This window comes from Staurois parvus, unplaced genomic scaffold, assembly GCF_062004578.1.
Source record: "Staurois parvus isolate SC_StPar_1 unplaced genomic scaffold, SC_StPar_1.0 ptg001542l, whole genome shotgun sequence".
NCBI lineage: Eukaryota > Metazoa > Chordata > Amphibia > Anura > Ranidae > Staurois > Staurois parvus.
This window is the reverse complement of record NW_028319338.1, coordinates 79,850-151,938: the sequence shown is the minus strand read 5'-3', so window position 1 is coordinate 151,938 and position 72,089 is coordinate 79,850. Positions and strand designations below refer to the sequence as shown.

Here is a 72,089-nt window from a genome sequence, read left to right as displayed (position 1 = left end):
ATGGGATGTTTTTTACCCCCTGAAAATAATTGCATTGCTTGTATACAATTAAATGGATTTCTATTGGGTATTTGCTTTCTTCACATCTTGGCACTCGTCATCCTTGATAGGTCTGTCCTATGTTTCCAAGTTCTCCTGTTTCACAATTTGAGCAGCTTACTTAATTCTGTCCATCTCAGAGCTCACTAGTCTGGAGAACGCATCCATTTGTCCACCGCAGTCCAGAACCACCATATGCAGATCTTTTGTTGAACTGCAGTCAACATTTACAGGCAAAAGGCCTTTCACAAATGTCTGACATGCCAGTTCATGACGAGCTTTTGGTCCTTGAGCAGTCTGATGGAGTTCTCAATCTCGTCTTATTCTTATATCTGCCAGAACCTCTTCAGTTGCACAAAATGGCTCCCTGACAGTGGCAAGCAGCTCTTCTCCCCTTATTTTGTTGAGTCACCTCTAGTGAGGAATGCTTGCCGTGGTCATCGGCACCTATTGACAGAAACCAGGGTGAGGACTGTTCTTCCCCCTCCATGGCTCAGTATTATACTGGCACCTATGTGGCAAATGAGGTTTAATTTTGATAAATGTAAGGTTCTGCACTTGGGGTCTAAGAATATGCATGCATCATATATACTGGGGGGGGGGGGTACAATGCGGGGGTCAATGGTGAAGGATCTGGGGGTTCTTGTAGATCACAAGTTTAATAATGGCATATCATATATCATATTACTCCCCCCCCCCCCCCCCAGTACAAATCATTAGTTAGACCTCATCTGGAATATGCAGTTCAGTTTTGGGCTCCAATTCACAAAAAGAACATTGGGGGACTGGAGAAAGTACAGAGAAGGGCAACCAAACTGATAACAGGCATGGAGGAGATCAACTGTCCACTGAGCTGGCCAGAACCAACTCTTGAGGGAGTCTATTCCACATCCTCACAGCTCTTACTGTGAAGAAACCTTTCCGTGTTTGGAGATTAAATTGTTTTTCCTCCTGACGTAAAGAGCGCCCCCTTGTGCTCTGTGATGACCTCAGGGTGAATAACTCTACACCGAGTTCCCTATATGAACCACTGATGTATTATACATGGAGATCATATCCCCCCTTATGTATTATACATGGAGATCATATCCCCCCCTTATGTATTATACATGGAGATCATATCCCCCCCTTATGTATTATACATGGAGATCATATCCCCCCCTTATGTATTATACATGGAGATCATATCCCCCCTTATGTATTATACACGGAGATCATATCCCCCCTTATGTATTATACACGGAGATCATATCCCCCCTTATGTATTATACACGGAGATCATATCCCCCCTTATGTATTATACACGGAGATCATATCCCCCCCTTATGTATTATACACGGAGATCATATCCCCCCTTATGTATTATACACGGAGATCATATCCCCCCTTATGTATTATACACGGAGATCATATCCCCCCTTATGTATTATACATGGAGATCATATCCCCCTTATGTATTATACATGGAGATCATATCCCCCTTATGTATTATACATGGAGATCATATCCCCCCCTTATGTATTATACACGGAGATCATATCCCCCCTTATGTATTATACATGGAGATCATATCCCCCCCTTATGTATTATACATGGAGATCATATCCCCCTTATGTATTATACACGGAGGTCATATCCCCCCCTTATGTATTATACATGGAGATCATATCCCCCCTTATGTATTATACATGGAGATCATATCCCCCCTTATGTATTATACATGGTGATCATATCCCCCCTTATGTATTATACATGGAGATCATATCCCCCCTTATGTATTATACATGGAGATCATATCCCCCTTAATCTCCTCTTCTCAGTAGAGAATACATTCAGTTCCTCTAATCTCTCCTCATAGCTGATCTCCTCCATGCCTCTTATCAGTTTGGTTGCCCTTCTCTGTACTTTCTCCAGTTCCCCAATGTTCTTTTTGTGAATTGGAGCCCAAAACTGAACTGCATATTCCAGATGAGGTGTTATGAATTGGTGAACTTACTTTTAAAGTGATACTAAAGGTAATTTTTTCAAATAAAAAACATGTCATACCTACCTACTCAGTGTAATGTTTTTACACAGTGCAGCCTCAATCCTCTTCTTGAGTCCCCCTGCTGAGCGCCCCATAGCAAGCCCCATGCTATGAGGGCAACCATGTGTGCTCACTCTCTGAGTCCTGCTCTGTGTGTCCAAAGACAGAGCATCACAAGGGAGACATGTCCCCAGCTCACCGAGGTACTCCAATATGGGTCCGTACTGGAGTACCTTGGTGTGCCGGTGACATGTCTCCCTTGTGATGCCTCTCGGGTTCCAGCTCATGGTCACATTGGTGCAGGAACGTGTGGAGTTGTGCTCAAAGACAGAGCATGGCTCAGCACTCCTACTGCTCCCGCCTCACTGGCTGTGATTGACAGCAACGGGAGCCAATGGCAGTTAGCATGCGGTGCCTCGTGTTGCAGTAACAGCCACGGGATTGTGCGAGTTCCCACAGTGCAATAATGTGAAAGGGGAATAAAACATGAGACACCGGAAGACCATTCCACCGTGTACTGGGATCACCTTCCGCCATTGCTGACAACGTGTAATCAGATTGATTATAGACAAAGGACAGTTACTTCCTCACCACTCGGCACCGCACCATAGATATGGGACAAGCAAAACGTAAATGTAATAGACAGTTCATCTGAGTACAAGATCTGCCCGAGGGGTGCTACTGAGTGAGGCAACACACCTTCCCATGAACAGATCACGCCTCAAGTATTCATTTCATTTTAAAGGATACGAATAATGACATGGCATATATAATATATAATACTTACTTACTGTATGTATCGGGCAGCACCGCGGCTAAATAAATCGCACTTCCGTCTGGCAGTACTGGGGTTGTTGGTTTGAATCCCAACCACAGCACTACCGACCTGAAGTTTGCATGTTCTCCCTGTGCCTGCGTGGGTTTCTTCCCACACCCCAGACATGCTGATATATATATATATATATATATACAGTTGCAAGAAAAAGTATGTGAACCCCTTGGGATTACGTGCAGTTTTGCATGAATTGGGCATAAAATGTGCTCTGAACGTAATCTAATTCACAACAATAGAAGAACACAGTCTGCTGAACATAATACTACACAAACATTAGATGTTGCCATGATTGAATTGCACATAACATGTAAACATTCACAGTGCAGGGAGGAAAAAAGTATGTGAGGCCCTAGCTTAATGACTTCTCCCAGAGCTAATTGGAGCCAGGAGTGAGCCAACCTTGACTCCAATCCGTGTGATGATATTGGATGTGTTGCTGACAGCTGTCCTGCCCTTAAAAAACACACACCTGTTTTGGGTTTACTGGTTTCAAGAAGCACTGTCTAATGTGAACCATGCCTCGCAGAAAAGAGCTCTCAGAAGACCTACGATCAAGAATTGTTGACTTGCATGAAGCTGGAAAGGATTACAAAAGTATCTCCAAAAGCCTTGATGTTCATGTGTCCACGGTAAGACAGACTGTCTACAAATGGAGAAAGTTTAGCACTGTTGCTACTCTCCCTAGGTGTGGTCATCCTGTAAAAATGACTGCAAGAGCCCAGCGCAGAATGCTGCATGAGGTAAAGAAGAATCCCAGAGTGTCAGCTAAAGACCTACAGAAATCTCTGGCACATGCTAACATTTCTGTTGACACATCTACAATAAGGAAAACATTAAACAAGAATGGAGTACATGGGAGGACACCACGGAGGAAGCCATTGCTGTCCAAAAAGAATATTGCAGCACGTTTGAAGTTTGCAAAAGAGCACCTGGATGTTCCACAGCACTACTGGCAGAATATACTGTGGACAGATGAAACCAAGATTGAGTTGTTTGGGAAGAACACACAACACTATGTGTGGAGAAAAAAAGGCCCAGCACACCAACATCAAAACCTCATCCCCACTGTGAAACATGGCGGAGGGAGCATCATGGTTTGGGGCTGCTTTGCTGCCTCAGGGCCTGGACGGATTGTTGTCATTGATGGGAAAATGAATTCCAGAGTTTATCAAGACATTTTGCAGGAAAACGTACGACCATCTGTCCGCCAACTGAAGCTCCGCAGAGGATGGGTGATGCAACAGGACAATGACCCAAAGCATACAAGTCATTCAACAAAACAATGGCTGCAACAGCACAGAATACGCCTTCTGGAGTGGCCCAGTCAGAGTCCTGACCTCAACCCCATTGAAATGCTGTGGCATGACCTTAAGAGAGCGATTCACACCAGACATCCCAAGAATATTGCTACACTGAAACAGTTTTGTGAAGAGGAGTGGTCCAAAATGACTCCAGATCGTTGTGCAGGTCTGATCTGCAACTACAGGAAATGTTTGGTTGAGGTTATTGCTGCCAAAGGAGGGTCAACCAGTTATTAAGTCCAAAGGTTCACATACTTTTTCCTCCCTGCACTGTGAATGTTTACATGTTATGTGCAATTAAACCATGGCAACATCTAATGTTTGTGTAGTATTATGTTCAGCAGACTGTGTTCTTCTATTGTTGTGACTTAGATGACGTTCAGAGCACATTTTATGCCCAATTCATGCAAAACTCCACGTAATCCCAAGGGGTTCACATACTTTTTCTTGCAACTGTATATATATATATATATATAATGTGGCAGTGCGGTATCCTGCCACAGTCTAAATCAAGGTTATAACCCAGGATTCTCAACTATACAGGTTGAGGGGCTCCAAGCGGTTTGCTTAACCCCTTCATGCCGGCGCCTCCCGGCCCTTTAAGAATTTCAGAAGCCGGGAGGCGGGACGGTTGGGGTTTAGGGATCATGTGACGACGTGACCACCGTGACTCCTCGTCACAACGGTCACATGTTCGGGAAAGGTCCCGATCGAAAGAGGAGATCAGGACCTTTCCGTGAGTACCAGACATGTGTGCTGGGAGCGCTCTCAGCACATATGTTTTTTCTTACCTGAACGCAAATGTGCGGCTGCTCGGCGTCTAGGCCCAGACGCCTGGAGGCCGCACATTTGTGTGCGACCGGCGTGAAGAGGTTAACCCCCCTGGAGATATTCCCGAGTGTAGTTTGGGGTAAAGTTTCAGCACCACAAGCGGTAACCCCCCCTCGAGCTACACTCGGGAATACACTGCAGCGTTGCTCCGGGATCTCTTCTTCACTTACCTTGTCCTGCACTCCCGCGATGTCCCTCCTGCAGTGTCCCCAGCAATGTCCTCCGGCCGATGCCGGCATCCATCTTCCGGGTTCAGTTCCCTGCGACGTCGGGACGTACGGGGGCCGGAACTGGCGGGAAATTCAAAAATTTTAAAAGTGACATTCACTAAATACACTAAAATCACATCGTATAACATTCCTGTATCAAACCATTTCACATACATTGTGTCCCGAGTGCTTTGTCCGGCGCCCTGCCTGCATTTTTCCCGCCCTTTCTGTCTGGAAACTGAGAAACGTCCATGGCGTCCAAAAAGCGTCCCTTTAGGTCAGACGCGGTTTTAGACCGGCTAGAGAACAGCGATAGTAAATCAGAACCACTTGCAGAATTGAGTGATAATGATTGGTGGGGGAAATTCCTCATCAGACACTGAAAACGATTCTGCGACTGAGCTCAGCGATGTGCCAACTTGGCGCTCTATTTCACATTTCAGTGTTTTTGGTTTGATTATATTATTGAATTACATTTATTATTATATTATTATTTCTTATGATTATTTATTAAATTATAATTTATGATTTCGTGTTTCAAATTTTATCCCCCCCGGGATGTTTACTAGACTCTTGTCCGGACAGATTTCAGTGAGATATTCTTAAGAATTACAGGCCTACAATAAAAAAACGACATATTTCCATGCAAAAAAATGTACCGCTTTGAGCACAGAAATACTGACATCATCGGACCGCTAGGGAGGTTAATGCAGAGGAAGCTGGCTTGGCAGTTTCCTCGTTGGTTCATAAAGCCCGTTTTGGGACCTGGGGCCTGGAGATTTCTAAGTGATTTGGGAGGGATGAAATCTCCAATTCAGAACCCCCAGCACACTAATTGCACGGGGGGTGCGCAGGCCTTTTTGCAGAGGCCAAACTACAGGTGAAACGCGAAAAATTAGAATATGGTGCAAAATTTCATTTATTTCAGTGCAGCAACTTAAAAGGTGAAACTAATATATGAGACTCATTCCATGCAAAGCAAGATAGTTCCAGCCGTGATTGAGCTGTAAGCCATAATCATCACAATGATGACAAATCACGGCTGGAACTATCTTGCTTTGCATGTAATGAGTCTCATATATTAGTTTCACCTTTTAAGTTGCTGCACTGAAATAAATGAACTTTTGCACCATATTCTCATTTTTCGCGTTTCACCTGTATGGTTCTGGGTTCCACCCCGGCAGACAGGAGTCAGGAGGGCTCCACCTAGGAGAGGTGGGAGCCAGAGAGCAGGATTGTATGTATTCCTGAGAGAGCCAGGAGGCTGAATTTTTGTTCGGTTGTATTGATGGTGGATACCCCTGCGTGGGAAACATCTATTGTATGGAACTTTCCTTTAAATTAAAGTGGGCTAAAACGGCCCTTAAAAAGAAAGCGAGTGGCTGCGTGCTGGAAAAGCTCTACCCTTGCTGCTAGTTCTCACAATATATATATATATACCTGTAATAAATAAATATGTATTTATTTATCATAGCTGGGACAAGAAAAATACGATTAAAAGAAAACATTTTTTTTAGTATGGTAAAAATTACATATTATTTTTTTTTTTTTGTGCCATTCTCCTTTTGAGTTGGGGTCTGGGGGCCTTTGCAAAGATACCGTCACTTTGCCAGATATCAGAGCGTGTCATTGAAAGGGTGACATAGGTAGAGGGACATAGAAAAGGTGACATGGACAGGAGGACATGGAAAGGGAGACGAGGGAAGAGTGACATGGACAGGAGGACATGGAAAGGGAGACGAGGGAAGAGTGACATGGACAGGGGGACATGGGCTGGAGAACATGGAAAAGGTGACATGGGCTGGGTGACATAGATAGAGGGACATGGAAAAGGTGACATGGGCTGGGGGACATGGAAAGGGAGACAAGGGAAGAGTGACATGGGCAGGGGGACATGGAAAGGGAAGAGTGACATGAGCATGGGAACATGGACTGGAGAACATGGAAAAGGTGACATGGGCTGGGTGACATAGATAGAGGGACATGGAAAAGGTGACATGGGCAGAGGGGGGCCTGGAAAGGGAGACGAGGGAAGAGTGACATGGACTGGGGGACATGGAAAAGGAGACAAGGGAAGAGTGACATGGACTGGGGGACATGGAAAAGGAGACAAGGGAAGAGTGACATGGACAGGGGGACATGGAAAGGGAGACGAGGGAAGAGTGACATGGGCAGGGGGACAGTATCTCTTTATCATTCACTCTCTGGATCCAATTTAGTCCCCTACACCCCTTGCCACATAAATCACAATTTTTGTCCTTTTTTACATTCTTTTGTCATCTAGGTGAGAGTTGGTATGATATATCCCTGCCCCCGCAGTCTCCTGGGACATCCCGATCCCAGATCCCAGAAGGGACACACAAAGGTCAGTGGGCCAAGCTGGTGCGTGTCAACGAGGTCTGGCTGCCTGAACCTGGAGAGGCTTCCGATCACCAAGGAGGACCAAGATGACGGCATGGGACCCAGCATAACAGGCAAGGAGAGGTTAAAAAAAACAAGAGGACAGTAAAGTCCCGCCTTAAAAATAGTTCTGGTCCAAAGGGGTGCACATGTCTCCCATAGTCCTTTCCTCGCAGGTTGCCACCTATGAACAGAGGCTTGGGGGTGTATTGATATGTTTTCGTACGTTTGTTCTGTGCAAATGAGGGCAAAAACAATTGTTAGGATATTTCTGTGCTGAACGATTGTTTTTCATTGATTTAAAATTTAAAATATTGCATTTGGCCTCTAGATGGGATATTTCCAATCATCCTTTGTGCCATGGAGCCCCAAATGTAAGTTACTACGCAGTTTTTTTTTTTATAACTAGACCCTGTAGTCCACGTGTCAAACACAAGGCCCATGGATGGAATCCAACCCACCAGGCAGGGGTGGACTGACAACTTATGGGGCCCCCGGGCAATAGGGGATCATGGGGCCCCTATGTCCTCACCCACACTCAAACCACACCCAAAAAAAGCCTATGAAAGGTACCAGGGGCATCTCATGGGGCCCCCTACTGACCCCGGGCCCTCGAGCAGTGCCCGAGTGCTTGAATGGTCAGTCCGCCCTTGCCACCAGGCCATTGTATGTGGCCCTCACACCTCTCCTGCAGCTGCAGCACCCCCTTGTCTCAGCAGTCAGCAGTAGAGAGGAGGACAAAACTCCTCCTACAGATCCTGCTCCTCTGTGTGCTGCCGCAGTACTCCTTCGTCTCCACCTCCTCCGGTCTCAGCATCCAGCAGACTCCGGCAGCTGACTCCAGGCCTCCTCTGGTCCTCCTCCAAACTCTGCACTTTCTACTTCCCAGCTCTGCCCCCCCCCCCCAGCTTCTTCCCAGCAGCAGCATAAGATAAAGGGGGCGCATTGTGCTGTAATGGAGGGTGGGGGACTCTTGGGGGCTTCTTGCAGGGGCGGACTGACAACTCATGGGGCCCCAGGCAATAGGAGATCATGGGGCCCCTGTGTCCTCACCCACACTCAAACCACACCCAAAAAAAGCCTATGAAAGGTACCAGGGGCATCTCATGGGACCCCCTACTGACCCCGGGCCCTCAATGCCCGAGTTCCCAAATGGTCAGTCCGCCCCTGGCTTCTTGACATCTGATGTAATGGGGGGGGGTGCTCTTGACATCTAGTCAACAGATACAACCGGCCCATTCAGGGCAACCAAAATGCTGATGTGGCCCGTAATAAAATTGAGTTTGACACCCCTGCTGTAGTGTAATAATGACCCCTTGGAAATCATTTGGAGATGTTGGCTGGTATTCTGGGGTTAAATCCTCCTCAATGGTCTCCCCCCCCCAACCCCCTTTCCTGGGCCTATGATATGTGAGTCCTGTTGTGCAATGCTGACAATTGGAACATGCTGTTTGGGTTCACCTGTCACACCCTGCTAATCCCATTTCATCTTCTGATTTAGCTCTGACAAACTCATATTACCGGCACCGAGTTGTGGCTCAGGTCCAAGAGTGAAGCATTCCTCCCCGCACTCCGCTCATTACTTACACTTCAGGGACTGACGGTTGTCACTTGATAAGGAGATCAAAAACCTCTTCTGATGGTGAAAGACTTTGGGGGACTTGCCAAAAACGGTCGTGTTTTTATTTGTTATTTAACCTTTTTTTTGTGGTGAACAAGTAGGAGTACAATGTACCCTATGCTCCAGGCCTCCTCTGGTCCTCCTCCAGACTCTGCACCTTCCACTTCCCATCACATGGGGGTGGGGGGGGGGTCTGGGGGCCCTTCCAGATTCCGATAAGCCCCCCGCCTGCAGACCCCCACAACCAATGCCCAGGGTTGTGGAGAAGAGGCTCTTGTCCTCATCAACATGGGGACAAGGTGCTTTGGAGGGGGGTCTGGTCGGTTTGCAGTAGAACATTCAAATCTACTGCGAAAATAATGCAAATCTATGGGACTCGAAATTGCAAATTCAAAAGTACCCATTTTGAAGACTTACAAGCAAGGTATTGGCCAGCACAGTGGATAAGTGATTAGCACTTCCGCCTGGCAGTACTCGGGTCGTTGATTCGAATCCCAACCACGGCACCACCTGCCTGGAGTTTGCATGTTCTCCCTGTACCTGCGTGGGTTTCCTCCGGGTACCCCAGTTTCCTCTCACACTCCAAAGACATGCTGGGAGGTGAATTGTCTCCTGTCTAAATTGTCCCTAATATGTGTATGTATGAATGTGAGTTAGGGACCTTAGATTGTACGCTCCTCAGGGGCGGGGACTGATGTGAATGTACAATATATATGTAAAGCGCTGCGTAAATTGATGGCGCTATATAAGTACCTGGAATAAATGAAAAAATTAAAAGGGGTATGGGGGCTCGGGTACGGCTGTGAGGGACAGGAATCAGCGGACACTAATCAGCCTCCCGGCCCTTTAAGGGATGCACAAGCCGGGAGGCAGGGTGGGGTTTTAGGGTCATATGACCGCCGCGATTCGCTGTCACGGCGGTCACATGATTGGGAAAGGTCCTGATCGAAAGAGAGGATTGGGACCTTTCCGTGAGTACCGGACATGTGTGCTGGGATCGCGCAGGGTGCGCCCTCTCAGCACATATCTTTTTTGTAATAGACCGCAAATGTGCGCCGGCTCGGTGTCTCGGCCCAGATGCCGGTTGGCCGCCCATTTGCGTTCGGCCGGGGCCAAGAGGTTAAAGGGGCAGTCATTTTTCATTGCTTAAAGTTAACAAAAAATTTGAAAACTTCCTTTAAATATCATGCCGGGGGGGGTTTCCCCTCCTTAAATTACCTGAAAAGTCTCTACAATGTACAGAGGACTGCCACAAAAAATGACATTTTTATAAAAATGATCCCCCCCCCCCAATCTATACCAGACCCTTTTGGTCATGTAGGAAGGTTAGGAGGGACCCCACAGTAAAATAATGTTTTTTAAAAAGTGCTAAAAACCATACCAGGCTACCGGACCCTTTAGGCCTGAGAGGGCCTTTAAGGTGAACCAGGGCGGACTGACCATTCGAGCACTCGGGTACTGCCCGAGGGCCCAGGGTCAGTAGGGGGCCCCATGAAATGCCTTTTATAGGCTTTTTTGGGTGTGTTTTGAGTGTGGGCAAGGACAAAGGGGCCCCATGATCCCCTATTGCCCGGGGGCCTCATGAGTTGTCAGTCCACCGCTGAGGTGAACCCCACAAAAGCATGGGGGTCCCCCCTAAATTCCTACCAGACCCTTGATCCAAGCACAGGCCTGGCAGGACAGGAAAGGGGGGGGCAACAAGTGTACCCCTCTCCCAACTCCCTGGGCCTTACCAGGCAACGTGCCCTTGGCATTGGGACAGTGACCTCATACCGATGGGGACAAGGGCCTCTTCCCCACAACTGTGGCCTAGTGGGAGTCTGCGGGCAAGGGGGCTCATTAGTATCAGGGTACCCCTTTAACCCCCCCGGAGGTATTCCTGAGTGTAGCTCGGGGTAAAGTTTCAGCACCACAAGCGGTAACCCCCCCTGCGCTACACTCGGGAATACACTGCAGCGTTGCTCCGGGATCCCTCCAGCACTTACCTTGTCCTGCGCTCCCGCGATGTCCCCCCTGCAGTGTCCCCTGTAATGTCCTCCGGCCGATGCCGGCATCTGTCTTCCGGGTTCCGTTCCCTGCGACGTCGGGACGTACGGGGGGGCGGAACTGGCGGGAAATTTGAAAATGAAAAAGTGACATTCACTAAATACACTAAAATCACATAGTATAACATTCCTGTATCCAACCATTTCACATACATTGTGTCCCGAGTGCTTTGTCCGGCGCCCTGCCTGCATTTTTACCGCCCTTTCTGCCTGGAAACTGAGAAACGTCCATGGCGTCCAAAAAGCGTCCCTTTACGTCAGACGCGGTTTTAGACCGGCTAGAGAACAGCGATAGTAAATCAGAACCACTTGCAGAATTGAGTGATAATGATTCGTGGGGGAAATTCCTCATCAGACACTGAAAACGATTCTGCGACTGAGCTCAGTGATGGGCCAACTTGGCGCTCTATTTCACATTTCAGTGTTTTTGGTTTGATTATATTATTGGATTAAATGTATTATTATTATATTATTTTTTATGATTATTGATTATATTATAATTTATGATTTCGTGTTTCAAATTTTATCCTCCCCGGGATGTTTACTAGACTCTTGTTCGGACAGATTTCAGGGAGTTATTCCTAAAAATTACAGCCTACAATAAAAAAACTACATATTTCCATGCAAAAAAATGTACCGCTTTGAGCACAGAAATATGGACATCATCAGACCGCTAGGGAGGGTAAATAAGGGGGCCCCCTGATACTGCCTTGTCAGTGAGTAAGGGGTACTAAAGGGTTAAAAGTTTGAAAAATAGAGATCAGACTTTTATTGAACAAAAAACTGTTTCTGACAAGTCCTTTATTAAAAAAAATAATAATAAAAAATGGTTCCAGTGTTGTAATTCATTGTCAGTCACGGCGTCCGATGTTGTTACGCCAACGCTGAAATGGAAAAAAACTTGACGCCCGCCAACCCGTCCGCACCCGCCGCAATCTGACATTTGCAAGTCAGAGGTAAACAGTTGGGCAGAACTAGCAGTGACATCACCGCTGACTACGGCCAATTGAGACTTTGGCCAATCACGGCTCTTTATCTTGAACTCAGCTGTGATTGGCCTTTTAACACATCATGTGACCAGCTGATGGAGACAGCAGGTGTACAGACCTGGGAACTCAGAGCAGGGATGGTGGGAACCCCTCATAATATGCACAGCGGAGGTACAGACCTGGGAACTCAGCACAGGGATGGTGGGAACCCCTCATAATGGGCACAGCAGGTATACAGACCTGGGAACTCAGCACAGGGATGGTGGGAACCACTCATAATGGGCACAGCAGGTCTACAGACCCAGGACCTCAGCACAGGGATGGTGGGAACCCCTCATAATGGGCACAGCGGGCGTACAGACCCGGGAACTCAGCACAGGGATGGAGGAAACCCCTCATAATGAGCACAGTGGGTATACAGACCTGGCAACTCAGCACAGGGATGGTGGGAACCCCTCATAATGGGCACAGCGGGGGTACAGACCCGGGAACTCAGCACAGGGATGGTGGGAACCCCTCAAAATGAGCACAGCGGGTGTACAGACCCGAGAACTCGGCACAGGAATGGTGGGAACCCCTCATAATGGGCACAGCGGGTGTACAGACCCGGGAACTCAGCACAGGGATGGCGGGAACCCCTCATAATGGGCACAGCAGCTGTACAGACCCAGGAACTCAGAGCAGGGATGGTGGGAACCCCTCATAATGGGCACAAGACCCAGGCACTCAGTGCATGGATGGTGGGAGCCCCTCATCATGGGCACAGCAGGTGTACAGCCCCAGGAACTCAGCACAGGGATGGTGGGAACCCCTAACAATGGACACAGCAGCTCTGCTGCTTGGAGTGTGCATCTGCCTCAACAGGAGAACTTTGGATGGGGCAGAGGAACTCTGTTCATCATCTACTACTACAGTAGTACCTCAAGCCACAGCTCTTGAGGCCGGACATCCTCTCTGGAATCCGCTGAACCTTCTGCATGAAGGTATGCCCCCACGACTGCAAGCAGGGGACTGTTTGTGCATCCTGAAGGCTCTCTTGGTGGTTTACCACCCCCCAGTTTGGATGTTCAGCTTGTAGCTCCCACTCTTGACCCTTAAATCAGGCACCATCTTTAGCTGCCCTTTCTGGAAATACTGACCCCCGTTGTGAAATTTCCCAGGCTTATGGCTTAACTGCACCCTGGGATCTCTGCTTACTACTCTGATACCCTATCCTGGGGAATGCGGTCCCATCCGATCCTGCACTCCTGTCAGCAGTGGAGTCCTTTTCCATCATAGATGGTCACACTCCTTGCAATGCTTGGCTCCGTTTAGCCTTATCTCTCTTCCAAGGGGTCTCATGGCCTCCAAATATCATCAGGAATTAGTTCCTATTGCTCCTTGACCTTGTAAAGACCTGACTCTTCAGTGTCCGCTGATAGTTCTGGAACCTATCCATTGACCCTTATATCCACCCTACTTTTTCCTGGTCCCCCTATTATGGAATGCTAAGGAGAACGTTTTCTGTAGAGTCCTAGTTTCTCGCACTTTGTGCTAGGCCGTAGCCTGTCTACGGTCTTTGAGGACCCACCACCCTTACCTCTTTGACCCTTTTATATCCACCCTACTTTTTCCTGGTGCCCCTATTATGGAATGCTAAGGAGAACGTTTTCTGTAGAGTCCTAGTTTCTCCCACTTTGTGCTAGGCCATAGCCTGTCATCTACAGTCCTTGAGGACCCACCACCCTTACCTCTTTGACCCTTTTATATCCATCCTACTTTTTCCTGGTATCCCTATTATGGAATGATAAGGAGAACGTTTTCTATAGAGTCCTAGTTTCTCGTACTTTGTGCTAGGCCGTAGCCTGTCGTCCATGGTCTTTGAGGACCCACCACCCTTACCCCTTTGACCCTTTTATATCCACCCTACTTTTTATTGGTATCCCTATTATGGAATGCTAAGGAGAACGTTTTCTGTAGAGTCCTAGTTTCTCCCACTTTGTGCTAGGCCGTAGCCTGTCATCTACGGTCCTTGAGGACCCACCACCCTTACCTCTTTGACCCTTTTATATGCACCCTACTTTTTCCTGGTACCCCTATTATGGAATGATAAGGAGAACTTTTTCTGTAGAGAGTCCTAGTTTCTCGCACTTTGTGCTAGGCCGTAGCCTGTCTACGGTCTTTGAGGACCCACCACCCTTACCTCTTTGACCCTTTTATATCCACCCTACTTTTTCCTGGTATCCCTATTATGTAAAGCTAAGGAGAACTTTTTTTGTAGAGTCCTAGTTTCTCGTACTTTGTGCTAGGCTGTAGCCTGTCTACGGTCTTTGAGGATTCACCACCCTTACCTCTTTGACCCTTTTATATCCACCCTACTTTTTCCTGGTACCCCTATTATGGAATGCTAAGAAGAACTTTTTCTGTAGAGAGTCCTAGTTTCTCGTACTTTGTGCTAGGCCATAGCCTGTCATCTACGGTCTTTGAGGACCCACCACCCTTACCTCTTTAGGGGTTTATGGAAATATTGGGATATTCCATTTCACATGGAACTTCTACTCATATTGTCTCTCGATCCTTTTCAAATTTCTAAGTTAGAGAATGGGGAATATAGGCTGGCACCTGAATTCCCCAAACTGTTTTTTGGATTCTGTCCACAATGGGAATTATCCATCATCCCCTTTGTGAGCAGAACCTCCTAATGAATGCGTCTGCTTTCCTACTCCTTGAGTTTGGTTCTATGGAAAAGAGAGTTTGCGGAGTTGATGGGGTATCCTTCTGTTCGTCGGTCTTTTTCTGTTTCAATATTTTTATTAAGAAAGTTTTGTTTTGAAGAATACAACAAGCTCAAGATACGCCCACGCAGGGGCAGAGCAGAACAATAACACATAAACAGATACATCCTGCTGACTTGTATTAGCCAAATAACGAAACGTTCAATGACATCAAGGAGGGACGGCAAAAAGCTGAACCAAATAATAGCAGCAGCATTCCAACATGTTACCGGAAAAAGAAGAGAAAAAAAAAAAAAGGTTAGAAGAAAAGATAAAGAAAATAAAACGACAAAAAAAAAAAGGAATCAGAAAGAAAACATGGAGGAAAGGGAAACTAGAAGAATCACGGATCCAGGGCTAGCACAGGCAGCGACTATAAGAGGCCATAACTAGTAGGAGGCAGGGATGGCAAGGAATACCGTATCCAAGGTTACCAAACCTTAAGGAATCTCTGATGAGAATCATGAAGACTGCTAGACATCTGTTCATTGATCAACATTGCATTCATCCGGGTCTTCGCCCCTTGGAAGACAACTGAAGGGGTTCTCCAAGCTTAGCTGAAGCTTGGAGAACCCCTTTGATTGTCTTCCAAGGGGTGAAGACCCGGATGAATGCAATGAATGCACGTTTGGCCGAAATAAATAGGTAGGATGCCAATTTCTGCTGAGGCCTAGACAGACCCAAAATTGGGCAATGCAGGAGGGCCACCCTTGCATCCCTATGGACCGTAGTATGAAATAGCGTTTGTAGCAAACCAAAAACCCTAGACCAGAAGCCTATCAATCGCGGGCACGACCACCAAATGTGCAAGACGTCCCCGCGTAGACCACAGTTCCAGAAACAGTTGGTTGGTCTTTTAATCTGACTTCTGCCGGACCTTATCTGGAGAATGTAAAATTAAAATGTGGGAACTTCTCTAGTAACTTATTGATTGACCTTCTCCCTGCACCGTACAGTGTTGAGTGTGGGACAACACTGTTGTTTGTTCTTGGAGTCACGATGATGGCTTCCAGATCCCTGTTTCTGATGTTCCCCAATTTGAAGAATGAGGGCTCTGCATGTGAGTGAGCCTCTTCTCTCCCTAGCAAGAAACTATCGTTAATAGGTCATGTACTTCCCTGAAGGGTCAGCAATTAGGTCTTCCAAGGAGGTCTCTTTATTTATCTTTTTCTTCTCATTATCTCTCATTCCTAGTACTCATACTTTGATTTCTATCCCTGAGTCCTCTATAGAGGACTCTGCCCTTCTGTGATTCCTAGAATTATATATTTAATAACTGGTCAGGCAAGTTTGCAGAGTGGCAAACTCCTGAAACGAGTGAGTTGGAACGATGCCTTCTCGTCTTTCTGGTCCTGATGTTCCCATATACCAATTTGTGTTGTTGTATGCTTACCCTCACCTACCCTTTTTATACAACTGTTTCTGATAACCCCACCCAGGGGTCGACCAAGAACACTTGTATTCAGGGTTACTATGGATTTAGGGTTACAATGAAGCGAGTCGAATTCAAAACCGAAACAAAACAAATTCCAAAAAACAAATTATATGAACTTAACAAAACAAAATGATTTAAGTAACGAATCAAAATGAAACACATTTTTTCGTTCTGTGTCTACATTTAACTGTAAACCCCAAAGAGAATTCCAGCCTCGCTGGATACACACAGCTAAACAAAATTTTCCTAATGGAATAATTTCATCCCATTGACTACAATGAGCCCAAACTACATTTTCCTTCAGGCGGCGGAATGTGGTGCAGCTCACGTGGGAGGGTGGGGGTGCTCCCCTGGTCAGGAGGTTGGTGGTGGACAAGATTTTGGTGATAGGTTTTAAGGCTGATGACATCTTAGCTTTGATCAGTCTGGTGGGCTCCCCAAAGAGAATTCCAGCCTCGCTGTATACACAGAGCTAAACAAAAGTTTCCTAATGGAACAATTTCATCCCATTGACTACAATGAGCCCAAACTACATTTTCCTTCAGGCAGCGGAATGTGGTGCAGCTCACGTGGGAGGGTGGGGGTGCTCCCCTGGTCAGGAGGTTGGTGGTGGACAAGATTTTGGTGATAGGTTTTAAGGCTGATGACATCTTAGCTTTGATCACACCGGTAGGCTCCCCAAAGAGAATTCCAGCCTCGCTGTATACACAGAGCTAAACACAATTTTCCTAATGGAACAATTTCATCCCATTGACTACAATGAGCCCAAACTACATTTTCCTATCCTAGCACCTGATTTGGAGAATGCTACTCATAAATGTCTCTTTATGAGATTACATGTCTAACATCTCTCGTATCCTGGACCTCCCTTTCCCTGAAGTGCTCTGTATAAGCCTCTGGTTATTGACTGGTTGGTCTTTTTTTCTGGTCAAACCTTACCTGTCCAAGCTTCTTTTCCCTAAATTCCCATGTCAGGTATGCTAGGCTAAGGCTGGCCATACTCTATACAAATTTCTGCCCAATTTCCTTTAGATTTACCTTCAGCTATGTAGTGCAAGGGCCAGCCTAATTGGATACAATCGAAAGAGTTGTTTAGGTTTGACCTCCTATTATATGGTTTTTGGTAAATCTAAAGCAAAATTCTCAAGTAAAATTGAATAATGTATGGCCAGCCTTAAGCCTTCACCCTAGTAGACTTTTATTTCTTGTTTTTTTTTTCTACTGTTCAGATTTAGTGTTCCATCTGTTTTCTTTATAATGGATGATTGGTGTCCTCCACATTGCCGATTGAGGCCAACATGCTTCAGATAGCAGTCCCCCCCTACCTGTCCTGGTCGGGAGTTCTAGGTTCATCCTCTTTGCGCTCCCCTCACCTAGCTTTATTTTTCTATATTCATCCATTAAGATATTTTTTTGTAATGTGAATTTTTGTTTATTTAAAATCTTGCAAAAATACAGCTTGTTAACCTCCCTAGCGGTCTGATTGTGTCCATATTTCTGTGCTCAAAGCGGTACATTTTTTTGCATGGAAATATGCCGTTTTTTTATTGTCGGCCTGTCATTTTTAGGAATAACTCACTGAAATCTATCCGAACAAGAGTCTAGTAAACATCCCGGGGAGGATAAAATTTGAAACACTAAATCATAAATTATAATTCAATAAATAATCATAAAAAATAATAATATAATAATAAATATAATTCAATAATATAATCAAACCAAAAACACTGAAATGTGAAATATAGCGCCAAGTTGGCACATCGCTGAGCTCAGTCGCAGAATCGTTTTCAGTGTCTGATGAGGAATTTCCCCCACCAATCATTATCACTCAATTCTGCAAGTGGTTCTGATTTACTATCGCTGTTCTCTAGCCGGTCTAAAACCGCGTCTGACCTAAAGGGACGCTTTTTGGACGCCATGGACGTTTCTCAGTTTCCAGGCAGAAAGAACAGTAAAAATGCAGGCAGGGCGCCGGACAAAGCACTCGGGACACAATGTATGTGAAATGGTTTGATACAGGAATGTTATACTATGTGATTTTACTGTATTTAGTGAATGTGACTTTTACAATTTTCAAATTTCCCGCCAATTCCTTCCCCCGTACGTCCCGACGTCGCAGGGACCAGAACCCGGAAGACAGATGCCGGCATCGGCCGGAGGACATTGCCGGGGACACTGCAGGGGGCACATCGCGGGAGCGCAGGACAAGGTAAGTGCTGGAGGGATCCCGGAGCAACGCTGCAGTGTATTCCTGAGTGTAGCTCGGGGGGGTTACCGCTTGTGGTGCTGAAACTTTACCCCGAGCTACACTCAGGAATACCAGCAGGGGGGTTAATAAAAACATATATACAATAAAAAATGTATGAATATATATATATAAATATATAAAGCCAAACAAGCTTACAACAGCAAATAACAGAAAAGGAAATGGCTTTTTAAAAAAAAAAAGCGTAACATAAATAGAACTATATTCAAAGAAACAGAATTTTATTATCCGAAAACTTACTAAACTATACAAAACACAACCCGACCGTCACCTAAACCACCCCCCCCCCCCCCCAGGCTAAGAAACATTGATCCCATGCATGCAGTCTTTTTCCAAAAATCTGATTTTATAAAAATCTAGGGGATGTGAAAAGACAGAAAGAGAAGCCACGCCCCCAGAGACTGACAGACAGCAGCTACGGGGACCTGACATTCCTCCACGCCCTTGTCCAGGCTCCCAGCCATCACCTGTCCTTCTCAAGACCCCGAATCTTCCCAATCTCACCCAGAATGTTGTTCACCACCACCTCCACAGGAAGGACTTTTTTGCATATGGAAACCTGACACCGTGCATTCCACGTGTGGTAACGGACTACTAAGCTAACTAGAAAAAGTGTCTCAAAATCAAAGTCCCGGTGAGTCTGAAAGGCTCCGTAAAACCACTCCGCGTAACTCAAGCGGACAAGGAAAGGGATACCCAGAGCCCCACCCACCCGCTTGTAGACTTCTATATTGAAGGGGCACTAAAGCAAGAAATGGTCCATCATCTCCTCCACCCCACCGCACTCCATTCTTGGACAACCACGGTTCTCCGCAGAGCGATGCTTCAGTTTGCCCTTCACATAGAGTCTGCCATGGAACGAGAGCCAGGCCAAATCCCGTAACTTTAAAGGGATTCTCTCCAGATTCATCAAATACAGACCCTCCTTCATAACAAGGCCTTGGCAATCCCTCAAGACCAGTGGCTCGCTAAAGTTGTATTCAACAACCCTCCTCTCCAGGGCCTTCCTAGGAAGAGACTTAATTTCCTCCGCTATCACTCGCCATTACCGAAGCATTTTCAGGCACGGGCAACATAAGCCAGGAACTTACCATGTTGGACCCTCAGGCTTTTCACTGGCCCACCAGTCTCCCAGTTTCGCAGAAAAGACCTAAACCAGGACTGAAAAATACCAACCCACCCAGGCGGTTCCTCTGCCAGCATGCTACCAAAATGATGCTTCAAAAACGTCAGAGAAAAGAAAACCACCCGGTTGACCATACCTAGGCCTTTTGTACCTTTTTGTAGTGTGATTTCCACATCGGTGTATCTCTTGGTGCCTGTTGCCCACCACAGTTGGATTGCTATTGGGTGTCCCGAATGAATGACAGAAGCACTCAGTTTGTGTGTCCCTCAAGATTTGTACTGTATGTGCCGTGTATTTACAAATCTGAGGCATGACGGTTGGAGGCGGGGTTACACAGGGGATGGCGTAATGTTTGCCAGTGTCCCAACCTCCTGTAGGCAGCAGTATAACCTGAATGTGTAAGAATGACTGCATTGCTCTGTCCTGCAGTCCTACTATAAGTACAAACATCTTCCAGATCGAAGAAAATGGAGTCAGATGAAAAATTAATCATCTCTAATTACCTCTAGAGAACAATAACATTTGAGCTGTCATAATAACTTGGATTATGTGTGACTATGCAGCAATAATGATGTATACATTGAGCCACAATGATGATTTATAAATGCAGAGGTAATGAGTGAACTCCTCCCAGACCTCTCAGCTAGTACAAATTCTGAATTTTTATTGGCTAAACTTTACACTTTTAAAGGTCACTGATAATCTAATAAGGTGATTCATTCTTACACATTCATATAGCTCTGACATATACCGCAGTGCTGTACAGAGATCACTGAGCCAGTCACATCAGTCTCTGTACCAGAGGAGCTTACACTCTAATGTCCCCTCCCCCACAGTCACATCAGTCTCTGTACCAGAGGAGCTTACACTCTAATGTCCCCTCCCCCACAGTCACATCAGTCTCTGTACCAGAGGAGCTTACACACTAATGTCCCCTCCCCCACAGTCACATCAGTCTCTGTACCAGAGGAGCTTACACTCTAATGTCCCCTCCCCCACAGTCACATCAGTCTCTGTACCAGAGGAGCTTACACTCTAATGTCCCCTCCCCCACAGTCACATCAGTCTCTGTACCAGAGGAGCTTACACACTAATGTCCCCTCCCCCACAGTCACATCAGTCTCTGTACAGAGGAGCTTACACTCTAATGTCCCCTCCCCCACAGTCACATCAGTCTCTGTACCAGAGGAGCTTACACTCTAATGTCCCCTCCCCCACAGTCACATCAGTCTCTGTACCAGAGGAGCTTACACTCTAATGTCCCCTCCCCCACAGCCACACACTATTATTATTATACATTTATATAGCTCTGACATATACCGCAGCGCTGTACAGAGATCACTGAGCCAGTCACATCAGTCTCTGTACCAGAGGAGCTTACACTCTAATGTCCCCTCCCCCACAGTCACATCAGTCTCTGTACCAGAAAGGGTTACACTCTAATGTCCCCTCCCCCCACAGTCACACACTATTATTATACATTTATATAGCTCTGACATATACCGCAGCGCTGTACAGAGATCATTGAGCCAGTCACATCAGTCTCTGTACCAGAGGAGCTTACACTCTAATGTCCCCCCCCATAGCCACATACTATTATTATTATACATTATATAGCTCTGACATATACCGCAGTGCTGTACAGAGAGCTTTAAGGTCTAGTATGTCTCATGCTACAAAAAAAACCTATGCTGGGGCTCTGACTGGGAGGAGGGGGTCAAAGGCTGTCAGCTCTGTGGGGAGGTCTGCTGCAGGTCTACCATCTGCACCCCTGTCCTTCAGGCGGCAGAATGTGGTGCAGCTCACGTGGGAGGGTGGGGGTGCCCCCCGGTCAGGAGGTTGGTGGGGGACAAGATTTTGGCGATGGGTTTTAAGGCTGATGACATCTTTGCTTTGATTAGTCCGGTGGGCTCCTATGAGTATGACCTGTCCTTCGTGCCCTCCGAGTCTCTCGATATTTTCTGGTAGAAGTATGAGCATGTGTATGGGGGTCTGCCGGAGTGGAAGGGACTCATCCCAAGGCTTGTCTCAAGCCAACTTCTGGTTAAGAATATCCCCATCCTAGTAAGAAATTAATCGATCCCTTCTGCTGACTTGGCTGTCTGGCTGAGGAGATTTGGGGAGCTACTGACCCCTCTGAAGAAGATTGTGTATGAGAAGGGGATATGGACTGGTGGGTGGTGGTGCAGATGAGGTTGTATGTGTGTGGGAATGTGGTCCAGCATCTGCCCTCCTCAGCCTTCATTGGGAAGGATAGGATTGTGGTGTTCTACCCTGGACAGCCCAAGCTCTGTAATAAGTGCGGTTCTCGGGGTCACTTTGCCTCCTCATGTCCAGAGATGAAGTTCTCTCTATGTCAGGATCTGGGACATCTGGTTCTCGGGGTCACTTGGCCTCCTCATGTCCAGAGATGAAGTGCTCTCTATGTCAGGATCTGGGGCATCTGGTTCTCGGGGTCACTTCGCCTCCTCATGCCCAGAGATGAAGTTCTCTCTATGTCAGGATCTGGGGCATCTGGGTAAGGATTGTAACATCAGGTGCAATCTTTGTGATAAGGTTGGCCATTCATACAACCGGTGCCCTGAGGCCATGCACAACCAGTCAGCTTTGGTGGAAGAGTTTTTTCATCTGGACATGGAGGAGGCAGAGGAGAGAGAGGCTGTGCCAGGGGTCCCCAATGTCTCTGTCCCTGTGGTCCCAGTGTCTGCTGATGATCCATCTAATATGTCATCTCCTTGTGTTGTGCCCCCTGAGTCAGTGGATGTTGTGTCTGATCCTCCTGTGTAAGTTTCCCCAGAGTAAGTGGGGGCTGTGGAGGGAGCTGAACCAGTGTGTATGGTTGTACCGACCCCGCTCCCCGGAGTCTGAGGATTGGAGGGCATGAGGTGCTGGGGGGTGGAGTGAATGATGGTGGGGGTGTTGGGGTGAAGGTTGGGCGGACTGCTGTGGTGAGTGGAGAGAGTGGGGTGGATGATGTTGTGGGTGATGGTGGAATGGAAAGGAAGAGGGAGGAGGCTTTGCAGTCCAGGTTGTCAAATGATGATATGGAGTGGTTGGTGGCAAAAAGGAAGTCTGGGAAGAAGAAGCGGAAGAAGGATGTGCCTGTACCTGACCCTGGGAGGGTGGAGGTGTCAAACACATTTGATATATTATCTGGGGTGGAGGATGAGGAATGTTCAGGTGATGAGTCTGTGGTTTCCATGAAGGAGGAATCACAGAGGACACTGAAGCTTGCAGGTTCTCCAAGTAGGCAGGGGGGTAAGCAGGCTAAGAAACGGGTACCTCGATCATCCTGATGGCGGTTCCCACTCCTTTGAAGGTGGCGACCATTAATGTCGCCAGCATAAAATCAGAAAGCGCTCGTAACATGGCCTTATTTTTGCTCAGCAGGTTTGATGCTGATATTTTCTTTTTGCAAGAGACCAGGTTGTCCAGTTTGGGGGATGTTCATATGGCGAAGAAGTGGAGGCGCGGCCCCTCCTTCTGGTCTCTTGCGGCCGAGCCTTACACTGGAGTTGCGTTACTTTTTTCCGGCATGGTAACCTGTCGGCGGATTATTGAGGTAGAAATGGGGAGATGCATGGTCTTAGACATCTCCATGGGGGGGCAGGACCTGCGCCTGATTAACATCTATGGGCCCCAGACAAAATGGGACAGGAAATGCCTCTTCATGAAGATCAAGCCTTTCCTTTTTACAGCCCAGCAAGTTGTCTTTGGTGGTGACTTTAACACCGTCACTAGGACTAAGGACAGGAGAGGGACCAGAGTCAGGCTGGACTGTGACGGCTAGAGAGGCAGGTCTGGTTGATGTGCACATTCATTGCTGCCCAGACGACACGGGATTCACTTTTCAGAGAGGTGCTAGTCAGAGTAGAATAGATAGGTTTTTTTAAAGGGGAACTCCGCCTTCTCGGCACCAGTGTGTCAGGCGGTGGAGTTTTCCGATCACTGTATTCTGTCTGTGACTCTGAGTGGCCCCGATACACCACCTAGGGGGAGGGGTACCTGGAAGCTAAATTCGGCACTCCTGGACGATGAGAAGATGAGTCAATCCTTTGAGGATTTTTTTCAGGCACAGGTATCAATCATGGACTTTTGCAGCAGTAAGTCCGAGTGGTTGGAGCTTACAAAACGAAGGATCGTTGGGTTTTTCAAGGCCATAGGAAGAAATAAACAGCTTGACATGTACATCACCTACCAGCGTCTGCGGAGGAAGCTCGATCGGCTTGTCTCGAATAATGGAGATCCAGAAGTGATCTCTGAGGTCAAACTCTTGCTCAGGCAGTGTCAATATGACAGGCATGCCTCTTTGGTTCTGGAAAGGGATTATGGGAAATATCACTCACCCGACCCTTACCAGAATTGCAAACAAGGTAGAGCAGTTAAGTCAGTTGTAGGCCTGGTTGACAGTACGGGTTCCCTGACAAAGTCCAAGTCAGGGATCCTGGAAACCTCCAGGTCATATTATGCTGACCTCCTGGGTAGGAGGGACCTCGATCGGGCGAGCATGTTGGGTTTTCTGGACTCTACTCCAGGACTGGGAAATGGCAATTCTCTTGTGAGTTTGTCAGAGGACATCACGGCAGATGAGGTGGTGAAAGCTATTGATCAGCTTGCCATGAAGAAGTCGCCTGGGCCAGACGGATTGACAGACGAGTTTTATAAGCACTTTAAGGTTCCTCTGGCCCCATATTTGGTGGAGGTTTTTAATGGCTGTCTGAGAGAGGGTTCGCTCTCTCCCTCCATGCGACAATCTGCAGTGATTCTTCTGTCAAAGGGTAAAGATTCTTCAAGAATTGAGAATTGGCGGCCCATTAGCCTTCTCAATGTTGATAGAAAGTTACTGGTAAAGATCATTTTCAGGTGTTTATCGTCTGTTGCGAGCAATTTACTTTCCCGCCATCAGCACTGTTCGGTTCAGGGTAGAAGCACTTTTTCAGCGGTGTTAGCTGTCCGGGAGACCCTGGAGCGGTGCAGGGCTGCAGGCTGGGGAAAGTTCCTGCTGGCATTGGATCAGACCAAAGCTTTTGATCGAGTCAATCATGATTACCTATGGCTGCTTCTTGGCAAGTATGGCCTGGAGGGGGGCTTTATCAATTGGCTAAAGACTTTATACAGAGGGGCTGAAAGCTTCATGCTTGTAAATGGCTGGATTGGACGGCCCTTTGAGGTTGGCTCAGGTGTGCGTCAGGGATGTCCTTTGAGTCCTCTGCTATATGCGTTTGTAATCGATCCCTTCATTCGGAGGTTAGAGAGCGGACCGTTGTGTGGAGTTCCTTTGGGCATTCCTGGGGAGCCTCCTCTGAGGGTCGTGGCCTATGCTGATGACGTGTTGACGTGTCTGTTTTCATCTCTGGGACGCAGGATCAATCAGGATAAGAGTGAAGTTTTCTGGATGGGAGAGGAAGGCGAAGGCTTTACCCTTCCAGATGCCTTCCCAGAGCCCTAGCAGGAAATTAAAGTTTTAGGCATCAGATTTGGTCCCGGTGATTACGGCCTTGCAAATTGGGTAAGCAGGCTACAAGATGCCGATGCCAAGGTTGCCAGCTGGGTGGATTGGAAACTCTCTGACAGGGAAAGGATTGACCTGATTAAAACTTACCTGATCCCGGTATATCTGTATATCAGCCTTGTCTGTGTTTTGCCAGTGTCTATGCGAGGCTCTACAGTTGTTTCTTCCAGTTGTTTTGGGGAAACAAACTGTACCTCATTAAGAGGTCTGTAACCTACCTTCCCAGGCGGATGGGTGGCCAAGGTATGGTCAACCCGGTGGTTTTCTTTTCTCTGATGTTTTGGAAACATAATTTTGGTAGCATTCTGGCAGAGGAACCGCCTGGGTGGGTTGGTATTTTTCAGTCCTGGTTTAGTCCTTTTCTGCAAAGCTGGGAGAATGGTGAGCCAGTAAAAAGCCTGAGGGTCCAACATGGTAAGCTCCTGACTTATGTTGCCCCATGCCTGAAAAGGTTTTGGCAATGGTGAGTGGGAGTGGAGGAAATTAAGTCTCTTCCTAGGAAGGCCCTGGAGAGGAGGGTTGTTGAATCTGCCTTTAGCGAGCCATTGGCCTTGAGGGATTGCCCAGGCCCTGTTATGAGGGAGGGTCTGCGTTTGATGAATCTGGAGAGAATCCCTTTAAAGTTACGGGATTTGGCCTGGCTCTCGTTCCATGGCAGACTCTATGTGAAGGGCAAACTGAAGCATCGCTCTGCGGAGAACCGTGGTTGTCCAAGAATGGAGTGCGGTGGGGTGGAGGAGACAATGGACCATTTCTTGCTTCAGTGCCCCTTCAATATAGAAGTCTACATACGGGTGGGTGGGGCTCTGGGTATCCCTTTCCTTTCCCACTTGAGTTACGTGGAGTGGTCTTACGGAGCCTTTCAAACTCACCGGGACTTTGATTTTGAGACACTTTTTCTAGTTAGTCTAGTAGTCCGTTACCACACGTGGAATGCACGGTGTCAGGTTTCCATTCGCAAAAAAGTCCTTCCTGTCAAGGTGGTGATGCACAACATTCTTGGTGAGGTTGGGAAGATTCGGGGTTTTCAGAAGGAAGGGTGTTGGCCGGGAGCCTGGACAAGGGTGTGGAGGAATGTAAGGGCCCCGTAGCTGCTGTCTGTCAGTCTCTGGGTACGTGACTTCTCTTTCTGTCCTTTCACGTCCCCTAGATTTTAGCAAGATTAGATCTTTGAAAAAAGGCTGCATGCATGGGATCAATGTTTAGCCTGAGGGGGGGTTTAGGTGAAGGACGGGTTTATTAACATACATTATAGAGATAATAATAATAATATTAAAATATGATTGGTTCTGTTTTGGGGGGGTTTCCGGCAAAAAAGCCGTTTTCTATGCTGAAGTAAGCTGTTTTTGTTTAATATATTAATATACATATATATATATATATATATATATATTTTTTTTTTTTTATTCTGTATATATATGTAAATTTTTTTTTACGTTTGTTTTTAGGATTTTTAATAAACAAAAATTTACATTCTAATGTACCCACTAAAGTCATGCAGACACGCCACTCATATGGATAAGCGTGTAATTCTGAACTGATAGCTTTGTCTTCCAAGGACTACCATGAACTCAAAGTAAAGGGACACACGGGGTACACGGAGCTCTACCTCCTTGTGTAAGAGAATACACGCACCCCATAGATCTGCTGATAACATCAACGATTGGATATCATCCAATGTGTCATCTACTCAGCTATTACATCACCAAGCCGGCTTGGACGCAGACCAAAAAAATTTATTCATTTTATTTATATTTATAGTGCTGCCATGTTTTGCAATGTCTTTGAAAAACCACAGAGCCGGTCACATCAGTCTCTGCACCACAGGAGCTTGCACTCTCATGTCATCCCACAGTCACATGCTATTATTGTTACTTTGTATACAGTATGCTAAAATGTTTTAGTATCATCTGATATTCACAAATGTGTATTTACATTATTACATTGTAACACACACCCTGTTCCAAATGATTATGCAAATTATATTTAAGTGTCACAACGATTAAATATTTTGTTTTTCAGTGTAACTCGTGGATGGCATTGTGTGTCAGGGCTCTTTTGATCACTGAAAACAATCTCGGACACCTGTGATAATTAGATTGGCCGATGAGCCCAATTGAAGGAAAAACTACTAAAGGAGGGCGTTCCACATTATTAAGCAGAGCGCCATTTTCAATCAATATGGGGAAGAAAAAGGATCTCTCTGCTGCCGAAAAGAGTGAAATAGTTCGATGCCTTGGACGAGGGATGAAAACATTCGATATTTCACGAAAACTTCAGCGTGATCATCACACTATGAAGAGATTTGTGGCTGATTCAGAGCACAGACGGGTTGGTGCAGATAAAGGCACATTGAGGAAGATTTCTGCCAGATCCATGCATAGGATCAAGAGAGCAGCTGCTAAAATCCCATTACATAGCAGCAAACAGATATTTGAAGCTGCTGGTGCCTCTGGCGTCCCACGGACATCAAGGTGTAGAGTCCTCCAGAGTCCTGCAACTGTGCAGAAACCTTCTATTCGGCCACCACTAACCAATGCTCACAAGCAGAAATGGCTGCATTGGGCAGAAAAATACTTGAAGACTCATTTTCAAACAGTCCAGTTCACTGATGAGTGCTGTGCAACCCTGGAGGGTCCAGATGGATGGAGTAGTGGATGGTTGGTGGACGGCCACCCTGTTCCAACAAGGCTGCGACGTCAGCAAGGCGGTGGTGGAGTCATGTTTTGGGCCGGAATCATGGGAACAGAGCTGGTCGGCCCCTTTAGGGGCCCCGAAGGTGTAAAGATGACCTCTGCAAAGTATGTGGAGTTTATGACTGACCACTTTCTTCCCTGGTACAGAAGGAAGAACTATGCTTTCCGTAATAAAATCATCTTCATGCATGACAATGCACCATCTCATGCTGCAAAGAATACCTCTGCATCAATGGCTGCTATGGGGATAAAAGGAGAGAAAGTCATGGTGTGGCCTCCATCCTCCCCTGACCTCAATCCTATTGAGAACCTTTGGAGCATCCTCAAGCAAAAGATCTATGAGGGTGGGAGGCAGTTTACATCCAAACAGCAGCTCTGGGAGGCGATTCTGACATCTTGCAAACAAATTCCAGCAGAAACTGTCCAAAAACTGCCAAGTTCAATGGATGGAAGACTTGTGATCTGCTATCAGATAAGGGCTCCTATGTTACAATGTAACGTGACCGCTTCAAATGTTTACAAAGTTACAATGTTGGGAAAAGTTTGATTGAAATAGCTTTTGATTTCAGTAAATCTGCTGCAAACACAACAAATGACAATTTTCAGTTCTTTACAACCTAGAAAGTGTTTGGAAACTTCCTGTGCGGAATAATCCGGAACACAAATCCTGTTATTAGGAGGTTTGTTCAATAAAATGTGAATTGTACTCTTCTAGTTGTAACAGAGAATTCTGCCGACTGATATTTACATCAATTATTGAGGGAAATGAGAAAAATATCATCTGCAGAATAATTTGGAACACGGTGTAGTTAGTCCGGCTGAAAAAAGTCTTATCTAGCTGAAACTATAAAAGGGAATTTAAAAAAAAGACATCCCTTGACTAGCGCACAAGAGATAGGCTATCAAGACCCCCTACACCACCATCTCCTCTCTCACATACCCCCCCCCCACTATAACCAATCATTAACCCCTTGCCCTCCTGAGGATTTACCCCCCTTAATGACCACGTCTATTTTTGCTACTCAGCGCTGCACTAATTCAACTGATAATTGCGCGGTCATGCAATGCTGCACCCAAACAAAATTTACGTCCTTTTTTTTCACACAAATAGATATTTCTTTTGGTGGTATTTGATCATCTGTGCGCTTTTTATTTTTCACGCAATAAACAAAAAAAGACCAAAAATTTTGAAGAAAAACAATATTTTTTACTTTCAGCTATAAAAAATATATAGTAAACTCAAAGTTGGTTATAAATTTAGGCCAAAATGTATTCTGCTCCATGTTTTTGGTAAAAAAAATCCCAATAAGTGTATATTGATTGCTTTGTGTGAAGTTATAGCGTCTACAAACTATGGTATAGATACTGCAATTTACGCCATTTCTTTGCTATACAGCGCTGCACTAGTTTAACGGACAATTGCGCGGTCATGCAATACGGTACATAAATTAAATTTACATCCTTTTTTCACACAAATAGTGCTTTCTTTCGGTGGTATTTGATCGCCTGTGCGGTTTTTATTCTTTGCGCTATAAAAAAAAAAGTCTGACAATTTTGAGAAAAAAAAACAATATTTTGTACTTTTTGCTATAAAACATGTCCAGTAAAAAAAAATGTAAAAATCAAATTTCATCATAAATTTCGGCCAAAATGCATTCTGCGACATGTCTTTGCTAAAACAAAACCCCAATACGTGTAAATTAATTGGTTTATGTGAAAGTTATAGCGTTTACAAATGGCGGGAAAGATACTGGGATTTTTAATTTTTTCAATACTAATAATGGCGGCGATCAGCGACTTATGGCGGCGATCAGCGACTTATGGCAGGACTGCGGGACTGCGGTGGACATTCTGACATTGGGGGGAACTGACTTAGGGTCACTGACATCCCCAGTGACACCAATACAGTGATCAGTGCAAAAAAAAAACACTGACACTGTACTAATGGCACTGGGGAAGAAGGGGTTAACTTTTTTTTGCACTGAAAGGGTTAACTGTATGGGGGGAGTGTTTTACTAGGGGTGGGGGTGTACTGCAGGGAGACACGCTGATCGGGACAACTATTTTCTCCTGGTCAGCTTGTCAGGAACTGTCAGGGAACTGACAGAAAGCAGAGCTACTGCAGCTGTGCTCTCTGTCACTGATTGCCGTTAATCGCCGGGACACAGCTGATAATAACCAGCTGTGACCCGGCGACTGACACCCTCTGTTAGGGATCTGGGTATGACCAGAAATGTGTGGACTGACACAGGGAAGTAGCAGGCTTCAGGAACACAGGCGTAGTCAGGCTGGAGAGGTGGAATGGTCAGGCAGGCCGTAAGGTACTGTCAGGTGCTGCCTGGCGGTGTCTCTAGCAGCCCACAGCACGGATTTCCTCAGGGTGCGGGGTCTAACTCCCAGCCTGCTATTCACCAGGGCCCCTGATGGTGGGGATGGACTTGGTGCAGACTGGAACCAGGTCGCGACCCCTGAGTGCGTCCGGCTGTGGTAGAGAGTACTGGCAGGGGAGTGTGGGAACGGAGTCTGATGGGAAGAGGCAGGCAGACTTACTAAAGGAAATCCGTGCTGTGGGCTGCTAGAGACACTGCCAGGCGGCACCGGACAGTACCTTATGGCCTGCCTGACCATTCCACCTCTCCAGCCTGACTACGCCTGTGTTCCTGAAGCCTGCTACTTCCCTGTGTCAGTCCACACATTTCTGGTCATACCCAGATCCCTAACACCCGCGGCTGAGATCGGCAGTGAAGGTAGGGCGGCGGCGCGCCTCGCGCGCCCCCTACCCGTTTTGAAACAGCACATTTTAAAACGTGCTTTTGCCCAGCCGTGCCGCCCTGGCACCATTTTTATACAGTGGCTGGGCGGCTAGTAGTTAAAGAAAACCATAACACCGATTGGAGTAAAATGGCCAACACGGCCTTTTATTAACACTTCAACTACAATACACAAAACATTCCTTAAAACAGAAACATATAAAAAAAAGTTGTTGGTCTTCGAAGGCACCAAACCAGAACCGATATCCACCTGCGGAACCAATACTATAACTAGGCCTCCATCCGCAACGCACGGGCTCGGAGACAAAACATACCATCCGCAGTGCAGAACCACCACCTTCCAGGTAAACCTCGGTTAACTGGAATACCCCCGAGCACACCATACCACCGATGGGTCCCAAACTATTATCTTTAGCTTCAAAATAAGTGCCGCCTCCAAAGACCAACGACCGCCCCCAGAACCAGAATAAACCCCCCGGGAGAAACAAAACACCCACTCAACCCCAAGGGAGGGCGGGAGGGAAGCTCTCTCTCCGCTGTCTGCTCCTGGACTGCATAACGACCCTCCCCATCCACACCCAAAGGTGTAGAAGACCCCACCTTACACCCCCCAGTTACCAATCAGGTACTTAGCCTTAAACTAAAACCCCCCTCTTACTTTTTTTTAACCCTTTCCTGTCTTTTTAACCCCCTCTTGGCCTCATCATGTCTGCCCTGCGCTATTTCTTTTCTTCCCTTTCGCTACGGGCATCTCTTTACCCACAATATCAAAAAGAGTAATCAGACTGCACACCATTTTTCATAAAACACGTTTTTATTTCATCGATCTATAAAAAGGAATGTATTTAACTAACATACATTATCTGTTACATCTAAAAAAAATGTTGCAACAAATTCATACAATAAAAGGATATTTCACTCATATGATATATCAAGTTGTGCAGAGTAATGGCCCGACGCATTTCAAGGACAAAGTCCACTTCTTCAGGAGCCAATTTATACATCAATATTCTAGAACACGGGTGTCAAACTGGCAGCCCTCCAGCTGTTGCCAAACTACAAGTCCCATGAGGCATTGCAAGATTGACAGTTACAAGCATGACTCCCAAAGGCAGAGGCACGATGGGAGCAGGGGCGGACTGACCATTTGGAAACTCGGGCAATACCCAAGGGCCCAGGGTCAGTAGGGGGCCCCATGAGATGCCCTTGGTACCTTTCTCATAGGCTTTTTTGAGTTTGGGCAAGGACACAGAGGCCCCATGATCCCCTTTTGCCAGGGGGCCCCATGAGTTGTCAGTCCGCCCCTGGATGGGACTTATAGTTTTCGCAACAGCTGGAGGGCCACCAGTTTGACACCGATGTTCTAGAAGAATAACTAATCAAAATGAGTTCAAATAATGTAAGTTCATGATATGATAATCAACACCCCGCTATCAAAGACAGAAAGAAGAGACCTAAGAGACCCCCAAAAAGTAGGGGGGGGCAGAGCAAAAGCAGGGCACCCAGTGAAAGCCCACAGTGCCAGAGGACCCCCTCCCCATTGGTGTATTTAGGTTTTGTGCTGCCATAAGCAACACAAAAATTGTCCGACCCATGGACTCCAACCAACACCCCCCCCCCCCTTGTTCCTCTCCTGGAGAAAACCTCTGACATTGACCAACAACACCCCTGCCCCCTACCTGGGAAAGCCTTCTACAACACCCTCCCCCCCCCCCCCTTGTCCCTCTCGTGGAGAAAACCTCTGACATTGACCAACAACACCCCTACCTGAGAGAGCCTTCCACAACCCCCCCCCCCCCGGCAAAAGGGAGGAAGACACTCATCTTCAGCTCTGGACATCCCCGGGAATGAGAGTCAGGCTCTACATACACCATTATGCAGCCTCTCTCGGATCCCACCTGGTTCCCATGGAGCACGTGTCCCTGCTTTCATCCCTTCTTCTGGGGGGAGGTGCTGCCCCCCTGGAAAATGCTGCCCTGGGCAAGTGCCTTGTTTGTCTTGTGGTAAATATGCCCCTGCCCCTCCCCCCCGGGACCAGTGCATCACACGTTAATCAGAGCTCAAAGTGCCTCTAATGCCCCGTACACACGATAAGAAAAATCGTACGAAAATTTTCATACGAGGACCGATCGTCCGATAATCGGATCATCAGGTGTAATCTTTGTAATAAGGTTGGCCATTTGTACAGCCGGTGCCCTGAGGCCATGCATAACCAGTCAGCTTTGGTGGAAGAGTTTTTTCGTCTGGACATGGAAGAGGCAGAGGAGAGGGGGGCTGTGCCAGGGGTCCCCAAAGTCTCTGTCCCGGTGGTCCCAGTGTCTGATGGTCCCTCTAATGTGTCATCTCCTTGTGTTGTGCCCCCTGAGTCCATGGATGTTGTGTCTGATCCTCCCGTGTCAGTTTCCCCAGAGGTAGTGGAGGCTGTCTTAGGATCGGCGGGCATGAGCGTGAGCAAAAGCAGGGCACCCAGTGAAAGCCCACAGTGCCAGAGGACCACATCCGAAAAATCGTACGAAAATTTTCATACGAGGACCGATCGTCCGATAATCGGATTGTTAGTACACAGCTTTCGAGAGCAGGTCACGACAATTCGTGCGACAATATCCGAAGGGACAAGTTCGCAAATTTTTCTCGTACGATACCAGATCCTACGATTTTCGTTTAATCAGTACAGTAGTCATCCAAACATACAATACAAATACATGACATCACTTTCTAAGTTATTTTCTTTTGTATGAGAATTTTCATCTCTTTAGTAACCTTTTCAATTTTGATGTGAGACTAGCAGGCAAAAAAAAAAACCCGAATGATTGTTCGTCCGATATTCTCATCGTGTGTACGGGGCTTAAGACTAGATGAAGATAATTTTGATTCAAAAATGTTCACATTAACAATAAAACTCATTACCAGGGGCGGACTGACCATTTGGAAACTCGGGCACTGCCTGAGGGCCCGGGGTCAGTAGGGGGCCCCATGAGATGCCCCTGGTACCTTTTTCATAGGCTTTTTTGAGTTTGGGAAAGGACACAGGGGCCCCATGATCCCCTATTTCCCGGGGGCCTAATGAGTTGTCAGTCCGCCCCTGCTCATTACCTGTGAAAACAACCATCAACCTACCAGTGGAGTGGGAACAATGGCTGTCATGAATATATGGATTATGTTGCCCCAGTGGCAGGTGACAGTGGAGGATATCAGGTCCCTTCCCAGGAAGCTTCTGGGGGAGAGGATTTTGACTTCTGCTTTCAGTGTGTCACTGGCCTTAAAGGATTGCCCAGGCTCCGTAATGAGGGAGGGGTTGCGTTTAACTTGGAGATAATCCCTTTGAAGTGTAGGGATCAAGCCTGGCTCGCTTTCCATGGAAGGCTGTATGTGAGAGAGAACCTGAAGCATCGCCCTGTGGATGATCGGGATTGTCCTAGAGCAGAGTGTGTTGGTAAAGTGGAGTCTATGGACCACTTTCTGATCCAGTGTCCCTTTAACATAGAGGTGTATAAAAGGGTGGGGAGGGTGGGGAGGGTTCTGGGCATCCCCTTTCTCTATCGCATGAGTTATGCAGAGTGGGTGTACGGGGCATTCCCAGCTCGCTGGGACTTTGATTTGGATAGTTGTTCGTTACTTCACATGGAATGCACGGTGTCAGATTACCCTGCGGAAGAAAGTCCTCCCTGTAGAGGTGGTGGTGCACGATATTCTGGGTAAGGTTGGGAAGATTCGGGGTCTTGAGAAAGGCAGAGAGCCTCGGGCGGTCTGGATAAGGGCGTGGAGGATATCAGACCTGCCTTTGGTAAACTGTCCATCTCTGGGGGAGGGGCGCTTTTCTTATGCTGTTCTTTTCACTCCCTTAGTTTTTGTTGGTTAAGATCTTCTTTTTGAAGAAGGGCAGGACTGCATGCATAATGGGGGCGGGGCTGCATGCATAATGGGGGCGGGGCTGCATGCATAATGGGGGCGGGGTTGTTTTTTCACCTCTGAGGTTTGATGTCTAGTGTAGTGATGTGAGTTGTAGTAAGATTTATTCCCCCAGTTATGACGTTCATTTCTGAGAGGGTTGCTTTTGTCTGACAGCAGATTTTGTGTAAATATGTATATAATTATTTATTTTTGTATATTCTTATATTATTTTGTTTATTGATTGCAAGACTTTTAATTAAGAAAAATTGGGAAGAATGTCCCTTACATTGGGGGTCAGTGGGAAGAATGTCCCTTACATTGGGGGGTCAGTGGGAAGAATGTCCCTTACATTGGGGGTCTGTGGGAAGAATGTCCCTTACATTGGGGGTCAGTGGGAAGAATGTCCCTTACATTGGGGGTCTGTGGGAAGAATGTCCCTTACATTGGGGGTCAGTGGGAAGAATGTCCCTTACATTGGGGGTCAGTGGGAAGAATGTCCCTTACATTGATGGTCAGTGGGAAGAATGTCCCTTACATTGGGGGTCAGTGGGAAGAATGTCCCTTACATTGGGGGTCAGTGGGAAGAATGTCCCTTACATTGGGGGTCAGTGGGAAGAATGTCCCTTACATTGGTGGTCAGTGGGAAGAATGTCCCTTACATTGGTGGTCAGTGGGAAGAATGTCCCTTACATTGGTGGTCAGTGGGAAGAATGTCCCTTACATTGGGGGTCAGTGGGAAGAATGTCCCTTACATTGGGGGTCAGTGGGAAGAATGTCCCTTACATTGGTGGTCAGTGGGAAGAATGTCCCTTACATTGGGGGTCAGTGGGAAGAATGTCCCTTACATTGGGGGTCAGTGGGAAGAATGTCCCTTACATTGGGGGTCAGTGGGAAGAATGTCCCTTACATTGGTGATCAGTGGGAAGAATGTCCCTTACATTGGGGGTCAGTGGGAAGAATGTCCCTTACATTGGTGATCAGTGGGAAGAATGTCCCTTACATTGGTGATCAGTGGGAAGAATGTCCCTTACATTGGTGGTCAGTGGGAAGAATGTCCCTTACATTTGGGGGTCAGTGGGAAGAATGTCCCTTACATTGGTGGTCAGTGGGAAGAATGTCCCTTACATTGGAGGTCAGTGGGAAGAATGTCCCTTACATTGGGGGTCAGTGGGAAGAATGTCCCTTACATTGGGGGTCAGTGGGAAGAATGTCCCTTACATTGGGGGTCAGTGGGAAGAATGTCCCTTACATTGGGGGGTCAGTGGGAAGAATGTCCCTTACATTGGTGGTCAGTGGGAAGAATGTCCCTTACATTGGAGGTCAGTGGGAAGAATGTCCCTTACATTGGGGGTCAGTGGGAAGAATGTCCCTTACATTGGGGGTCAGTGGGAAGAATGTCCCTTACATTGGGGGTCAGTGAGAAGAATGTCCATTACACTGGTGGTCGGTGGGAAGAATGTCCCTTACATTGGTGGTCGGTGGGAAGAATGTCCCTTACATTGGTGATCGGTGGGAAGAATGTCACTTACATTGGTGATCAGTGAGAAGAATGTCCCTTACATTGGGGGGTCGGTGAGAAGAATGTCCCTTACATTGGGGGGTCAGTTGGAAGAATGTCCCTTACATTAGTGGTCGGTGGGAAGAATGTCCCTTACATTGGGGGTCAGTGGGAAGAATGTCCCTTACATTGGGGGTCAGTGGGAAGAATGTCCCCTACATTGGGGGTCAGTGGGAAGAATGTCCCTTACATTGGGGGTCAGTGGGAAGAATGTCCCTTACATTGGGGGTCAGTGGGAAGAATGTCCCTTACATTGGGGGTCAGTGAGAAGAATGTCCCTTACATTGGAGGTCAGTGGGAAGAATGTCCCTTACATTGGGGGTCAGTGGGAAGAATGTCCCTTACATTGGGGGTCAGTGGGAAGAATGTCCCTTACATTGGGGGTCAGTGGGAAGAATGCCCCTTACATTGGGGGTCAGTGGGAAGAATGTCCCTTACATTGGGGGTCAGTGGGAAGAATGTCCCTTACATTGGTGGTCAGTGGGAAGAATGTCCCTTACATTGGGGGTCAGTGGGAAGAATGTCCCTTACATTGGGGGTCAGTGGGAAGAATGTCCCTTACATTGGTGATCAGGGGGAAGAATGTCCCTTACATTGGGGGTCAGTGGGAAGAATGTCCCTTATATTGGTGGTCAGTGGGAAGAATGTCCCTTACATTGGTGGTCGGTGAAAGAATGTCCCTTACATTGGTGGTCGGTGGGAAGAATGTCCCTTACATTGGTGGTCGGTGGGAAGAATGTCCCTTACATTGGTGGTCGGTGGGAAGAATGTCCCTTACATTGGTGGTCGGTGAAAGAATGTCCCTTACATTGGTGGTCGGTGGAAGAATGTCCCTTACATTGGTGGTCGGTGGGAAGAATAGCTAATAATATAATTGGTGGTCAGAGGTGACTTATTTGCAAGACAGAAATTTCTCATTGCTCAAGGCACCCCTAGCAGCCTTTGGAGGAACCCTGGTTGGCAAAGCCTGGTTCAGGATGCCGGATCTTTTTTCTTTTGTCTCTCCACTAGTTCTGGTTTAGGTGTTACAGTCAGAATATGTTGGAAATAAAGTCTCTGGAATCCCATAATCTCCTATCATGTAAGTTTGTTCTGATTTGTTTTGAAAGCGATTATATAAAAGCAATCTCTTTGTCTTTCCTGCCCTGAAGGCACCGTGACTCAGATGAACATTCTTCTTGTATCCCGGCACTCTGAGCTGCGTAAAGAACATTCTCTGCTTATGAAACCCATTATATATATTACATTTAAACATTATTCACGGGTTCTGCCCCTTTTATTGTTCTCGGCAATTGTCACATTTTTCCTCTTCTACTACCAGTGCCAACCATGGAAGAGAAGAGGAGGTGCCCTCTGGCGTCACGAAGCTGAACGACTCCAATTGGAGATGTGTCTCCGGTGGCCTTCCTGACACGGGAAAATCAAAGCTGGAACAAGATCCTGCCTGAATATCCACGGCTCTGCTTATGGATCCCACCAGTGAAGGACTTGGAGACAAAATGTTCACAATTCACCATTACCAGGAGAACATTCAGAACTTTTATAGAGTCCAGGAAAAACTTTTTTTTTCTAGTTTTGGATAGAACTTCTGTAAGGGTTTTGTAGCGGTTTATGTCCAAACCTCCCCATCCAAGGTCACTTTTGGACCTCCTGGTGACCACTGTAGGTAGTCCGGTAGTTGGGCTGTCAGGCTAAATTTAGTTTTGAGTGGAGCAGTAATCACAGCGATCACATGCAAGGCCAGTGCAAGGATTTTTGTCTACACAGGCAATGTTGCATTTGAGCAATGATTACATGTAAGCTATCACATGGTACATGGCACCCTGTACCATGTGATTATCTGTAGCCAATCACAGCATCACAGTAGTAAGCAAGCTGCCATGAATGAAAGCCATTCATGCCAGATGAAACTATTGCTTATAACAGTGATCATCAACAGTGTACAAAAAAAAAATTCTCTGATCACCCCCCCGCCCCCTCCTCAGAGTAGTACAGTGTCAGTGAAGTGCCCTGATGACGGTATGTTAAAAAAAATGTTTAAAAAAGAAAAAAGTTTTAAAAAATTTTAATTTTTTTCTTTTTTTCACATACAGTCACCAGTCAGTATCCCTGATCACCGCCACACCTGTCATATGATGGCGCTGTACTACGCTGGTGACAGGAAGTGAAACAAAATTGTGAAAATGTTTTTCTTTTTTTTTTTTGTTACATAGTTAGTCTGGCTGACTATTGCTTTTATTTAATTTCTTCATTTTCCTAAAAATTGTGACGAAAAATTACAACTTCAAAAAACGCGCCATCTTTCTTACTAAATACCTCAGACTGTCTACTTTTCAAAAAGGGTTCATTTGGGAAGGGGGGGGGGGTATTTGTACTGTCCTGGCAGAGTAGGGCCTTAAAGTGTTACTAAACCCCGGACCCCGCATTCACTATATCCGCTCTCCCCGGACCCCGCATTCACTATATCCGCTCTCCCCGGTCCCCCCATTCACTGTATCCGCTCTCCCCGGACCCCGCATTCACCGTATCCGCTCTCCCCGGACCCCGCATTCACCGTATCCGCTCTCCCCGGACCCCGCATTCACCGTATCCGCTCTCCCCGGACCCCGCATTCACTGTATCCGCTCTCCCCGGACCCCGCATTCACTATATCCGCTCTCCCCGGACCCCGCATTCACTATATCCGCTCTCCCCGGTCCCCGCATTCACTATATCCGCTCTCCCCGGACCCCGCATTCACCGTATCCGCTCTCCCCGGACCCCGCATTCACCGTATCCGCTCTCCCCGGACCCCGCATTCACCGTATCCGCTCTCCCCGGACCCCGCATTCACTATATCCGCTCTCCCCGGACCCCGCATTCACTATATCCGCTCTCCCCGGACCCCGCATTCACCATATCCGCTCTCCCCGGACCCCGCATTCACTATATCCGCTCTCCCCGGCCCCGCATTCACTATATCCGCTCTCCCCGGACCCCGCATTCACTATATCCGCTCTCCCCGGACCCCGCATTCACTATATCCGCTCTCCCCGGACCCCGCATTCACTATATCCGCTCTCCCCGGACCCCGCATTCACTATATCCGCTCTCCCCGGACCCCGCATTCACTATATCCGCTCTCCCCGGACCCCGCATTCACTATATCCGCTCTCCCCGACCCCGCATTCACTATATGCGCTCTCCCCGGACCCCGCATTCACTATATCCGCTCTCCCCGGACCCCGCATTCACTATATCCGCTCTCCCCGGACCCCGCATTCACTATATCCGCTCTCCCCGGACCCCGCATTCACTATATCCGCTCTCCCCGGACCCCGCATTCACTATATCCGCTCTCCCCGGACCCCGCATTCACTATATCCGCTCTCCCCGGACCCCGCATTCACTATATCCGCTCTCCCCGGACCCCGCATTCACTATATCCGCTCTCCCCGGACCCCGCATTCACTATATCCGCTCTCCCCGGAGCTCGCATTCACTACATCCGCTCTCTCCGGACCCCGCATTCACTATATCTGCTCTCCCCGGGCCCCGCATTCACTATATCCGCTCTCCCCGGACCTCGCATTCACTACATCCACTCTCCCCGGACCCCGCATTCACTATATCCGCTCTCCCCGGACCCCGCATTCACTATATCCGCTCTCCCCGGACCCCGCATTCACTGTATCCGCTCTCCCCGGACCCCGCATTCACTATATCCCCTCTCCCCGGACCCCGCGTTCACTATATGCGCTCTCCCCGGACCCCGCATTCACTATATCCGCTCTCCCACAGCACACACAACATGAAAATGCAATAATTGTAGTAAATATAAACTGCCAAATCCTTTATACGCAGGTCTGAGAACAGCTCAGGGCTCCCAGTGATGGAAGGTCCCGTCGGGGGTCAGAGGACCCAGCTGGGAGCAATGGGACAGAAGTCTTTGTTCCAAGAGTCAGATTGGCTCCTATTGGGGTGTCAGGAGAACCCCCATCCATAGGCCAGAGGTGGGCCTTGCAGCGGGGTGCTGAGAATGAAGATTAGAGAGCCAAGTATCCAGGAGAGGTACTACAATTGAAACTGAGTGAGCTTAGGAGCCAGGTGCTTTTGCATTTTCCAGTGTTTGATTTGTTACTGTTGCTAAAGAAGATCACCTGCGTGGGAAATCATTTATTTGAAGAGCGAGGGGGGGGGGGGAGAAGGAGGGAGAGGGAGAGAGACAGAGCAGGAGAGGGAGAGGGAGAAGGAGGGAGAAGGAGAGAGAGGGAGAGAGACAGAGCAGGAGGGGGGAGAGAGAGGGAGAGAGACAGAGCAGGAGGGGAGAGAGAGGGAGGGGGGGAGAGAGGGGGAGAGGGGGGGGGAGAGACAGAGCAGGAGAGGGAGAGGGAGAAGGAGGGAGAGGGAGAGAGAGGGAGAGAGAGAAGGAGAGAGGGGGAGAGAGAGGGAGGGAGAAGTAGAGAGAGGGAGAGAGATCGGGAGGGAGAGAGAGGGAGAGGGGGGAGAAGGGGGATGGAGAGAGGGGGAGAGAGGGGGAGGGAGAATGGGGAGAGAGAGGGGAGGGAGGGGGGAGAGAGAGATCGGGAGGGGGGGAGAGGGGAGAAGGGGGAGAGAGAGGGAGGGAGAGAGAGAGAGAAGGGGGAGAGAGAGGGAGGGAGAGGGGAGGGAGGGGGAGAGAGAAGAGGGAGAGGGAGAGAGAGAATGAGAGGGATAGAGAGGGGGGAGGGAGAGAGATCAGGAGGGAGGGAGAGGGAGAGAGAGGGGGAGAGGGAGAGAGAGGGGGAGAGGGAGAGAGAGGGCGAGGGGGGGAGAGAGAGAATAGGAGAGAGAGGGGGGAGAGGTAGTGAAGGAGAGTGGGGGAGGAGTGAGGTGTATGCAGCGACGGAATGAAGTTTTCATAAATAAATTGGTGAATAATGTAATTATGAGGATGAATCCAGAGAACGATGTTTATAAATCTGATGGAAATGTTTGTATTTTGTTGGGTGATGTAATTATTATTACATGGAGTTTATATAGCGCCAAAGGGTTTGCACAGCGCTGTACAATAGAGGGGGGGACAGAACATGGCACAGTACAACAACAACAGACAGCGTACGAGGGGTGAGAGGGCCCTACTCTTTCGAGTTTACAATCTAGGATCTGTAATGCTCCTGCGCTCCGTCTCGTATTGCACCTCCATGGCAGACGATGCAGTAAAGTGGGGAGATAAATGTTGCTGCGATATAATCGTCATTCTATATATACTGTATACACACTACATGGATTGGATGAAGGCAGGAAAGGGTTAAGTGGGAAGGTGTAGGAGGGGGGAGGGGAGTGTGAGTCCCCCATCATCAGCACATGGAGGGATCCTCCTGTATCAGGAGAGATGTACTTCCTCCAGTCTGGGCCGCCCCTTCCTCTCCATACACTGTATACAATGTGATCTCCGCCAGACTGACACCCCACTGACCACCAGATGAGACCGACCATCCCACCGAAGTGGGGTCACCAGACACCGATCACCTGTATGCTGCATGTCATTCTCGGTATCTGTCCTTATTCTGTATGTATGGACTCTGCACAGTCCCACTTCTCCTGTCCTGGATGCCGGGTGTCATTCTCGGTATCTGTCCTCATTCTGTATGTATGGACTCTGCACAGTCCCACTACTCCTGTCCCGGATGCCGGGTGTCATTCTCCGTATCTGTCCTCATTCTGTATGTATGGACTCTGCACAGTCCCACTTCTCCTGTCCTGGATGCCGGGTGTCATTCTCGGTATCTGTCCTTATTCTGTATGTATGGACTCCGCACAGTCCCACTTCTCCTGTCCCGGATGCCGGGTGTCATTCTCGGTATCTGTCCTTATTCTGTATGTATGGACTCCGCACAGTCCCACTTCTCCTGTCCCGGATGCCGGGTGTCATTCTCGGTATCTGTCCTTATTCTGTATGTATGGACTCCGCACAGTCCCACTACTCCTGTCCCGGATGCCGGGTGTCATTCTCGGTATCTGTCCTTATTCTGTATGTATGGACTCCGCACAGTCCCACTTCTCCTGTCCCGGATGCCGGGTGTCATTCTCGGTATCTGTCCTCATTCTGTATGTATGGACTCTGCACAGTCCCACTTCTCCTGTCCTGGATGCCGGGTGTCATTCTCGGTATCTGTCCTCATTCTGTATGTATGGACTCTGCACAGTCCCACTTCTCCTGTCCTGGATGCCGGGTGTCATTCTCGGTATCTGTCCTTATTCTGTATGTATGGACTCTGCACAGTCCCACTTCTCCTGTCCCGGATGCCGGGTGTCATTCTCGGTATCTGTCCTTATTCTGTATGTATGGACTCTGCACAGTCCCACTTCTCCTGTCCCGGATGCCGGGTGTCATTCTCGGTATCTGTCCCCGTTCTGTATGTATGGACTCTGCACAGTCCCACTTCTCCTGTCCTGGATGCCGGGTGTCATTCTCGGTATCTCTCCTTATTCTGTATGTATGGACTCTGCACAGTCCCACTTCTCCTGTCCCGGATGCCGGGTGTCATTCTCGGTATCTGTCCTTATTCTGTATGTATGGACTCTGCACAGTCCCACTTCTCCTGTCCCGGATGCCGGGTGTCATTCTCGGTATCTGTCCTTATTCTGTATGTATGGACTCTGCACAGTCCCACTTCTCCTGTCCCGGATGCCGGGTGTCATTCTCGGTATCTGTCCCCGTTCTGTATGTATGGACTCTGCACAGTCCCACTTCTCCTGTCCTGGATGCCGGGTGTCATTCTCGGTATCTGTCCTTATTCTGTATGTATGGACTCTGCACAGTCCCACTTCTCCTGTCCTGGATGCCGGGTGTCATTCTCGGTATCTGTCCTTATTCTGTATGTATGGACTCTGCACAGTCCCACTTCTCCTGTCCTGGATGCCGGGTGTCATTCTCGGTATCTGTCCTTATTCTGTATGTATGGACTCTGCACAGTCCCACTTCTCCTGTCCCGGATGCCGGGTGTCATTCTCGGTATCTGTCCTTATTCTGTATGTATGGACTCTGCACAGTCCCACTTCTCCTGTCCCGGATGCCGGGTGTCATTCTCGGTATCTGTCCTTATTCTGTATGTATGGACTCTGCACAGTCCCACTTCTCCTGTCCCGGATGCCGGGTGTCATTCTCGGTATCTGTCCCCGTTCTGTATGTATGGACTCTTCACAGTCCCACTTCTCCTGTCCTGGATGCCGGGTGTCATTCTCGGTATCTGTCCTTATTCTGTATGTATGGACTCTGCACAGTCCCACTTCTCCTGTCCTGGATGCCGGGTGTCATTCTCGGTATCTGTCCTTATTCTGTATGTATGGACTCTGCACAGTCCCACTTCTCCTGTCCTGGATGCCGGGTGTCATTCTCGGTATCTGTCCTTATTCTGTATGTATGGACTCTGCACAGTCCCACTTCTCCTGTCCTGGATGCCGGGTGTCATTCTCGGTATCTGTCCTTATTCTGTATGTATGGACTCTGCACAGTCCCACTTCTCCTGTCCTGGATGCCGGGTGTCATTCTCGGTATCTGTCCTTATTCTGTATGTATGGACTCTGCACAGTCCCACTTCTCCTGTCCCGGATGCCGGGTGTCATTCTCGGTATCTGTCCTTATTCTGTATGTATGGACTCTGCACAGTCCCACTTCTCCTGTCCCGGATGCCGGGTGTCATTCTCGGTATCTGTCCTTATTCTGTATGTATGGACTCTGCACAGTCCCACTTCTCCTGTCCCGGATGCCGGGTGTCATTCTCGGTATCTGTCCCCGTTCTGTATGTATGGACTCTTCACAGTCCCACTTCTCCTGTCCTGGATGCCGGGTGTCATTCTCGGTATCTGTCCTTATTCTGTATGTATGGACTCTGCACAGTCCCACTTCTCCTGTCCTGGATGCCGGGTGTCATTCTCGGTATCTGTCCTTATTCTGTATGTATGGACTCTGCACAGTCCCACTTCTCCTGTCCTGGATGCCGGGTGTCATTCTCGGTATCTGTCCTTATTCTGTATGTATGGACTCTGCACAGTCCCACTTCTCCTGTCCTGGATGCCGGGTGTCATTCTCGGTATCTGTCCCCGTTCTGTATGTATGGACTCTGCACAGTCCCACTTCTCCTGTCCTGGATGCCGGGTGTCATTCTCGGTATCTGTCCCCGTTCTGTATGTATGGACTCTGCACAGTCCCACTTCTCCTGTCCTGGATGCCGGGTGTCATTCTCGGTATCTGACCTTATTCTGTATGTATGGACTCTGCACAGTCCCACTTCTCCTGTCCCGGATGCCGGGTGTCATTCTCGGTATCTGTCCTTATTCTGTATGTATGGACTGTCTGCTTTGTGTTGTGAACTTCTGAAGAATACATTCTAGAATCTTTCACAAAGATATTCGAGAAACATTGTAGCGGAATATAACAATTGTGTTGGGACTGTATTGATTTTATTGAAAATGTATTGATTGTATGGGGACTGTATTGATTTTATTGGAAATGTATGGATTGTATGGGGACTGTATTGATTGTATTGGAAATGTATGGATTGTATGGGGGCTGTATTGATTTTATTGGAAATGTATTGATTGTATGGGGGCTGTATGGATTGTATTGGAAATGTATTGATTGTATGGGGGCTGTATTGATTTTATTGGAAATGTATTGATTGTATGGGGGCTGTATGGATTGTATTGGAAATGTATTGATTGTATGGGGGCTGTATTGATTTTATTGGAAATGTATTGATTGTATGGGGGCTGTATTGATTTTATTGGAAATGTATTGATTGTATGGGGGCTGTATTGATTGTTTTGGAAATGTATTGATTGTATGGGGACTGTATTGATTGTATTGGAAATGTATGGATTGTATGGGGACTGTATTGATTTTATTGGAAATGTATTGATTTTATGGGGGCTGTATGGATTGTATTGGAAATGTATTGATTGTATGGGGGCTGTGTTGATTTTATTGGAAATGTATTGATTGTATGGGGGCTGTATGGATTTTATTGAAAATGTATTGATTGTATGGGGGCTGTATGGATTGTATTGGAAATGTATTGATTGTATGGGGGCTGTATGGATTTTATTGAAAATGTATTGATTGTATGGGGGCTGTATGGATTGTATTGGAAATGTATTGATTGTATGGGGGCTGTATTGATTTTATTGGAAATGTATTGATTGTATGGGGATGTATTATGTTGGGAATGAAATAAATGAGTATTGGGAATGTATCCATTGTATTGGTTATGGAATGATTCACCAGACGGCCATCACTGATCACTGTGTATATTTGTAGATGAACATCATCTTCAGATTCCTGCCTCTCCGGTGAGAATCACGCTCCTCTTCCCCATCTCGCCTTCATTCTACCAGGATGGAGGAGGAGAGGATGACGATGACGGAGACGATCTTGAGTCTCACTATGGAGATCATCTACCTGCTGCTTGGAGAGGTGAGGAGGATTCTGGGAATTTCACACTCCATCACACTTATATTAAGGGCTTATAGACAAAATGAACAATTGTGCTCAAATGTTTGGAGAATTGGGAATATAGAGGATGCACCATTTATGTTTTTGAAGAACCCCGTTTCTTTTATTTCTTATGAGATTCATATTCCGTAACTGAAGGTGATACCCGAATGGGCCAATCATACAACAGAACATGGCAACAAGTAAACCAATGAAATGCCCCCTGTTCAATAGTCTGCACCCCCTTAGTTCTTAATCCTGTGTATGGTCCCCTTTATCATCAATGATGGCGGTCAGTCTCCTGTAATAGTTGTCTGAGGCCCCCGAATTCCTGCAGGTGGTAGAGCTGCCCATTCGTCTCGGCAAAATGTCTCCAGGTCATGCAAAGTCTTTGGTGGTCTTGTGTGAACCGCAGGTTTGAGATTTCCCCAGAGCAGCTTGATGATATGAAGGTCAGGAGACTGTGATGGCCACTCCAGAACCTTCACTGTCTTCTGCTGTAACCACTGAAGGGTCAACTTGGCCTTGTGCTTTGGGCCATTGTTGTGCTGGAAAGTCCAAGAGCCGCTTTTGTGCAGAAGAATGCAAATTGTCCTCCAGTATTTTCTGACAACACGCTGCACACATCTTGCCATCAATTTTCACAAGATTCCATGTGCCTTTAGAGCTCATACACCCCCAAAATATCAGTGAGCCACCACCATGCTTCACAGTGGGGATGATATTGTTTTTGTTATAGGCCTTGTTGACCGCTCTCCCAACATGGCGCTTATGGCTGTGACCATAAAGCTCTATTTTGGTCTTGTCACTCCAGATTACAGTGTGCCAGAAGCTGTGAGGCGTGTCAAAGTATTGTTGGGCAAATTGTATCCGGGCTTTTTTGTGACATTGGCACAGTAAAGGCTTCTTTCTGGCAACTAGACCATGCAGCTCATTTTTGTTCAAGTATCGTCATATTGTGCTCCTTGAAACAACCACGCTGTCTTTTTCCAGAGCAGCCTGTATATATCTGAGGTTACCTGTGTGTTTTTTTTTTATATCCCGAACAATTCTTCTGGAAGTTGTGGCTACAATCTTTCTTTGTCTACCTGAACTTGACTTGGGATCAGGAGATCCCCGAATTTTCCACTAATTAGTAAGTGATTGGGCAGCACTGACTGGCATATTCAAGGCTTTGGACATCTTTTTACATCCTTTTTCATCTTTAAAAATCTCCATTACCTTGTTACGCAGGTCTTTTGACAGTTCTTTTCTGCTCCACATGGCTCAGTATCTAGCCTGCTCAGTGCATCCACATGAGAGCTAACAAACTCATTGACTATTTATACACTGACACTAATTGTGATTTAAAAAGCCACAGATGCGGGAAATTAACCTTTTAATTGCCATTGTAACCTGTTTGTCACCTTGTATGTCTGTACCAAGGCTGAACATTCCAGGGGGCGGAGACTTCTGATCAGGGGGGCGTAGACTTCTGATTCAGGCCATTTGGGGGATTTCTGTTATTAGGATTTAAAAAGGATCCAAACAATTATGTGATAATAAATGGCTTCATATGATCATCATCCTTCAATAAAAGACAGTTTTTTGGCATCATCAGTCAGATTTTCAATATCAATGCCAAAAATGTCGCCATTTCTGCCGGGGGAGGGAAACTTTTCACTACTAATGTATTCTTTTGTTATTGGTGGAATGATGAAAGGTTAGCCCTGTTGGGGTTTTATTGCGGTCAGTGTCCCCACTGTGGAGATTCACCCTCTGCAATTGTCTTGGGGGTTCCACAAAACGTCCTGGACCACATTGGGTCATTGACATCTCCCAGGAGACCCGGAGTTGTATTTACATTCTGCAGGCAGGAATTTATGCGGTAGTTTGGTGGGTCCACCAACAGTAAACCCGACTTGAACCCACACTCAAGAGGTATTTAGGGTATTAACAGGCATGAGGTGACCATCACTGTGGCTGAAGATGAAAACCATGTGGTGACCTCATGTCCCCAGCCAGGGCTAGGACAAGGTCATGTGGCAACCAAGATGAAGATACCACACCAAGAAGAGCTATGAGGTTTGTGCAATATAGAATTTCAGGTCACTAGAATATTGTCATGGTCAGACCAGGGGATTAGTTGTTGGAGAAATTGGTGGTGAACAAAACAATGGTCAATCCGGGAGTGTGAAATGTGTATAGTCCTTAGAGATGGAATAAACTTCCCTCTATGCATCAAGAAGACTTGTGGAATCTTAAAGATCCCTGAATGTTTCAGATGCATAACCACTTGAGCTCTGGAAAATTTTACCCTCTTTGAGACCAGGCCATTTTTTGATATTTAGCACTGAGTTACTGTGACGGGAGTCACTTTGGGTGGGGGGCCCATGGAACCCAGTGCACTTTGGAGAGGTGGGGAGACCCCAGTCTCGGCTCACCATATCCCTCTTATGTGTAAGTCACCCTGTGCCTGTTAGGGATACAGGGTGATCTGTCCTAATATTGGGGGGGGGGGGTTGTGGATTGATTAACGCCATGTGGTTGCATCCCATTGTTCTATTGTGTGTGTCTTACTTGGGAGCAAACTATTATGGGATGTATGTGTTTGTGTATTGGCTTGGTGGGGGGTGTTTCCAGCAGCCCTCCCTCCTGATGGGACTGTCTGTTGGTGTGTCTCTTGTTAATAAAGGTAGATTGCTCAGCCCTGTGTCATTATGCAGGGAGGGGGGCTTGTTCCCTTGAATGTATATATCTTGTATCTGTGTTAAAATAAAGTAGTCTATTTCCTGGTTTACTTCAAGACTGGTGTCGTCTAGTCATGTACGGTCTGCTGTGGTCGGTGTTCGGACAGGGAAGCGGTATTATAATGGAAGTAGACAGTGCAGATTGGGTTGGTTCCGTTACATTGGTGGGAAGCGGTGGGATTGTGCTTCCTGGCTGTGAACACGTCCAAACCACCACCGGGATTCACGATCAGGAAAGTAGACGTCGGTCACCCCAGTGTAGATATGGACCTGGCATCAGAGTTCCCGGGGCTGCTGCGGATCGTCCTTGCAACATACCCCAGGACTGTGTCTACGCATCAGTACCTGGAGCTCAGGCAGCGGATTCGGGTGGTGCTTTGGAGTGGAGCCCTCCAGGTTGCTGATATGTACAAGGGCAAGTACTATCCAACCCCAGGGGAACGGGCCAGGAACCATCGGAAGTTACGGATGCCATTCCTGGGAGAGCGACTTCAGGAGCATTGGGTGACTGAGTTGGACAGGCTGGTCCAGCAGGAGATAGAGCTGGACAACCGATATCGGGCTCTGCAATGGTACGCAGAGCAGAAATATCTTGGGGTGACAACAGAATGCTCTCCAGAGGGATATGACTTTCGTTGCCCTGGATTGCTGTGGGAGAGCCTTACAGATCATTTTGTGTTTGGCGATGAAGGAGAACCTACCCTTGAGGACCTGCGAGAAGACAGAGAGGCTATTTTTGGTCTCACAGGGGTCTCGGAGCTTGAACCAGATCTGGAATACCTGCTGATGAAAGAACAGCATCTGAAAAGGGCATACAGGCAACTGCTAAAACATGTTCAGCACCATGCCCAAGAATCGGCAGTGGAAATTCCAGAGATTGTCGTCCCCAAACCTAAAGTGCTGACGAAAGGGAAGAGCTCTGCTAGCCTCTGCCCAGCGCTGGTAACATCTTCTGGGTTCAACGAACAGGAGATGGTGAACCCCAATCCCCAGACACCAGTTCCAGAGACTGGGGATTTGATTGACTTCCCTGCTAAGGAAAAACAACCTGGTAAGCCTCCAGCAGAAGAGCTGGCAACAGGGCCAAACATTGCTGAACTCTGCCCAGCACTGGTAACATCTTCTGGGTTCCACGAACAGGAGATGGTGAACCCCTATCCCCAGACACCAGTTCCAGAGACTGGGGATCTGATTGACTTTTCTGCTGAGAAGGAACCAGCCGGTCCGCCTCCAGCAGAAGAGCTGGCATCAGGGCATGGCGTGGTTGACCTTTGCCCACAACAATCAGCACCACAGGGGCTACAGGAAGAGGATGCAATCGGCACCTCACAAAGGCAGCTTGAGCTGATGTCCGTGGATGGGACTTCGGTCTCCACTGACACAACTCCAGAAGAAGGTCTGGCATTGGGACCGGAGGTTGTCAGCCTTACTTTGCAAACACTGGGGGATGTCCATCATCTCAAAGTGGATGAGAATACAGTCACCACCTGGATACCCCAGGGATGCTGGGCAGTCGGCCCAGATCCCCCATCGCATGATGGAGTCGGCCCAGCCACCCTGTCTTCTCTCCAGTGGCTTACAGGACTTTAGGGAGAAGGACCAATCCGTACTTCTCCCCAGCGGCGGGTATGTTCTATGAGAGAGGTTGGCTGGGTGAGTAATGCTTTGTGTGGGACAATTTGGGGAACTGTGTGGGTGCTGGCATTGGAGAACTGGAAGTACAGACTAACTTCGGAGTCCACCCGTCTGGGGTTTACTCCTGTGTTTAGTCTCCTTTCGAAAGTGGAGATATTTGACGGGAGTCACTTTGGATGGGGGGCCCATGGAACACAGCTCACTTTAGAGAGGTGGGGAGACCCCTGTCTCAGCTCCCCATATCCCTATTATGTGTAAGTCACCCTGTGCCTGTTAGGGGTACAGGGTGATATGTCCTAATATTGGGGTGGGGGGTTGTTGATTGTTAATGCCATGTGGCTGCATCCAATTCTATTGTGTGTCTTGCTTGGGAGCAAACTATTATGGGATGTATGTGTTTGTGTATTGGCTTGGTGGGGGGTGTTTCCAGCAGCCCTCCCTCCTGATGGGACTGTCTGCTGGTGTGTCTCTTGTTACTAAAGGTAGATTGCTCCGCCCTTTGTCATTATGCAGGGAGGGGGGATTGTTCCCCTGAGTGTATATATCTTGTATCTGTGTTAAAATAAAGTAGTCTACCTCCTGGTTTACTTCAAGACTGGTGTCGTCTAGTCTTGTATGGTCTGTTGTGGTCGGTGTTCGAACGGGGAAGCGGTATTCTAATGGAAGTACTCAGCGCAGACTGGGTCGGCGCCGTTACAGCTACTTTAACTGGTAATTGCGCAGTCATGCAACGTTGTAGCCAAACAAAATTTGTATCATTTTTTTCACACAAATAGAGCTTTATTTTGGTGGTATATGATCACCACTGTGGTTTCTATTTTTTGCAACAACAAAAAAAATAAATTAAAAAAAATTAATTTTTTTTTACTTTTTGCTATAAAACAAATCCATTCAAAAGAAAAAAAAATCAAATTTCTTTATAAATTTAGACCAAAATGTACTCTGCTACATGTCTTTGTTAAAAAAAATCCCAATAAGTGTATATTGAATGGTTTTCGTGAAAGTTATAGCGTCTATTTTGGTGGTATTTGATCACCACTGGGGTTTCTATTTTTTGCAACATAAAGAATAAAAATTATAAAAAGAAAAAATAATTTTTTTTTTACTTTCTGCTATAAAATATATCCAACAAAAAGTAAAAAAAAATCTAATTTCTTCATTTAGGCCAAAATGTTCTCTGCTACATGTCTTTGGTAAAAAAAAAATCCCAATAACCCCCAGTTCACATATATGCGGCCGCGCGGGCCGTGTTTTGCACGTGCACAAGAGCCCATTCATTTGAATGGACTCCCGTGCCCCTGACACGCAGGGAAGAAGTCCCTGCACTTCTTCCGAAAACGCAGACCTTTGTCCACGCACTTCTTCTGAAAACGCAGCCCGCACGGGAACCTCGGTTCCCAGTACGGTTGCGTTTTCCAGTGCGGGCGGCGTGCCATTAGAACTAATGGCACCCGCCCGCGGGTCTGCATTTCTCTGTGCGGGTGGTGCGGCTGCACAGATTTTCGTGCGGATCTGCAGCGGCACCACCCGCACAGATGTGAACTCTTTGAGAAATAGAGAGAACGTTCCCTCTGTACAGAGCTCTGTGATTGGACATCAGCTGATCCTAGCCGCGAATCATTGCTGACTGGCTCCTGCTGTGTGGCTGGCAGCTTGGAGGGGGGGAATGGCCCTAAACCCAGAAGCAAGCAGCGGCGTATGGGTACAGCTCTTTTCCTGTGCAGGCCACCTGTCCACAGTACATTGCGGGCGGTAAAACAGCAAGTGGATAATTGGAGTCTGAGGCATCTGCGGGGACATGTATGTTTTAGAATTAAGCCCCCAGATATGAGCTTTCAGCTGGAGGGTCCCCTTCTGATGGCCATGGAAAGTGTAGAGCAAACGAGGTAAGACAGGTACTTGTTTCAGCACTACCCCCTTAGGAGTCGTTGACGTTTTTGGGTCCCCCTATAGCCAGGCAACACTCATTTTCTACAGGCTTGCATTCCAAGGACAATAAACAGTCCTTCAGCTTGTTTTTTGGGGGATTTTATTGGGGCTTTTGAGCTCGGATGGGGTAAGGGGGTGTATGGGATGCCCAAGGAACAGTAAACCAAAGACCGAACTTCCTGGCAGCTAAGTCTTTACACAGCAAAAAGTCTTCTTGAAGAGGTCTCCAGCCTCTCCTGGTGTATCACGTACCTGGTGATGGAGAACCTCAGTATCACGTACCTGGTGATGGAGAACCTCAGTATCACGTACCTGGTGATGGAGGCCAATGGAGGGAGGGCTTCCCTTGCGGCTAAGTTCCGGACTCCCCTGAGAGTGGGACAGCGGGAGTCAGGCCCAAAGTTGCACAGGTCGCCTGTAGGAGTGCTGGTTGGTGGTCCACTCAGAAACACAGCTGGTGCACGGAGATAGGTCTGCAGACAGGGGGCGCCTGTGGGAGGTATGAAAGCCCTTCCGGGATTTGGATGTTTACTGGGTAGTCGGTTCAAGCCAAGGTCAGGTACCAGGTGGGAATCAGAGCAGATGTAGTCAGATGGGATAGCTGAGGTCATACACAGAGGAGTGATAGAGAGAGAGAGAGTATCCGTAAGCCAAGCCGAGGTCAGATCAGGGGTAATCAGAGTAGACAGGTCCAGGAGCAAGCCGAGTCGGAATCAGGAAATCACAGGTCGCAATCACAGGAAACAGGGCACGGGGAGCTAGAGATCATCTAGCAACTTGAGGAAGTGATGAGCCTCCTTATAAAGGCCGTCTGTCACCAAACTGAGGCTGATGTGTGCTTCTGTGGCCATGCAGGGTACTGGCAGAAATGCCAGATCTTCCAGAACTTCTGCCGTGGACGGGACCCTGACAGTGTGTATCATCCAAGACCCCAGATAAATACTCTTCTGTCTGGAGGAATCCCTGAGCAAGGGGATTTAGTGCCTACCACTTAAATTGAACAGTCCCTGGTAAGGAGCTTATCAGGTTTCCCACCAGAAGGCTCTTTTTTTTCCCCTTAGCTGGCCCACGGGGTGTAGGACTACTCACTCAGTCTCTCTCCTGTGAGCTGGTTAAGGTAGATGGCTGCTTTCAGGCCTTCTGCTGGGGTGGCTCCTTCCCTGGCTCCACAGGTAGTCCTCCCTCCAGGGACTGGCGAGGCTGAGCGATCCTCCTGTCCAGGCCCCAGCCTGTAGTTAGGCCCCTTTTCACTGGCCCCCCTCCCAGGCTCCTACATCTCTTCCTCGCTCACATCTTCCACCTGAACTCTAACACACGTAAAGGGTGCCCTGGCCCCATGCCAAGCCTCCTGCTTGGGGATTTGCCAGAGTCCTCTTAAGTGCGCAGGCCAGCTCCTCCTCACCCCCACCCACAGCTTCTAGAATCTTCTCCAAGTTTCTAGAGCAGTGGGAGGTGTCGGGGGAACTGACCTGCAGAGCCTCTCAGCCCTGACCCAAATTTGACCCTGCTGACTATTTCCCCAGGCTGCTGGTCAACTTTTCTAACAATGAGTAACTAGTTCCCCCTGTCTATCCAGAGGGGCGCTACAAGTAAATGCAGATAATAACCTCAGTGGATAGCGGCCTTGCAGATCAGCTGTCCTGGGGTGACAACCTTCTCTCTACGCTGTAATTGTATCTATAGAGGAGTAGCGTTGTCACCTTGGTCTGCTCAGTTCATAGAGGTGAAGTTGGTAGGGCTGATACCACTGCTCGGGTTTACAGTGCATCACAGGCAGAGAGCACAGGAAGTTCTCTTTGGATGTTTGGCAGGATCATCAGGTAGTGTTTTGGACTTTATTGAACAGATAAAACAAAAACACTTTCAGCGGTTAATTTAACCCCTTCACGTCTGACGGTAAAACAAATCTTAATGCCTAAGCACAATTTTGCAACGTTGGCATGTGTTAGTAAAACCGTCCGTATCATCACAACTACTTTGTACATCCGGGGGGATTATGCAGCGTTTTTTTCAGGACAAAATTGGGCTCTCATTTGGTGGTAAATGGTAATGGATATCTCCTAAATTTTTTTTTCTTATTATCAAAGAAAAACTGTCCCAAAATAGTAAAAAAGAAAATATTTTTTTTAGTTAGCTGTGTGTTTCTTGTTACTACCATAACCTACCACCAAAGAAGAACCCAAAATATATTCTCCAGCTCTTGACGATCGCAGCGATACCATATATGTGTGTGTTATTTGTTGTTTGTACCCGGAGTACAGCCCAGAAACAATAGTGCGCATTTGTTTTGTTTTTTTGTTTTTTTTATATCTAAAAAACACTGACACTGAAAATAACGGACTCTAATACCAATGTAAAAAAAAAAAATCCTGACCTTGACCCACTTACCCTGGCACTGAACTAGATCAAACCTTAATCTAGGAATTTTTTTTCTTTACTATTTCTTTTATTTTTTAATAATTATTTATTTTTTAACAAACATTACCCCCCCCCCCATCAGAAGTTAGAGAGATACAATGTATAATGGAATGTATATAATGATGCCATGTATAATGGAATGTATATAATGATACCATGTATAATGGGATGTATATAATGATACCATGTATAATAGGATGTATATAATGATACCATGTATAATGGGATGTATATAATGATACCATGTATAATAGGATGTATATAATGATACCATGTATAATAGGATGTATATAATGATACCATGTATAATAGAATGTATATAATGATACAATGTATAATGGAATGTATATAATGATACAATGTATAATGGGATGTATATAATGATACCATGTATAATAGGATGTATATAATGATACCATGTATAATGGGATGTATATAATGATACAATGTATAATGGGATGTATATAATGATACAATGTATAATGGGATGTATATAATGATACAATGTATAATAGAATGTATATAATGATACAATGTATAAGAGGGTGTATATAATGATACAATGTATAATAGAATGTATATAATGATACAATGTATAATAGGATGTATATAATGATAGAATGTATATAATGTATAATAGAATGTATATATTGATACAATGTATAATGGAATGTATATAATGATACAATGTATAATAGGATGTATATAATGATACAATGTATAATAGAATGTATATAATGATACAATGTATAATAGAATGTATATAATGATACAATGTATAATGGAATGTATATAATGATACAATGTATAATGAGATGTATATAATGATACAATGTATAATGGAATGTATATAATGATACAATGTATAATAGGATGAATATAATGATACAATGTATAATAGAATGTATATAATGATACAATGTATCTCTCTCCTCCATTCATAGAGAAAAAAAATCCAAGGGGGGCTGGGCTGTTCAGTGACTGATCACTGTGATAGCCAGAGGCTATCACAGCGATCATGTGACCCGGAATCGGGAGTCCCAGGTCCAGATCGTTAGAACGGGACTCGGGGCTCTCAGTGACACCCCGGTCTTTGTGCTGGGAGCATGCTTCCAGCACAAAGACAGGTACGCAAATATGCGTCCCCCACAGAAAAAAAGCCCAGTTCTGTGAGGCCGCATATTTGTGTGACGTCGGCATGAAGGGGTTAAAGGACCAAAAGGGAGCAAATATGACTAGTCCATCGTTGGAGATGACATACACTTTAAGCACCCTACTTTTAAAAGTTACCTATGTATCTTCTAATACACAGGAATTCTCAATAGTGAAGAGGACATCTGACAATCATGTGACCCTCGGTAGCCAAGCCCATGCGTCAGAAGGATGGAACAGGGGCCAGGCCCCCACTATGGAGCCTTCTCCCGAGAGGGATGACAAGAAGATTCTGGAGGTCATCAACAAGATCATCATGGTTCTGACAGGAGAGGTGAGCGGTGCCGGGAATTCTGGGGCATCATCCGGGATGAGAAGCGGTATGTCTGGATGGTGACTATCATTGTGTGTGTCAGGTTCCTCTCCGGTGTCAGGACGTCGCCGTCTATTTCTCCATGGAGGAGTGGGACTATTTAGAAGGACACAAGGATCTGTCTGAGGACATCATGATAGAGAATGTTCACCTCTTCACATGGCCAGGTGAGCAATTTGCCAGGCATTCATACAATTCATATACTTCAGAGATGCTGGATTTGTAGAAGAGACGTTTGGTCGAAATTGCACCTGCCTAAAGCACTAGGTCAGGGGTGTCAAACTGGCGGCCCTCCAGCTGTTGCAAAACTACAAGTCCCATTATGCCTCTGCCTTTGGTAGTCATACTTGTAACCGTCAATCTTACAATGCCTCATGGGACTTGTAGTTTGGCAACAGCTGGAGGGCCGCCAGTTTGACACCCGTGCACTTGAAGGACCATTACCATTGGAAGATGTCCAGAGGAGAGCTAAAAGACTAACATTGGGGGAAAATTAGGGACTGAGAGGGATTTGGTTCTAAATGAGGGTCAGTTGGAAGCTGGACAAACAAATGGCAACCACTCCAACCTATAACTGGCCTTTGCGGCACCAAGCACATGGAAGGGCGACCCACCATCAAAAATAGGCAAAAAATCCCAGCTCACCTATCCGCTAAACCGCAACAAAACCAAATGAACCCTGTTTAACGGTTCAAGGGGTTTAGTCGCACACATTTGCAAATAGATGCGTAAGCTGCAGTGGCCACGTCAAGGCACCCCAGTCTACTGCAGTGCTAACTCTATCAATTTTGAGCCCTTGGTTCACATATATGCGGTGCGGTATATCGCATGTGATTCGCACAGGAACCGGACCGCATTCCTGTGCAAATCACATGCGATTTGTGGGCGGTGCCGTACATTTTGTATGGCTCTAATCACACCACACCCGCACCAAAAACGTGTAGGACCCTTTTTTTTGGTCTGCACTAGAATGGGATTTTACGGGTATTCACACCCATGTGATACAATTGTGCACATCGCACCGCGTTTTGCGGACCGCTTTCGGGGTGTTGTTAACTTAACAGCACTGAAAACGCTGTAAAATCCGCACCACATCAGTGTGAATCAGGGCTCAGTCTCCCAAGCTGGAGCACATATAGCAGTGGATAGATCAACCCTTTTGCTGCCAGAGCTGTTGCGATTTTTGTTTTTGCACACGTTTAAAAAATCCTGATGATTACACACAACTCTAAAACATGATCTATTTTCTGAAAGCAGACACCCTACTAGAGAATAAAAGAGCTATTCTAACTCAACTACAGGACGATAAACCTTATCTCCAGCGATATATACAGCTATACCAGGCGGTGTTGAATTTATCCCTTGCATCGGGTCAGATAGTTTAACTCAATGAATAAACTCACATGTTGAGGAGGTCAGATGAAGAAACCCATTCGAATGTTCCATTTAATGGAGAATAATCATAGGTAGATATCACGTATCTGGTGATGGAGGCCAATGGAGAGAGAGCTTCCCTTGCGGCTAAGTTCTGGACTCCCCTGAGAGTGGGACAGCGGGAGTCAGGCCCAAAGTTGCACAGGTCGCCTGTAGGAGTGCTGGTTGGTGGTCCACTCAGAAACACAGCTGGTGCACGGAGATAGGTCTGCAGACAGGATGCGCCTGTGCGTGGTATGCAAGTCCTTCCAGGATTTAGATGTTTACTGGGTAGTTGGTTCAAGCCAAGGTCAGGTACCAGGTGGGAATCAGAGCAGACGTAGTCAGATGGGATAGCCGAGGTCATACACAGCGGAGCGAGAGAGAGAGAGTATCTGTAAGCCAAGCTGTGGTCAGATCAGGGGTAAGGCAGAGTAGACAGGTCCAGGAGCAAGCCGAGTCGGTATCAGGAAATCACAAGTCAGAATCACAGGAAACAGGAAACTGGGCACGGGGAGCTAGAGATCATCCAGCAACTTGAGGAAGTGATGAGCCTCCTTATAAAGGCCGTCTGGCACCAGACTGAGGCTGATGTGTCCTTCTGCGGCCATGCAGAGTACTGGCAGAAATGCCAGATCTTCCAGAACTTCTGCCGTGGACAGGACCCTGACAGTAGAAAAACGTTAAAGTTGCAAGCCTCATGGAAGATGCATTCAGGAAGACAGGATACAGTGGAATGATTGCAGGGGGGAGGAGTATACACAAGTACGGTGAAAGAAAGCTCAGCTTAGACAGGAGACAGCTTAAAGACACAGAGCAATAATAAACAAGTGATGGCCACAGAGACAATAATAATAAATCAAATAGCGTAACACAACAATAGCGGTAATTCCAATTTTTTGTATTTTTTTTTTAATAAGGAATGACGTTTATTAACATTAAAGACATACAAATATCAAAACAAAGGATCACATAAAGAATGGTGTCAGAGAATCAATCATCAACAAAAAAGAACAACGTAAGAAAGGAAACTTTCCAGTGCTACCAATTACACAGGAAATCCAAGAGTTTCTGCCAAAGTGTGATCGTGTTAACATGCCGTCAGATCACATAGTACTCTTCTTACATTCAGAACAATAGGAGTGTCCCCACAACAGTGGCCCCGCAGGGAAGAGAGAGCACCCCCTCCCCCCACCAATCAATGCAGAATGGTCATAGGATGGCATTATTAGGGCTCATGTACACTGCGACTGATAAACTCACGTTTAGGAACTGTTCAGCGTTTTTTTTAGCAGCCCCTGAACTCTCCCTAATGTTCTCCTCTGTGTCCGTGTACACATCGTCCTTTACAGGCAGTTGAGTTTACAGTCGTTTTATTGAACGCAGAAAACTTGCGTTCAGCAGTCGATTTTATCAGCGTTTCAAACGCAAAACGCTTCTAAACGTGGCTGAATCGCAAATCACATTTATAAGCATTTGCGTTTGAAATTTTTTTTAACTCTTCCAGTTCCTGATGCTGTCCAGAACCTTTTTTCATCATGAAAAATGCATGCAAAGCGCTTTTTCAAGGTACTCAGATGGACAAAACACTGAACACAGGATGTTCCTAGGAAGCTCGTCACACATTGTAATGACAAATTCACACCTCAGACCTCTCCCACCCTTGGAAACAAAAGATATGTTAATGGCCATTCACACCTCAGACCTCCCCCATCCTTGGAAACAAAAGATATGTTAATGACCATTCACACCTCAGACGTCTCCCACCCTTAGAAACAGAAGATATATTAATGGCCATTCACACCTCAGACCTCCCCCATCCTTGGAAACAAAAGATATGTTAATGATCATTCACACCTCAGACCTCTCCCACCCTTGGAAACAACAGATAGGTTAATGACCATTTACACCTCAGACCTCTCCCACCCTTAGAAACAGAAGATATGTTAATGACCATTCACACCTCAGACCTCTCCCATCCTTGGAAACAAAAGATATGTTAATGACCATTCACACCTCAGACCTCTCCCATCCTTGGAAACAAAAGATATGTTAATGATCATTCACACCTCAGACCTCTCCCACCCTTGGAAACAACAGATAGGTTAATGACCATTCACACCTCAGACCTCTCCCACCCTTGGAAACAGAAGATATGTTAATGACCATTCACACCTCAGACCTCTCCAATCCTTGGAAACAAAAGATATGTTAATGATCATTCACACCTCAGACCTCTCCCACCCTTGGAAACAACAGATAGGTTAATGACCATTTACACCTCAGACCTCTCCCACCCTTAGAAACAGAAGATATGTTAATGACCATTCACACCTCAGACCTCTCCCATCCTTGGAAACAAAAGATATGTTAATGATCATTCACACCTCAGACCTCTCCTACCCTTGGAAACAACGGATAGGTTAATGACCATTCACACCTCAGACCTCTCCCACCCTTGGAAACAGAAGATATGTTAATGACCATTCACACCTCAGACCTCTCCCATCCTTGGAAACAAAAGATATGTTAATGACCATTCACACCTCAGACCTCTCCCACCCTTGGAAACAACAGATAGGTTAATGACCATTCACACCTCAGACCTCTCCCACCCTTGGAAACAGAAGATATGTTAATGACTATTTATACCTCAGACCTCTCCCACCCTTGGAAACCAAAGATATGTTAATGACCATTCACACCTCAGACCTCTTCCACCCTTGGAAACAAAAGATATGTTAATGACCATTTACACCTCAGACCTCTCCCACCCTTGAAAACAGAAAATATGTTAATGAACATTCACACCTCAAATTTCTCATGAAGACCCCCTGCCAGGTGACCTTAATGACTCCCTCCACCAGACACCTTTCCCACCCTTGGAAACAAAAGAAATTTTAATGAGAAACTCACTCCTAAGCTAATCTCAACACATACTGCTATCTCTGCTTCTACTCTCTGTATTTCTCTGAAACAGTCTGAAATAGTTCATAATTTACCACTTTTCAGTTCATTCTGGGCATTTGGGAGGTTCTCCTGTGCTTATCTTTAAAAACCGCTTCTAAACACGTTATGCAAACGCGGCTAAGCAGACCGTTTTTAACCTACGTTTTCCAGCAGTCAATTTCCATCGTTCAGAAGTGTCCCGTGTACATGGAGCTTTAACCACTTGCCATTCGGCCGCTGTATATAAACGGCCAGACGGTGGCAGTGCAGGGGCGGGTTGCCGTTCATAAACGGTGCCCGACATTTTGGATTGTGTGCACTCCTTGGGAGCGCGTGGCACCTCTGTGTGAGGTCCCGATCATGTGATCACTGATTGGCCAATCAGTGATCAAATGAATAGGAGTAAGCAAGATGTCACTTCTGACATCATTGCTTACTATGTGTGAAATCTGTGAATGATCACAGAGATCACATGGTACAGGGCCATTCACAACAGTCTTGTACCATGTGACAAGCTGTGACCAATCACAGCTCACACAGTATTTCTCAATGGCTGCAAGAATGCAGCTAGAAAGAAGGAGAAATTATTGCTTTTAGAGCCTTTATGGGTGTAAAAGCAATCAGTGTAAAAAAAATCTTCATCACCCCTCACAAGTTGTACAGTGTCACCATGGCGACACTGTACTGTTAGGGTGATGGTATGTTAAAACAAAAACCCCATAAATAATAATATAAAAAAATAAAAATGTAAAATATTTTTTTTTTTAACAATTTTTTATTGGTTTTCAAGTAAATCAAGTGTTACAGAAAACAAAGGGAAAATAAAACAAGCAAAACATAGAAGTACAGCGATGGCTAAGATTACATTTGGTCAGGACCAGTGGAGTCATATAGTAACAATGCAAAAAAAAAAAATCATGGTCTTACAATTTGGGCTGGCATAGAGGAAGAGAAGGTATCCCACGGGAGCCAAATCATCTCAAATACAGCAAACGAACCACTATGTGAAGCAGTCAAACACTCCATCTGTCTTACATCGGTAATAAGTTTATACAAAGTTTGCAATGAAGGTGGGTTAGAGGATAACCAACACATAGGAATACTTCTCCTGGCCGCTGTTAGCACATGTGCAGCAAGTTTTCTGGCTAGTTTAGGTAGACCCGGGAATGGCAAGCCCAGCAAAAAATGCAATGGGTCAAATGGGAGAGAAACTTGCAACAATGAATGCAACAAGGAGCGGACCTCTTCCCAAAAAGGAGCAATGGAGCTGCAGGTCCAAAAAATATGATAAAGAGAGCCAGAAGCGCTACTACAGCGCCAGCAGGCAGGAGAAGCACTCGGATTATAAACATGAAGAACTTCCGGGGTTTTGTACCACAACATCATAAATCTTGTATATGTTTTCCTTAAAAACCACACAAATAGAGGATTTAGATGCATTATCCCATATTTTCTTCCACGTTAATAAGTCAATATCACGTTGTATAAATTGAGACCACCTACGCATATAAAGGTGAGCGTCATTGGACAAAGGGGGGCCTCCATAAGAATTTTATAGGTGCTAGAGACAATACCCCTTTGATGGGGACCTTCCATACATAGACGTTCGAAGGGGGTAGGTTTCCCCAAGCTCAATGAGGGTGATAGAGTAGAGAAAAAGTGGCGTATTTGAAGGTATACATATAGATGATGAGGGGGTAGAGAGGCTTTCCTCTGGAGATCCGAGAATGAATGTAACTTACGAGTCACCGGGTGTACCAGGTGACGTAGTTGAAAAAGGTTAGATACTACCCAACGAGACATCCGGGACTTGGCCATATTGTCTGGAAGATTAGGGTTATGAAGGATATTTGTCAGTGGGGAGCATTGAGAAGCCAATGTGAATTTAGCCTTACATTTCTGCCAAACAGTCAATGAAAAAAGCATGGGGCCTAGGAGTGAGTGGCGAAAAGAATGGACATCCACCGCCGAGGTCGACCAGAGAAGGGAACACAGATGAACTGGGGACAATTGTAAAGACTCGATCTCAGTCCATGTATTGGGAGGGTAGTGAATGGACCATGACAGAAGAAAGCGAAGGTGGGTTGCAAAATAGTAAGTTATTATATCCGGTGCTCCCAAGCCTCCCCTAGAACGTGGGGAAAGCAGAACAGAACGAGCAATCCTGTGCCGCCTGTTGTGCCAAATAAAATGTAAGAAAGATTTCTGAAGGGAGTGAAGCTTGGACCTAGGAACGGGTACGGGGAGGGTTGCAAACAGATGTAAAAGTTTGGGTAGTACGGTCATTTTTAAGACATTAATACGACCGAGGAAAGAGATGGGCAAGGCATCCCAGTGTTTCAGGGAGCGAGAAATTGCTATAAACAGTGGGGGAAAATTGGCCTCGTATATGGATTGGTAAGAGGAAGTAAGGTTGGTGCCTAAATATTTTAAAGAGTGGGTGCACCACCGGTAGGGAAAGGCTGCCTGAAGGGAGGAAAGAACAACAGGAGAAACATGTATTGGAAGTGCCTCAGTTTTGGACGTGTTGACCTTATAACCTGATAAAGCCCCAAATTGTTTCAAAATTTTGTGCAAAATCGGTAAAGAGGTGTGGGGACTCGTAAGTGTGAGGAGGATGTCATCTGCAAATAATGATAATTTGTACTCATGAGAATGGGATTGTATCCCCCGGATATCCGGATTCGACCTGATGGCAACAGCCAATGGCTCCAGACAGAGAATGAACAGCAGGGGAGAGAGTGGACATCCCTGACGAGTGCCATTTGACAATATTTTTTTTTTTAATTATAATTTTTGGTTGTAAACTAATTTGGGTTATTTTTTTTTTTACTAAAAAGATAACTGAAAACATTTTGGCCAAGGTTTATGATGAAAGATTATTTATTTGCAACATTTTATAAGAAAACACTTTTTTTTTCAAAGTTTTTGGACTTTTTCATTTATATAGCAAAAAAAATTAAAATCCCAGTGGTGAATAAATACCACAAAAATAAAGTTTTATCTGTCTCAAAAAAATGCTAAAAAATTCATATGGGTACAGTGTTGCACGACCGCGCAATTGTCATTCAAATTGCGACAGTGTTGAAAGCTGAAAATTGGCCTGGACATGAAGGGGGTGAAAGTGTCCGGACTGGAAGTGGGTGAAAGTGTCCGGACTGGAAGTGGGGGAAAGTGTCCGGACTGGAAGTGGGGGAAAGTGTCCGAACTGGAAGGGGGGGAAAGTGTCCGGACTGGAAGGGGGTGAAAGTGTCCGGACTGGAAGTGGGGGAAAGTGTCCGGACTGGAAGTGGGGGAAAGTGTCCGAACTGGAAGGGGGGGAAAGTGTCCGGACTGGAAGGGGGGGAAAGTGTCCGGACTGGAAGGGGGGAAAGTGTCCGGACTGGAAGGGAGGGAAGTGTCCGAACTGGAAGGGAGGGAAGTGTCCGGACTGGAAGGGGGGGAAAGTGTCCGGACTGGAAGGGGGGGAAAGTGTCCGGACTGGAAGTGGGGGAAAGTGTCCGGACTGGAAGGGAGGGAAGTGTCCGGACTGGAAGGGGGGAAAGTGTCCGGACTGGAAGGGGGGAAAGTGTCCGGACTGGAAGGGGGGGAAAGTGTGCGGACTGGAAGGGGGGGAAAGTGTCCAGACTGGAAGGGGGGGAAAGTGTCCGGACTGGAAGTGGGGGAAAGTGTCCGGACTGGAAGTGGGGGAAAGTGTCCGGACTGGAAGGGGGGGAAAGTGTCCAGACTGGAAGGGGGGGAAAGTGTCCGGACTGGAAGGGGGGAAAGTGTCCGGACTGGAAGGGGGGGAAAGTGTCCGGACTGGAAGGGGTGAAAGTGTCCGGACTGGAAGGGGGTTAAGTAACAATCAAATTTTATAATTGAAAACAATTACAACAGCCTGTGCATTATCAGACCAAAGGGGCTAAACCTGGAGCGCCCAACCAAGCGTCCCAAATGTTCTCAAATTTAGCCGAACTTCCATGGTTTTGGTAAATGAAACGATCGAATTGTAAAATGATTCCCATACTATGCTTCCAGCCAGCTACAGTGGGAGAAAGTTCCAATTTTTGATGTCGCACGATATTACCCCAAAAGGTCTAGGAGACGCAAAATTTCATTAAACACACTAAAGTGAATTTTAGGGCAAACAAACGCGCACATTTTTGAAAAAATATAAAAGACGAGGTCACGGCGAGATAATTAGATACCCGACATGCCAAACCTTTAATTTGCGTGCGTCCGTGAAATGGCGACAAACTTCAGCACCCAATATTTTCTATAGGTGACGCTGCAAAAGCCCCAACAGGTCATCAGTTTGGCGTCACGAAGAAGGTTTTGTACTAGATACATCTGAAACTCAGAATAACCGAAAATTAGTCCGAATTCCGATTCGGAATGAAACGAACTGCACATGTCTGCTGACAAACGTGGAATAGACTCCCTCAAGAGTTGGTGCCGGCCAGCTCCGTGGATTGCTTTAACCCCTCGCCTACCGGGCACTTCTACCCCCTTCCTGCCTACAGGGCACTTCTACCCCCTTCCTGCCTGCAGGGCACTTCTACCCCCTTCCTGCCCACCGGACACTTCTACCCCCTTCCTGCCTACAGGACACTTCTACCCCCTTCCTGCCTACCGGGCACTTCTACCCCCTTCCTGCCTACAGGACACCTCAACCCCCTTCCTGCCTACAGGGCACTTCTACCCCCTTCCTGCCCACCGGACACTTCTACCCCCTTCCTGCCTACAGGACACTTCTACCCGCTTCCTGCCTACAGGGCACTTCTACCCCCCTTCCTGCCTACCGGGCACTTCTACCCCCCTTCCTGCCTACAGGGCACTTCCACCCGCTTCCTGCCTACCGGGCACTTCTACCCCCTTCCCGCCTACAGGGCACTTCTACCCCCTTCCCGCCTACCGGACACTTCTACCCCCTTCCCGCCTACCGGGCACTTCTACCCCCTTCCCGCCTACTGGGCACTTCTACCCCCTTCCCGTCTACAGGGCACTTCTACCCCCTTCCTGCCTACAGGGCACTTCTACCCTCTTCCTGCCTACAGGGCACTTCTACCCCTTCCTGCCTACAGGGCACTTCTACCCCCTTCCTGCCTACAGGGCACTTCTACCCCCTTCCTGCCCACCGGACACTTCTACCCCCTTCCTGTCTAGAGGGCACTTCTACCCCCTTCCTGCCTCTACAGGACACTTCTACCCCCTTCCTGCCCACCGGGCACTTCTACCCCCTTCCTGCCTACAGGACACTTCTACCCGCTTCCCGCCTACAGGACACTTCTACCCCCTTCCTGCCTACCGGGCACTTCTACCCCCCTTCCTGCCTACAGGGCACTTCCACCCCCTTCCCGCCTACCGGGCACTTCCACCCGCTTCCCGCCTAGCGGGCACTTCCACCCGCTTCCTGCCTACCGGGCACTTCTACCCCCTTCCTGCCTACAGGGCACTTCCACCCCCTTCCCGCCTACCGGGCACTTCCACCCGCTTCCTGCCTACCGGGCACTTCCACCCCCTTCCCGCCTACCGGGCACTTCTACCCCCTTCCCGCCTACCGGGCACTTCCACCCGCTTCCTGCCTACAGGACACTTCTACTCCCTTCCTGCCTACAGGACACTTCTACCCCCTTCCTGTCTACAGGGCACTTCTACCCCCTTCCCGCCTACAGCGCACTGTCACCCCCTTCCTGCCCAGGCCAATTTTCAGCTTTCAGTGCTCTCACATTTTTAATGACAATTACGCGGTCATGCAACATTGTACTCATATGAAATTTTTATAATTTTTTTAAGACAGATAGAGCTTTCTTTTGGTGGTATTTAATCACCTCGGGGTTTTCTATTTTTTGCTAAAGAAACCAAAAACAACTGAAAATTTGGGGGAAAAAAACAACTTTTTTTCTTAGTTTCTGTTACAAAATGTTGTCAGTAAGTGATTTTTTTCACTAATGAGGCTGCAGCGATGGGCACTAATAGGTGGCACTGATGGGCACTGATGAGGAGGCACTTGTAGGTGGCACTGATGGACATTGACAGGCATCACTGATGGGCACTGAAAGGCAGCACTCATATATAGCGCTGATAGTTGGCACTGAAAGGCAGCTCAGATGGGCACTGATATGTGGCACTGATGGGCACTGGTAGGTGGCATTGATGGGCACTAGTAGACACTGATATGTGGCATTGATGTGGCACAGATGGGCAGAGGCACGTGGTAGTGATGGGTTGCATTGATGGGGCTACACTGATCATCAGTGCCATGATGATCAATGTACATGTCCCCTCTGAGGAATGCCAATTACCAGCTCTCCTCTCTTCTCCTCTGTCAGCATGACAGCACATGAGGAGAGGAATGCTGATAACTGGCATTTCCTTAATTATATGCGATCAGCTGTGATTGGACACAGCTGATCACATGACAGAGCTGACATCATCGGCTCTTTCCGTTGATCTTCTGTGCTCCAGGGACACAGCGCACCACCGGGGGCACGCATGCGTGGTTAGAGTGAAAGGACATCATATGACTCCTCCCAGAATGAGAGAGCCGCCTCATTTCCTTATACGGCAGGTGGGAGGCGGTTAAGAAAGTCCTGGATTCTTTCTTGGATACACAGAATATAACTGGATATAACATTTATAGGGAACGTTGATCCAGCGAATATCCGATTGCCTCTCAGGGGATCAGGAAGGAATTCTTTCCCCTGCAGGAGCAAATTGGATCGTACTTTGCTGGGTTTTTTCTTTTGTCTTTTTTCAGCCAGACTAACTATGGAACTATGGAACTGAAAAAACGTGCTGGTAATGATACATACAGTTGTGCTCAAACGTTTCCACTGAATGCACGTTTTGGCATTGATATTGAAAATATGACTGATCATGCCAAAAATGCTCTTTTATTGAAGGATGATGATCATATGAAGCCATTTATTATCACAGAGTTGTTTGGCTCCTTTTTAAATCATAATGATAACAGAAATCCCCCAAATGGCCCGGATCAGAAGTCTCCGCCCCCAGATCAGAAGTCTCCGCCCCCGGATCAAAAGTCTCCGCCCCCTGGAATGTTTGGCCTTGGTACAGACACACAAGGTGACACACACGGGTTAAAATGCCAATTAGAGGTTCATGTCCCACATCTGTGGCTTTTTAAATTACAATTAGTGTCAGTGTATAAATAGTCATTGGGTTTGTTAGCTTTTATGTGGAAGCACTGACTAGGCCAGATACTGAGCCATGGGGAGCAGAAAAGAACTGTCAAAAGTCCTGCGTAACAAGGTAATGGAACTTTATAAAGATGGTAAAGGACGTAAAAAGATTTCCAAAGCTTTGAATATGCCAATCAGTGCTGTTACATCACCTATTAATTAGTGGAAAGTTCGGGGATCTCTGATACCAAGCCAAGGTCAGGTAGAGCAAGAAAGATGGCAGCCATAACTGCCAGAAGAATTGTTCGGGATTCAATAAAAAAAAACCCACGGGACCTCAGGAGAAATCCAGGCTGCTCTGGAAAAAAATGGTGTGGTTGTGTTTAAGGAGTACAATACGGTGATACTTGAACAAAAAGGAGCTGTTTGGTGGAGGTGCCAGAAAGAAGCTTTTGCTGCACCAATGCCACAAAAAAGCCCGGCTACAATATGCCTGACAACACCTTGACATGCCTAACCGGGCCTTCTTGTGTCATTGATGCAGTAAAGGCTTCTTTCTGGCACCTCCACCATGCAGCTCATTTTTGTTCAAGTGTCATCATATTCTGTTCCTTCAAAACAACCGCACTGTCTTTTTCCAGAGCAGCCTGGATTTCTCCTGAGGTCACCTATGGGTTTCCCTTTGTATCCCGAACAATTCTTCTGGCAGTTGTGGCTGCAATCTTTCTTGGTCTACCTGACTTTGGCTTGGTATCAAGAGATCTCTGAATTTTCTACTTCTTCGTGGAAGCGATGACTGGCATGCAGGGCCATACTTGCCACAAGGCAAACAAGGCATTTGCCTAGGGTGGCATTTTTCAGGGGGGCAGCGCCACCCCCTGGAAGAAGGGATGGAAGAAGGGGCGGATGAAGGCACACATGCGGCATGGGGACCAGGTGGGATCCAAGAGAGGTTGCAGGCTGCATGATGGTGTATGGAGACCCCAACTCTCATTCCCGGGGATGTCCAGAGCTGTGAAGGTGAGTTGGGGGGAATGTTAGTGGAAGGCTCTGTCAGGAGGGAGGTGGACAGGGGTGTTGTTGGTCAACATCAGGCTCTCTCCATGGGGGGGGGCGATTTTTGTGTTGCCTAGGGCAGCACAAAACCTAAATACACCACTGCTGGCATGTTCAAGGCTTTAGACATCTTTTTATGTCCTTTTCCATCATTATAAAGTTGCATTACCTCGTTACGCAGGACTTTTGACAGTTCTTTTCTGCTCCCCATGGCTCAGTATCTAGCCTAGTCAGTGCTTCCACGTAAGACTCATTGACTATTTATACACTGACACTAATTGTAATTTAAAAAGCCACAGATGTGGGAAATTAACCTCTAATTGGCATTGTAACCCTGTATGTGTCGCCTTGTGTGTCTGTACCAAGGCCAAACATTCCAGGGGGCGGAGACTTCTGATCCAGGGGGTGGAGACTTCTGATCCAGGGGGTGGAGACTTCTAATCCAGGCCATTTGGGTGATTTCTGTTATCATGATTTAAAAAGGAGCCAAACAACTCTGTGATAATAAATGGCTTCATATGATCATCATCCTTCAATAAAAGAGCATTTTCTGGCATGGTCAGTCATATTTTCAACATCAATGCCAAAATTTCACAATTTCTGCCGGGGGAGGGAAACGTTTGAGCACAGCTGTATATAGCAGGTGCGGACTGACCATTTGGAAACTCGGGCACTGCTCGAGGGCCCGGGGTCAGTAGGGGGCCCAATAAGATGCCCCTGGTACCTTTTCCTTAGGCTTTTTTGAGTTTGGGCAAGGACACAGGGGCCCCATGATCCCCTATTGCCCGGAGGCCCCATGAGTTGTCAGTCCGCCCCTGGCTCGGGGGCCCCATGAGTTGTCAGTCCGCCCCTGGTATATAGCATACAAAGATGACATGTCCATTTCCAATCCTTCTTCCCAGCAGACGGCCAACACAACAGCCCTAACATCGAGGAAGTCCTGATCACTTCTGACATAGAAGACGATGACATCACCTCCAATTCCTCAGACGGAACCCCCATCACCCCGTATTTCCATCCGGAACTTCACAGTGAGGATCTGTCATCGGATCCCTCCATCCCTGGGGGGTTTTATCCCGATTCCGCACCCCCCACCACCTATCCTACGGCTCGTACTGATGAAGGTTTCGCCGAGAAAGCCGAAGTCGCGCCTCCGCAGAGAGTCCGCACCGTGCAGAAGCTCCATCCTTGTCCCGAGTGTGGGAAATGTTTTCCCTGCAGCTCAAGCCTGACCAGACACGAGAGGGTCCACACCGGGGAGAAGCCGTATTCCTGTCCCGAATGTGGGAAACGATTCCCCCAAAAGTCGGCTCTCATCAGACACGAAAGCATTCACACGGGTGAGAAGCCGTATTCCTGCCTCAGGTGCCAAAAAAGCTTTTCCCGTAAATCTGCTCTTCTCATACATGAGATCGTCCACACGGGGGAGAAGCCCTATTTGTGTTTCAAGTGCGGGAAATGTTTCCCCCGTAAATCGGATCTTGTCATTCACGAGCGAGTTCACACGAAGGATAAGCTGTACACGTGTTCCGAGTGCGGGAAATGTTTCTCCCAGAAATCTGAACTGATTAAACACAAAAGAGTCCACACGGGGGAGAAGCCATATATGTGCTCAGAGTGCGGGAAGTGTTTTTCTCAGAAATCCATCCTTAACAGACACAAAAGAGTTCACACGGGAGAGAAGCCGTTTTCGTGCTCGGAGTGCAGCAAATGCTTTTCCCGCAAATCGTATCTCATGGTGCACAAGAGGGTGCACACGGGGGAGAAGCCGTATTCCTGCCCAGAGTGCGGGAAATGTTTTTCTCACAAAATGGCTCTTAACAGGCACGAAAGCATCCACACGGGGGACAAGTCATATTCGTGTTCTGAGTGCGGGAAATGTTTTACCCAGAAACTGCATCTTATTAAACACGATCGGATTCACACGGGGGAGAGGCCATATTCCTGTCCAGAGTGCGGGAAATGTTTTTCCCAGAAGTCAGATCTTAGCAGACATGAGAGGGTTCACACGGGGGTGAAGCCGTATTCTTGCCCCCTATGTGGGAGGTCTTTTTCCCGTAAATCGTATCTGATTGCACATGAAAGAGTTCACCAGGGGGAGCAACCAAGCTGACCCAGGGGAGTCCGACACCACAGACCGCAGCCTGGGCATTGGGGGACTTCATGGAGATGTGGGAAAGGGAAACCCAAGATGTTCCTTATGTCACATCAAGAGGATACCATGTCAGGCTGTTGCAGCTCTGGACTACACATGTGCACGGGAGCCTTCCGTCATAGACATTACCACTGCAATAATCGGAGAGACATTCTCCGCACTCCATAGACGCATAAAGACAAGTACTTTTGTATGTATAAAAACAATTAAAGTGTTATTGAACCCCGGACCCCGCATTCACTATATCCGCTCTCCCCGGACCCCGCATTCACTATATCCGCTCTCCCCGAACCCCGCATTCACTATATCCGCTCTCCCCGGACCCCGCATTCACTATATCCGCTCTCCCCGGACCCCGCATTCACTATATCCGCTCTCCCCAGACCCCGCATTCACTATATCCTCTCTCCCCGGACCCCGCATTCACTATATCCGCTCTCCCCAGACCCCGCATTCACTATATCCGCTCTCCCCGGACCCCGCATTCACTATATCCGCTCTCCCCGGACCCCGCATTCACTATATCCGCTCTCCCCAGACCCCGCATTCACTATATCCGCTCTCCCCGGACCCCGCATTCACTATATCCGCTCTCCCCGGACCCCGCATTCACTATATTCGCTCTCCCCGGACCCCGCATTCACTATATCCACTCTCCCCGGACCCCGCATTCACTATATCCGCTCTCCCCGAACCCCGCATTCACTATATCCGCTCTCCCCGGACCCCGCGTTCACTATATCCGCTCTCCCCGGACCCCGCGTTCACTATATCCGCTCTCCCCGGACCCCGCGTTCACTATATCCGCTCTCCCCGAACCCCGCATTCACTATATCCGCTCTCCCCGGACCCCGCGTTCACTATATCCGCTCTCCCCGGACCCCGCGTTCACTATATCCGCTCTCCCCGGACCCCGCGTTCACTATATCCGCTCTCCCCGGACCCCGCGTTCACTATATCCGCTCTCCCCGGACCCCGCGTTCACTGCATCCGCTCTCCCCGGACCCCGCATTCACTATATCCGCTCTCCCCGGACCCCGCATTCACTATATCCGCTCTCCCCGGACCCCGCATTCACTATATCCGCTCTCCCCGGACCCTGCATTCACTATATCCGCTCTCCCCGGACCCCGCAGTCACTATATCCGGTCACCCCGGACCCCGCATTCACTATATCTGCTCACCCCGGACCCCGCAGTCACTATATCCGGTCACCCCGGACCCCGCATTCACTACATCCGCTCTCCCCGGACCCCGCATTCACTACATCCGCTCTCCCCGGACCCCGCATTCACTACATCCGCTCTCCCCGGACCCCGCAGTCACTACATCCGCTCTCCCCGGACCCCGCATTCACTATATCCGCTCTCCCCGGACCCCGCATTTACTATATCC

The 72,089-nt window shown here is 47.4% G+C and overlaps 1 protein-coding gene across 4 annotated transcripts; it reads left to right on the top strand.

Annotated features, from left to right (window-relative positions):
- Nucleotides 1–41,628: 41,628 nt before the first annotated feature.
- On the top strand, nucleotides 41,629–70,923 carry LOC149435322 (uncharacterized). Of its 4 annotated transcripts, XM_089662787.1 has the most exons (6): nucleotides 41,629–41,796; nucleotides 45,585–45,740; nucleotides 55,782–55,955; nucleotides 56,038–56,161; nucleotides 62,267–62,435; nucleotides 69,445–70,923. In XM_089662787.1, exons 4-6 carry the CDS (start codon nucleotides 56,138–56,140, stop codon nucleotides 70,650–70,652), a joined length of 1,401 nt encoding a protein of 466 aa, XP_089518913.1. In that variant the 5' UTR covers nucleotides 41,629–41,796; nucleotides 45,585–45,740; nucleotides 55,782–55,955; nucleotides 56,038–56,137; the 3' UTR covers nucleotides 70,653–70,923. The 4 variants fall into 4 exon arrangements, with proteins under 4 accessions (XP_089518913.1, XP_089518911.1, XP_089518910.1 ...); XM_089662785.1 differs by lacking the exon at nucleotides 62,267–62,435 and having other exon boundaries at nucleotides 41,630–41,817; nucleotides 69,442–70,923; XM_089662784.1 differs by lacking the exon at nucleotides 62,267–62,435 and having other exon boundaries at nucleotides 41,631–41,796; nucleotides 69,442–70,923.
- The last annotated feature ends 1,166 nt before the right edge of the window (nucleotides 70,924–72,089 follow it).

Coding starts and splice junctions, on each gene's coding strand:
- LOC149435322 (XM_089662785.1), top strand. CDS start 45,663: ATGGAGGAGGAGAGGATGACGATGACGGAGACGATCTTGAGTCTCACT. Junction 45,741..55,781: donor TCTACCTGCTGCTTGGAGAG/GTGAGGAGGATT, acceptor TCTAATACACAG/GAATTCTCAATAGTGAAGAG. Junction 56,162..69,441: donor TCACCTCTTCACATGGCCAG/GTGAGCAATTTG, acceptor CCTTCTTCCCAG/CAGACGGCCAACACAACAGC.